Source organism: Diadema setosum, chromosome 10 (assembly GCF_964275005.1).
Source record: "Diadema setosum chromosome 10, eeDiaSeto1, whole genome shotgun sequence".
Lineage (NCBI taxonomy): Eukaryota > Metazoa > Echinodermata > Echinoidea > Diadematoida > Diadematidae > Diadema > Diadema setosum.
This window is the reverse complement of record NC_092694.1, coordinates 9,374,463-9,446,551: the sequence shown is the minus strand read 5'-3', so window position 1 is coordinate 9,446,551 and position 72,089 is coordinate 9,374,463. Positions and strand designations below refer to the sequence as shown.

General features: G+C 37.4%; 2 protein-coding genes and 1 non-coding gene across 4 annotated transcripts; 1 reads left to right on the top strand and 2 right to left on the bottom strand.

Moving 5' to 3' along the window:
• Positions 1-10,929: 10,929 nt before the first annotated feature.
• LOC140233726 (adenosine receptor A3-like) lies at positions 10,930-12,138 on the top strand. The gene has a single exon (XM_072313827.1). It carries the CDS (start codon positions 10,930-10,932, stop codon positions 12,136-12,138), a length of 1,209 nt encoding a protein of 402 aa, XP_072169928.1.
• A 12,288-nt stretch (positions 12,139-24,426) lies between these two features.
• LOC140233635 (hephaestin-like) lies at positions 24,427-65,003 on the bottom strand. 2 transcript variants are annotated; one of them, XM_072313735.1, is made up of 18 exons: positions 64,918-65,003; positions 52,276-52,462; positions 46,472-46,716; positions 45,456-45,674; positions 43,735-43,857; positions 42,966-43,132; positions 41,945-42,068; positions 41,221-41,365; positions 40,261-40,517; positions 39,013-39,242; positions 37,832-37,952; positions 32,515-32,727; positions 31,795-32,029; positions 29,763-30,074; positions 28,986-29,296; positions 28,383-28,565; positions 25,857-25,979; positions 24,427-25,181 (listed from the first exon to the last, which is right to left on the bottom strand). In XM_072313735.1, the coding sequence occupies exons 2-18, from the start codon at positions 52,443-52,445 to the stop codon at positions 25,072-25,074; spliced, it is 3,288 nt and encodes a 1,095-aa protein (XP_072169836.1). In that variant the 5' UTR covers positions 52,446-52,462; positions 64,918-65,003; the 3' UTR covers positions 24,427-25,071. The 2 variants fall into 2 exon arrangements, with proteins under 2 accessions (XP_072169836.1, XP_072169837.1); XM_072313736.1 differs by lacking the exon at positions 64,918-65,003 and adding an exon at positions 49,747-49,797 and having other exon boundaries at positions 52,276-52,313.
• Positions 33,036-33,110, bottom strand: Trnaa-ggc (transfer RNA alanine (anticodon GGC)). Its single transcript has one exon. It is a non-coding gene; the product is annotated as a tRNA-Ala (tRNA).
• Positions 65,004-72,089: the final 7,086 nt, after the last annotated feature.

Sequence of the window (72,089 nt, the reverse complement as noted above, 5' to 3'; positions counted from 1 at the left end):
ATATAAATATGCACATTGTATTTGCTCCGCGTATTGGCAGTACTAAAGAGCAATAATAATGTCACAATAAAGGAATGCATTAAATGCCAATTGGCTTCATTTTGATTCAAAATCCGGGGGCTTCCCCATTCGTCAGGGATTAAAGTGCTAATGAATTGAAAAATCTTTATTTATCGTGCTTTAGACCTGTCATCAGGCTATCTTCAAAACCTGGGGCGTGCATAATTATACAAGCCCCAGATCTTTATGTCTTAAGAAGAATGTAAATAACGATGAAAAAAAAAAGTTTAAATATGAAATACTTTAAAGTCACAGTCAGCAAAGGCTTTGTCCTGCGTTAAAATATAACATCGCCTTCAATACGAGATGGAGATTTGATTCCCGTACAACGTTGCCATCACTCCTGAAGCACTTGATATGCTCGAAAGATAAATAAATTCAAGAAGCCATATCACGTATTGAGCATATAATGAACGCTTTCAGATTGGTGTTTAAGTTGTAAAAAAAAAATCGTTCATTAGAGTACAAGTTCCCCTTCATATGCATGTAGTTTGAGTGAAAGTAGTAAAACACGTCAGCGAAAGGTTTTTAGGAAAGTCGGACAATCTCTTCAAAACTTATGAGTATTATTTGAAGTGTAAGTGCTCCCATCGCGTTGTGAGAAGACTACTACAATTTGCTTTGTCAATTGTGAGTTATATTATCAATATTCTGAAGAGTTCAGTTCAACTAACGGGAGCCATAACTTGAATGTCATTGAAAATTTTCCAGAAAATTATAAAACTCGATTAAGCATAAACGTGAAATGATTAGTGTTTTTATGTCCATAATGAAAAGACTGTGGCAATTTCAGCACACTAACAAATACAATGATCGAACACTCAGATGTATAACGTTTTTAATCCATGTTAGCTAGGCAAACTGTCCAATTGCGTTGGCATTTGCTGATTTTAAGGGTGTTCTTTTGTGTGTCTACTTTTTTGTTGTCGTTGCTGCACGGGGGGGGGGGGGGGGGGTGGGAGCAAACAGTGTTTATTGTTTGCGTTTATACCCTCTTCTTTCTTATCTACAACACTGTATATGAGTACCAAAACATTTTTATCGATCTCTTTATCGCGGCAGTCTTGTTAGCCCGTTCCGTATGAAAACCTATTGGTCTGCGTAATAAGTCTATGAGCATTTCAAAATTTAGTATGGCACGGGTTGAATTTCATTTCTAAAATTTCAAACTAAAAAGGTGCAAGATGATGTTTTACAAAGTTTCAGGACGTAACATTATTGCCGGGTTTTATGGAACCTTCAGTTTATTCTAAAATTCATGGCGGATTGGATAAATAAGACTTAGAGTTCGCCCTCTTAAATTGCAATGTCAGACAAATTTGAGTTTGCGTCTATCTTGTCACCTACGTAAACTGTCGATGATATGGTGACAAAAAGAAGTCAGCACTGTTAAGACGGCTACTACTAAAAATGTTGACACATAATAAAAAATGTGCATAGATATATATTATCAGTAGCAATATATCAATAATATTGTTAAAGAAGTTAGGCACTCCTATATTCAGCAACTTATCAGCGGCATTATTTAAAATGGACGTATAAATGGACGTCGATATAGAAGGCATAGGTCATTTTAAATTCAATTCCGACATAAGGTATAATAAATTTGAGCGTATTGTGTTGTGTTCCAACAAGCTTATACCTTGACGAAATTTAAGATTCCATGTTGCAGCTCCATGTTGAAAGTGCATCACTCAGTACCACATAATGTTCATGTTAACTTTGATAAATGAAATGATATAGAACAAATACATTGATGGATATTCGTGGTAACAGGATGTAAAATATAAATGTTCCATGCGTTTTTGCAATCAAGACAGCGATTCTAGCAGACATCTGTTGATGTGCAGATTAAAATAGCTTAAAATGGGTCGAGACGTCATCGTCTTCCGCATTACCCTGCTTTTAGATCTTCTCTGGATATCTTTAAAAGTGTTATACAATCAGAATCAAGCGTAGTATATCATTGTGATGTTGTAATCACGTCGGCAATATTGAATTTGATGGCGATATCTGTGTCTAAACCTATACAATACACTGCAAAAAGTCGGTCGTTAAATATTAAACACCGAGCTGATGTTAGATTTCCGGTGCTCATTTGTGGTGTTGAATTAACACGTCCGGGTGTCACTTCAAGTTTAAATTTTAGTACCCGAAAGATCAAACCACCGTTCTTGGATAATCATGTTTACACCCTATATACATAACTGCAATTAGCCAAAGTCTTCCCGTCACGATAGACTACTCACTGCGCATGTTGCGTAGGACGTGTAAGATATGATGATAACAATGCACTTGTGTGTACGCATGATTATGCAGTATGTACATATGATTTTTATGTGTGTGTGTGTGTGTGTGCGTGTGTTTGTACGGTATGTTTGACATTATCGCATTCGCTTTCTTGGTAGCATAACAAAACACAATCTATGCCACGAATCACACAAGCCTCATTCCAAAGCAAATGACACTGCCCATGCATGGTCTACTTTAAATAGAGGCCGTCTCGCTTTAACGGAGATGACCCCAGCTGGTACTCAGCAAAAACAACAAAAACAACAACAACAACAACATCGAACAACACCGAACAACACCGAACAACAACAACAACCACAACAACAACACAAGATACAAACACAAAAAACTAGGCCTAAGCCACATATCGTAACACTGAACAAGTTAAAACTTCAGCAGATAAACACCAACCTCAACCATCGCGAGAATGAACTACGTCCTCGAAAACTCAGAATCATCAAAACCCCCAAAGCATTGAAACATCATGGGCAAGCTGGTGTAGGCATTTTTTTTACATCTAATCTGAAACAATGTGCGTCGAGAAATATTTTGAGACGAAAACTAAAAAATTCTCAGAATCGAAAGTTCTTCTGATACGTAAATGAATAATCAATACACGTACCACGTGTCTCTACTTACTGTAAGGAATTTAACGGTCATTTCACCACTGGGGCCTTGGAATGGGTGGGGGCGAACCACATTTTGAATACGATTTCCACATCAGCTGACATATAACATGCACTCCGTACGTTATACAATTATGATAATATTTACTTCTAGTAAAGATCATCATCGTCATCATCCGAGCACAACCACGACTACCTTTGTACTCTTCACTGATGTCCACTCAGCAAGTCCTAGAGTTATGATGTACGTTGTAAAAGTTTCTTTCATGATGCAACATTACATGTCTGTATGGGGACATTTACCTATAGTCAAGCCTTGCTTATGAATTCCCCTCTACTTTCCTTACACTGTGTTTTCTGTACTTCCTTTCTTAGTGTGTATTTAATGTAGAAGTGTTCATATCCTTACTTTTTTCTATGTATTCGATATAATGTAGGATCAATTTTGCATGAACTATGCAGACACTTGATATATTTTGCCACAATATAATGACATCTAATGCAGAAATAAATACAAACTGAATTGAAATGAACGACATGCCTCTCCCCTGCGATTACAAGAACTGTCTAGTATGGCAGAAGTTATCGCAACCAAAAGTTTCTTTTGCCGTTATCCATCACTTATTTTACCTGTTCAGATAAGTGGTGAAAATCTTGTCAATCATGAATCAGTTAAACGTTTTAAGTATTTGGCTAGGGATTCAGCGCTTGCGGCTGTTGTAGCAGATATGATGTGCGGGGTATATCGTCTGTCTTTGCTGGATGGTCGTAACCATGTTTGGCAATTTATTAATAAAAGATATATATATATATATATATATATATATATATATATATATATATATATATATATATATATATGTATATATATATATCATATATCGGAGCAAATCATTGCAAATAACAGTTTTTGGGATCTGGCTCTCTAAGAGTAGAGCTTTTGATTTCAGTTTTAACATACATATGTGGCTACTGTAGGGTGTGTAGCTGTGCTTTGTCTTTTGTCATCATTGAACGATGTATTGCCATGATGGCAGTATTTTCTTTTCTTTTCCTTTTCTCTCTTTTGGTGAAGATATTACAAATTGCTAGCTGATGTGGCTGACTCTTCCAATTTTTTGAGCAGTGGATTGGACGTTTTCCGTGTGGAATTGGTATAGTTTATTGTTCTAACTCTTTCAGTGATATTGTTACAAATTGCTAGCTGATCTGGCTGACTCCCTCATTTTCTTTTTTTTCTTTTCTTTTTTCTTTTTTGAGCGGTGGATTCGAAGTTTTGCGTGTGGGATAGGTATATAATATTTGGCATCTGTTTTTCGTGCAAAGCACTTTTTTGGAGTAAACAATCATAGATATATTGTAGTTTTTGAGTATTTGACTTGAAATTCCCTACATATTATCATCATAGTCGGTTGGCGTACATGTACAATGTATATTGTGTATATACATATATTCATATGTACGTGTAAACACAACTGTAAGTATATTAATGTATCTCTTCATATTCTAAATCAGTTTATTCTATTTTCAGCTGTGATTATTATTGTATAATCAGTTTCTGATGGAATATTGTATTTGGAAAGCGAATTGTACTTATAGTATATGTAAAAAGGCTCAATTTTTGAATCTGTTATACAAATTGTCAGATGTGAATGATTATTGTATTGTATTGTATCGCCTTGTTTGTACATTAACATCAAGTAGACGCAATTCAGCCTCTACCTGGGCTGCTATGTTCTTTCATTTTGATGAAATAAACCAATATTTTATCTGTCTATATCTATCTATCCCCAACACCTATCATTAAACGATGTGCAAATTAATCAATCTTTCGGCATGTTTGGTTTAATACCAACAAGACAAATAAAACCAAATATTAAGAACCAAAATGAAAGTACAAACAGTCACCAAATAGATGAGTACCATTTGCCCCTTATATACTTAAGCTGCCTTCGATAAAGCATTGTACAAATGCATTGTATTAATGTATCGTCGTGAGAGGACTGCGTATACAAGCTCGCACTTTTAGCAGCCCATCAATTTCCATTTCCTGCAGTCTTCAGTGAAACAAGGTGGTGGGTGATAGTTTGTTAACTGACATACACTATTATTTCAACGTTTGCAATATTCAGATACATTTTTTTTTTCAAATTATGATATGACAGAAATGAAATGAATTGCGTAGGGTCGACAGAGCAGTTCTTTCTTCTTCGACGAGCAGTTTATTTCCAGAAAGAAGAACGCGCATTGATTTTCAAAATAAACTTTTGGGCATTGCAGTTGCGTGTACAACAGCACTCTCTAAGAGTAACTGGCAACATGTGTATGCTTAATATCAATAGCATTACTTTGAAGATGGTTGTTTTCAAAGGATGATTAATTTTCATAGTTTCAGGTTTGTCATAAATTCAAGGTAGTTGCGAAAATACACACACACAAAAAAACAAACAACGATGACTATTACACGGCTGATGATGAATTGAGTATGTGAAAGAATTTCGGAAAACAGACAAGAAATGATTGCTCCTCCTGCCTTGAATTAGTAACGTTTTACTCTTTTTTGTAGAGTATGAGCTCGACTTTTCTTCTCTTTTGCCATACCATTCAATAAGAAATGATCATCATAATAGTCTTTTCAAGAGTCGCGTACTTTAAAACAAGTCTGTGAACATATTTAAAGAAGTTATTAAACAAGTCATCAACGAAAAAAAAAATCCAAATTTTTCAAATACTCACTGTTCATAATACCGACGTGCAATTCAGCACATTGTTTAAAATGATCTCTTGGTGTATTACCTTATTATGTTATATCACAAATAAACACACACGCACATGCGCGCACAAACACAAACACACACACACACACACACACACACACACACACACACACACACACACACAGAATTTGACGTTTCTTGTAACCTGAACGCTTGTAATATCAGTCATTCATACGTCGTACCGACGTTTGTGGTCTTCTGTGAGTTCAACAGTATATCCACATTCACTAATGACAAGTATTGATATGCATACATGCAAATGGTGTAGACGTATTAACAAATTTGAGGTTGTCTCTCTCTCTGTGGGCGTGTGTGCGTTTGTGTCTTTGTGTGTTGTAAGCAGGTAGAAACTTTAGCTGAAATAACAATATTGTAATTTCACTGCACAACCTTTGAGCAAAAAGTCAATTGCTCTTTTTATATTTCTTTCTTTCTTTTAACGTTTTTATTCGACAAATACCTCGCTCTCAAACCTGAAACTTACCGTAAACAACCACCAGCTCTCTAAAGATTATTCTACGTGGCTTCTGGCTTCAACAAGTTCCTAACAGCTAACAGATATTCGAAATACCTTTTTATTGCTTTTCTTCAGACTACATTATAACGTAAACCTATTAAATGATTTAATGAGGATCACAAGAGCTCTGCTATAGCCATAGCATGGGGAAAAAAATAAACCACCCCAGATTTATCAAGTGGACATTTTCTTCAATGGACCTTTCAGCTGCAAATGAGAGGAGATGGAGATGGACAGATTCAGTCGACTCCCTTTTTACTCGTCTAAAAGGATCAATAGTAGACGGTCAAACGGTCCATTGTTGCTGTCCTTTATGAATGCCATTACACGCTAGTCAGGATTAGCAGATTATGGAGAGGTACAGCCATTATCAGTGAAGATGTATCACTTATTTTGTTATTATTTGAAAATTAACGCTTTCAAGTTGGAAATACGAGCACTCGAACAGTGTTATGAAATAATGACAGAGCTATAGTAATTTTCTCTATTCTGTAATTCATATCACTGTGTGTGTGCTTTATCTAAATACTGTACATTATTTTGGGCTGACCCCTGATATTAGTATGTGTGTGCGTGGTTGCAGGTGTGTATGTGTGCGTGTCTGAATATATGTGCGTGGGAGAGATAGTGTGCGGTACACGAGCGCGTGTATTGTATAGTTATGTGACTGCGTGAAGAATATGAGGTATTCATCAACTTAGATATTATTGTCACTTTTATATTGAGCTCAATTTTAGACGTGATTAATATTTTTGATATTGGATAATAATATTTTAATAAATTATATTTTGATAGTTGTATTTACTATAATTATGAGCTCCCTTGTGGTATATGGTATATTTAATATTCTTGTCTAGTGTCTCTAAGATGTATAATGTTTGTTTTATGTTACTATTGTCTGGGGCAAATTATTTGTTTTATAGGGCCCCAATTTTCTTTCCCTCTTTCTCTCTCTCTTCTTTCTTTAAACAACAACAACGAGCATTCTCATGAAAGAGTAAATAGAATCATGTCGTGTGCGTAAAGATCAATGAAATAATGAATTCAAAAGACAAGCAACCATACACACGAGCACACACTCGTCATAATACATGCATATCTTCAAAATTGCGGGCTCAAACACATACTAAAAGCTCGTGATAGTAGTCGCTTAATTGTAATGCTGCTACTATTACGAGTAGCAAAATAAAATAATGAATATCTAAAGTAAAGGAGGCAGTCACAATACAGGTTCAGAGCAGAATGAGATTTGGCATTTACCGACGGACTAATATAAATGTTACATTTAAGCATGCACTGATTATGAAACTCAAGCAAAAACAAAAACAAAACAAAACAAAAAACACCATTGTATGTTGGAGGACTGCTTATTAAGCAATATGGGAGATCAACGCAATGATCAAATGAGAACAAAATCGAGAATTATCTTCCACCCTCACCGATGTCCGACTATTAAGGCCACCAGTTGAAACCATGAATCATACTGAGCAGCTAAATTTGTCACTTTATATTCAGCAAAAGAAATAAGGTGTTAATACACACTGGCTATCATCATCTCAACTTAACTTTTATTTATTCATTTATCTATTTATTCATTTATTTACTTATTCATTCATTTATTCATTTATTTATTTATATACGTGTAGATATTCATTTGTTTATTTATCTTTTTATTCATTTTGGTTGCCATTGTGACATTTTATTCCTTTACAAATCTAATTTTGATAACCCTCTCCGAAATCCAGTCGATTAATTTGATAATACTTAGTTCTTTACAACAAAATCAAGACATTCAGAGCCTGCGATATAAACACTTTTGAATGCTGCAAAAATCTACTATACAAACGGCCTTTTTATTGTTGTTTTGATCCTCGAAATTAGTTAGTTTTAGCATGATAAATTTGAACATAAATAAGTCTATACACTTACATGATTTATCTTGTGTTATATTGGCAAGATGTCTATTACACACACATAAATAAATAAATAAGTATATATATATATATATATATATATATATATATATATATATCAAATACGTACGTACTGCAAATATTTCTATATTTACACATCTTCCCATAACAGAGCTTTGTTTTTAGTACCTCATTCTCCTTTATTTGTCATGATTTTGTTAGTTATCTGCTTATTACTTTTGTGTACATCTTCTATCAGATTGGGAACAAAGCATTCCATCTCTACTTTCAAAACATGGAGAGAGATTGTATGACTCTTTTGCGTTTTCTTCTCTTTCCTTGTATACCTGTACTTATCAAGCATTACATTTCACTGTCAATGAAAGAGAAAAATACAACGAAATGAAAATAATTATCCGTATGAAACTGATACAATAAAAGCTACAGTATTGATGGTGCATTAACAGTATTGATTGAAAATCTAAAGAGATGATAGAAAACACTGTGAAAAGATTGTGGAATGCAATATAATAAAAACGAAATAAGAACGGAGAAAGCTTTTGAAAGGAACAAATTTTTATCACATAAAAAGGTGGAAGAAGGTAACTCTTTTCGTCTCCTTTCTTGGCAACAAAACTGCGAGTTTCTTGAATTGCAGATAAATCTGTTTCTAGACTTCTACGATAAGATTTGCTCGAGGCTTTAGAAAGAAAATGAAGACGAAGAAAGAATTGAATGAAAACCTGCCAGTTGCCCTTTGTGATGATATTTTATCGAACCACAGAAATTAAGGATTGTCCTGCCGTTTTTACATCCACAGTCGAAATTACCGACGGCAATCAAAAGCTAATGCGAAATGTATAGCATTTCAGTCTCCCGCCTTTCCCTGATAACAATCGTAATGTGACATTTAGCTCCATGGCCACAGATATTTGCACCGCTTTTGTCCACTTTCACCGTCGGATTTCTATTCAGCACCAAGTAACTGCGCGTGAACCATTACCATCATTCCTGATTTCTATACCATCTTCCGTCTCAAAGTTTTCCTTACAATGGCATCATAATAGTACCAATTAGTAGTCTCTCTTTATTTCACTGAAATCTGCTCTTTCTAGGTCATTGCTAGGTTACTTATCTATGTCTTCTTAAATTCTCCCTTCTTGATAAGAAGGCATACACTATAGAGGCATAAAATGATTAGAGACGTAGCACCCTGCATCGCGAAGCGCATGCGCATCTCACCAGTATTTCAAGATTTCAAATCACAACTGAAGTACTTATTGACGGATTTTTGTGGGATTGCGATATTTGCTGTGCCACAATCGATTACGAGAATACCAACAGCGTCTGGAAAGAGCAACGTTGTAAGTGAAACCCTTTATTTTGTTCTTTTCTCCCTGTCAAAAACCGTGAAAACTGTAGAAGCAATCTGTGAATACTTAATAATATTTGAATTAGTTCTTATATTACCTGTTTTTCTTTTCAAAGAATGATAATTATATACATATATATATATATATATATATATATATATATATATATATATAGTGACTCAGAGAGAGGGAGAGAGAGAGAGAGAGAGAGACAGACAGACAGACAGAGAGACAAGCTAGAGAGAGTTTATTCAGTGTATTTTGACTTCCACGTGGCAGGAGAAATGAAATGCCTGCTACAAATGATCCTCCAACATTATGTAGAAAATTCTTCTGATTAAGAAATAAAGCGCCCCTTTTCCAAAATTTGATTTTAATTTGATACTTTATTCAATACAACTTAAATCGTCTTAACGTTTGCAGAAAATAAAATGAATCAAGTGTCAAACGTATTATCAGTGCGTTCCACCCATATCAATATCGAAATGTGAACCATGTTCGTTGATTCTTCCTTCAGTTAGAAATGAAATAAAGCATTTTCATTAACATTAGTTGTCACAATCTCCGCTTTTATTTCATTTGCGATATTGGAGCTACTCTTTGAAATATTTCTGTCTTGATAGTACCTGTCTCACAACTGTAGATCATAACTACCTATTAGAAGGAAAAGTTGTTTTTTTAATTACATGTCTAAGCATGCATATCTTAATGCACCTGTTGCTCTCACTTCTTCGTTTGGATTTATCAAGTCTGACATGTGTAAATTTTATGAACGATTATCTTAGTGACAATGTGTTTTTATTATAGCTAATTTTGTATCGTTATGTTTTGCTCATTAAGGAATCACTACATTGCAACTGCCAACTCTAAACATTATAAATTTCTACATGCGTAACATGTGATTACACTTTTGATATCTAGACGCTGACGAAGAAAAGTTCTGCATGTTGTTGAGTCCTCTTCTTATCGTTCTCACTCTTGATACACAACAAATTTTGTCCATTCAAGGTCTGTGTTGACATGGACAGAAATCCTTATTGTTACTCTCTTGATGTTGTAAATTCTCCCTAATATCAAATCTCTCTTTTTTTTTTATGATAGAGGAGTACCACTTCACGTTAGTTATTAAAGGATTTCGAAAATATCCACGAATACTCTAGAAACCCTCAATTCACAAGAAAAAAAAAACCCGCTCCTTTTATCAATGATGTAAGTAATACAAGGATAATATCTTAGTTTGTTGGTGTATTCGCCGGTGTGCTGCGATATAGTTATTGAATAATCGCAGAAAGTAAGATTACGTCGCCCGTGGTCAAACATAAAATCAAACCAAATTTCCAATCTAAACCACACAGAGGAAGCACAGTCAAGATGAGAATCCGTTATGACTTCGGTTTCTGTTGCTGGACAATAGCAGTCGGTATTCTTGTCCACGGAGAACACGACCCGCCAACACCCTTCTTCACATCGTTTGACGCAACGACTGTTGATATTGTCAATGACATTGGAGTGTCCACCAAACTTGACGCAGCCTCTCCCGGTGATTTCCCGCAGAACACATCAGCAGGAACTGACATCGGAACGCTTCAATTAAACGACACTCAGCAGGGGTCATCGTCCGAGTGGGTATTGAGGCTGGAATGGTCTCTTGTTCATACTCTGGACGCAGTGTGTTCTTGCGTTGGTACGGTTGGAAACATGCTCGTGATCCTAGCCCTGGGAATGCAAGTGCGAGTCCTGAAACATTCCACTGACGTCTTCATTGGAGCTCTGGCAGTGGCCGATCTCTTGACTTCAGTCTTCATTGTACCCATCCCTGTTGCCGTGCGCGTGCCGTACACACCACTTGGCAAATTCTACTGCAAATTCATTTACAGCAGCTATTTCGTGTGGGTCGCCGTACACGCTTCGATCTACACCCTGGTAGGTATGGCTATTGAACGCACCATTGCTGTTGTCAGTCCACTGCACTTCAAAGCTATCGTCACTCCGCGAAAAGTTTACATCTACCTCTCCATGGTGTGGCTTCTGTCGTTCACGACTGGCCTTTACCAGGCTGATCTAGAGATCATTAACAACACCTGCACGATTCTGCACCCTCCAGTTGTCCGCAAAGTCGTCGTGTTTTTCTTACTGATTTTCCGATTTGGCGTGCCCGTTGTTGTGATGATCACTACTCAGGTCGTAACGGCCTGTTCACTCCACCGACAATTTCGCCTTTCACAGAAAGCATTTCATGTAACCAATGCCGCATCATCCGTTCACATCAGAGCTCGAAATCGCATCACTTGGATGACTTTTCTCATCGTAATGGCGTACATCCTGACATTCGCTCCACATCATATTGCCGCAGGGATCTACGTCATAAAGGGAAAACTGTTCTCGTCCTACCTGTTCAGTCCTCTACATAATGTTCTCTCATGTTTGACCTTCTCCAACTCCTGCGCTAACCCATTTATCTACGCATCCCAGTACCCGAGATTCCGGTGCGCGATCAGAGATACATTTACGTGCAGGTGTGCTGGAAAGGGCATGAACACCCCTCTCTTTATGGTAGAATCTACTTCTAGCAAGCGGTAAAAATAAAAAAGACCAAATCAACGATTCATTAACCAATTACGATTATCATCATTACTATTTTTGTTTTAGATTATGCTGAATGCAGCAATCTTACATTGGTCTAAAAGCTCTCAAGAAAGAAAAAAGACTGTGCACTGTTTATGTTTGATTTGATATTATTTGATTTATTGATTCTGTCGTTAGGCCTATACATGCACTACGAAGTCATGTACATGTGTACACATATTTTGGTACCATACATTATCTTAAACATAGGTTGCGTGCAAGGTATATACTTTGGTCTCCACTGGTTTTACAATGCGTCACAACGCGATGGGCTACAATAAGAATTACAGAAGGGCTACAGCAAAAGGTGCAGATTGATTTGCTTGCAGTCTTTAAACGTAATACATTGAACAACGTACAGAAGAGAGATAATATGAGGTTTATGATAGAAGAAAGGGAAAAAGGAAATCTCTGTGTGCTTCACCTAGATCACTTATTAGCAAGGTCTGACAAAATATTTCCCACCCAGGCACAGATGAACAGCTTTGCATGTCATGTCATGAAGTGCGGCGATATTTCCACAGAAGAATATTATTTCATGTATAGAGTACACTTAAAATGACAACGATTCACTGATATCCAAAGATCATAGTTTTCAGAGCAGTTTCTTTATGTTGAAATAATATGACCATCCACCATAACATCGAAATGTTGCATTTCTCTCTGTTTTTCTTCAATACTGTGAAAATTGATAAAACATGCATTTTTTTTTTTACTGATAATCTAAAACTAATCTTAAACTATGCAGATAGTTTTGGTAATTCAATATAAAGACTTTTAACAGGTTAGGAGTGCTTGAAAATCCGAATTGGAACAAAATGCAGTGGTGTCATCGCCAAGCAGAATATATTGTAGTGACATAGATGAGTTTGAAACATCATTTATATACACTACAAAATAATAAGGGTCCCAAAATGGATTTTTATGGGACGTCACCATCAGACTTGACTGATTCACAGATTGACAGATAAACATATTTTCTTTTTGATAGATATCTTGAAACCATTCTTTAAATGCTACGAACTCCGTATAAACACTCTAATATACGCATAAAGATAGTATGGTCAAGAGTGTCGAATGTCCCGCTTAGGCCCATGAACACACCGTTGACATTTTTTGCTCAGCTAAGGTAGTCGACTGTCTGTCGTACAATCGGGCTATTGTGGCATATCTGCAGAACAGAATTTCCTGTAACCAGATAGGTCTTGGTTCAGTATATCATTCTGTATCAAAAGGTCATAATTTAATGTCATAATACAAGCCTCTCTCTGACTTTAGAAAGACTGAGAAGAATAAAAATGTGCCGATAATTTGAGGCAAGAGAAGTTTATATATATATATATATATATATATATATATATATATATATATATCTATATTGGAACGACTTTTTCAACTTTACAATTTTACATTAGTTCGGAAATGTGCAGTTGGGAGTGATAAGTTACAAATTTGTACTAAAGGTGTCATCATACTACCAACAATTTGTTTTTCAAAGAGAAGTGATCATGACCATTTGTGTACACTAATTCTAATGAGTTTGGAATGTCAAGGATTTCGTATATAGTTTGTATGTTTGTTTGTTTTTTTGGGAAAATAATGAATTATCATTTTGGCATGCCTAAATACTGCATGAAACCTGTTTGGATCGGATCCATTTTTTAAGGCTTGAATAGGACATTACCAAAGTCACAAATGAAACAGGGTGCTACATCCCTATAGGATAAGACAGTTTCTATCATTCATATTTGATTTGAAATGTCTAAACTGAATTGAATTGAAATATCTAACATATCCGTTCCATCTACGTATACCTTACTGCCAATTGATGAAATTCCCGACCGGCCGTCTGTAAAGTGTGACAGAAAAGTAATTCTTCAGCAAATGGTTTATAGCTCTAAAACTTGCAAATCTAGTGTATCGAGATTATTCTGAACCGAAACAATAATATTACTCCTTTTGAAACCTTTGCACCTTCGAAGCACCCTATAATTGCGCTATCAAAAACACTCGACGTGATCTAAAATTTGATCTCAGTTATCAATGGGCGCTTGAGTTTATGTTCAAATTTCTTCATTTCCCAAGTTGTTGGCTGTACATCACATACATCTTAGTAACATGGCACAAATAATCGTAAATCTACAGACTAATAACAAATGTTACAGTAAACCATTAGTTTTTTTTTTTTTTTTTTTTCACAACAGATTGGCATGGTTTGGACTATAGGAGTGTCGTTGCATTTTAATGGTTATTTCTGTTGGAGAAAAATCTCACATATCAGGCCCGTAACTAGGATTTTTATGGGAGGAATTAGAGAAAGTGGATTTAGTTCAAGTGTTCTGTTGCCACTTGCAGGTTTAAAGGGATTGTATAGTTTTGGTTGAGACCTAATTTTAAGTTTCTAACATTTTTTTTTGTGAGATAATGAGAAACCTCTTATGAAATATGAAAGAGCATGTAATTCCATGAGGAATTCAACGTTTATTATTTTGATGAAAATTGGTTTTTGAATGGCTGAGATATCCAAAGCAGAGCGATTTTAATGAAGTGTGTGACCCACACTTTATTACGATCGCTTTGTTTTACTTTGTTTTTGGATGTTTCAGTCATTTCAAATCCGATTTTCATCAAATAAACTTTGAATTCCTCTTAAAATGGTGTGCTCTGTTCTATTTCATAAGTGTTTTTCTGGCATCTCGCAAAAAGTTTGAAGCCAAATTCTCATCTCCACCAATTCTGTACCATCCCTTTTAAATAATTAGCTGACAAAAAAATGAAAATAAAACAAACGACAAAATAAAACAGAAAGCAGAGATAAACACAACCAAAAAAAAATAAATAAATAAAATGTGGAACCCCCTGACTCCCCCCCCCCCAAGTCATATTCATGAAAGTTCTACGTCATTTTGATACGTAATTTTACTTTACATACATCATATAGGACTCGATCAAACGAGAAATGCTTAAAGTCAGTGTGGGAGAGTACAAGGTGTCCATATTCAAACATGCGGATCCAAGGCGGCCGGTTCCTGGCCAGGTCCGGAGGCACATTCTGCAGTCACACCACTTCCTCCGGTGTCGGTGGTCACCCAGTCACTCTGCGCCACGACTTCCTCGTTGATAACGAGTTGCTGGACATCTTGAGGGGTACTTTCGCAAGAACGACAACAGGAATCCCCGCTCGTAAAATACTTGATCAATCCACATATGACAAAGCAAGTTGATACGAAGCTCAACCCAGCACATAGGAGAATGACGACATCTTCCACTAGAATTGAGAATAAAGATCCCCGAGAGAGAAACCAAAAACGAAGCAACTTATTATCATATCAGTTCTGATTGATAAAACTTAGACAAATCATAATATTCACCAATAGTCCTACTTTCTGACTAGGACTGTGGTAGTGGGAATACAGGGGCGGATCCAAGAATTCTGTAAAGGGGGGGGGGGGCGTAACTAATATTTCTAGTGCCACTTCCGGGTTTCATTTCATTTTTTTTCTTTTTATTTCTTTTGTTTTTAACGATAAATAAAGGGGGCGTGCGCCTCTCGCGTCCCCCCCCCCCCTGGATCCGCCACTGATTCTTTGTCTTTATCTAAAGGTGATAATCACTAACCTTTATTTCCTGGATCCGCCAGGATGCAGTCACTACCACGTATACTCATCAGCTTTGTTATATTACGTTAGAGGTATACCGATACGTCTCTCAAAATTGTATTTCTATTCACTACACAAGCACTGCATGCATTGCTGCACTATTACAATTACCATCTTTGTATTTTTCATTTCAATACACTGGTATGAATGTTTTCGTTCTGCGCCAGCTACAGTCAACTCCTGCACCACTATTCTAATCAGCGTGAAAAAAGGAAACATTTTACCTCATTTACCATATCAGATATATAATCTGTTCTCAATATACTCCTTTAGGTTTTACTGCTTCTATCCCCATGACTCCTCTTTCTCCTCCTCTTCGCCTTACTACTACCAATACTATACTACTACTATACACTAAAAACTAAAGATTCAAATTTGCACCCTATTTGTCTCTATAGCAGCACCCTAGGGTGCACAATTGCACCTTTTATCATGCAAGTAGAAAATTAAGTCTCTTAATATTTATATTCGTACCTACAAAGATGCAGACATACCCATCAGAGTGCAAGTTTGATCTTACGAGTAAAACCTTGGTACTCGTGGTCCAAATTTTCAATTCACAATGTATTTATGCTTATTGTACATGTTTGCACCCTTGATTAGCACAGAACTGAGGGTGCAAATTCGCACCCCTGCAGTTTAAAAAATTCAGCGTATTGCACCTCTAAGGGTGTAAATTGCTTATTGGGGTGCAAAGTTGCACTCTATAGGGTGGTTGTATAGCGACAATTTTGAGGTTCAAATTTGAACCCGTATTTTCAGTGTGTACTACTACTATTACTATTACTATTACTATTACTATTACTAGTACTATTACTATTACTACTACTACTACTATAACAACAACATGAACTGTTACTACTATTACTACTGCTACTACTACTGCTTCTACTATTACTTTAACTACTACACAACTTTAACAACTACTACTAATACTATTACACGTAATACCACTATTTCTGTTATTAGGACTACCATTACTCCTCTTTCCCACGTATCTTTCTTGCGCCTCCTGCTTGCTCTTAAGATATTTTGCCTTAAAGCAAGCACTGCTCCCTGCGACAATGATTACCACCTCACGTTCAATGCTCGTGATGAAAATAGAGTAAAAATCTACCACACAAATAATGAAGACGTCTCGTTAACATCAGCCAGAAATATAGAAGAGTTAAGAATCTCAATTTTCAGAATTTTTTTTTTTCACCGGATACCAGCATTATACATTGTGGCTTTTTTATTTGCATCATCAGAGGTGATGATATCATTACCGCTCAAGTTTCTTGTTGGCATACACGGGGATCATCACCGTTACCTCTTTTTCTTTTGTTTTAATAAAACTGCAGAACAGTGACAAAAGTTCAAGGAAGCATGGGGTTAGCAGTTGTAATCACTGTTCACAGTAGTATTTGTCATGTGTAAGCCGTAACAAGACTTGAAATGACTTGTAATGACGTCATCACCTCATGCACATAATTATGATTGTGCTATAAATATGCTTGCAGAAAACATTTATAACCTTACAATGGCGTACTATTTTGTACTTTCATATCACATTTGATGGAATTTAGAGTGTGCTGTTTATTCAATTGTGGTGATGCCAAATTTTTCACCAGGCATAGAGAACGTATCCGTTAAATGCCACAAATAACGAAGAAGGTGAAAACCTTGACATTATTACTTTTTAACCTCTCAAACTCACAATGTGATACTTGATTTGATGCTGATAATACCAGCTCTTAAATATCATCCACTATTCAAAATATCACAAATTAGAAGACGCCATAATTTCATGATCCCATTTAAATTCAAATCAGTTTTTCATTTCATACGCTGTGATATAATAACGAGTATCAGCAAAATTTTTTGATGCTTTCAGTAGATATCCATCAGAAAGTTTGGCAGTCGACTTATCGGGATCATTGTTATTCTTCTTGTTATTCTTCTTATTAGGGAGCTTTAGATTTTTCAACGCGGATGTTCAGAGGGGAAAAAAAAACATGTTCTGCGCATGTGCAAAATTATTTATCAAAATCGATTTATTTGTAGCTCCCATCGTCTGTGTTTTTAATATGCATTCTCGGCCATTGTTGCGTTCGCTCACAACTCACAACGCGACACAGTCAGAGGAGATACTTGATAATAACTATGGGGGCGCCGTTTCACTTTTTATAGGTTGCTTCTCCGCGAAATCTAAAGCTACTCTGCAACACGACGCAAGGAGAGAGGAGAACGGCCTACGCAATCGTTGTCTTTAAACGTATTATCTCATTATCGTTACTGTTATCATAAGTTGTAGAAGTAGTAGTAGTAGTAGTAGTAGTAGTAGTAGTAGCAGTGGTAGTAGTAGCAGAAGTAATGATAAGTATATTATTATTATTATTAGTAGTAGTAGTAGTAGTAGTAGTATTGTTATCATTATCATTAATAATAATAAAATTATTATCATCATCGTCATTATCATTATCATAATGAGACATGAAATTTGTCTTACTGCTGCTATACTCTCGTCAATGTGTGCTTTTTCTGGCTTTGTTGATGATTTTCCTCTTATGTCTGTGGCATATTTGCGAATGAAAAAGCTTGTTTGTTGATTATTAATAACTTACAAGAATGCACGGTTTGTATTTATTTTCACGCCCCATGGTGGCAAGCAAAATATCGCAGAGGTAAAAAAAGAAAACAAAGAAAAAATGGTGTTAATTTGTGAATGATTATAATGTCGGAGGGTTATTGGCATATTTGTATACTACTGGCAAAACACCACGGTTAGCAGCCTCACTCGAGGTAAGAATGTTAGAGGCAAATACTCATAGGATTTTTTTTTCTGATTTAGTCGAAATATTGCATATACTTGAAAGAAAGACTGTATAAATAGATGCTAAACTCTTTGGAGAGGATAGTCCTTCATGGTATGGTATCACAATTTCTATCTTCTTATTCACGTTTGAAATGTTTATCGCTGACTTTTTTTCTTTGACTATTTCCAATTATAATGTGGTTGTGTGCCACAATACGTAACCTCTTATATTTTCACCTCCAGGAATAGCAGAACTTGAAATATTGATGTGTAAGATCGATTTGTATATAGAATTTGATCGAAGTGTTGTTGTTGTTTTTTTAGATAAAAAAGGCTTATATATATATATATATATATATATATATATATATATCTATTGGTCTTTACTCCCCAGACTTCTTTTTTTTTTTTTTATCCATGAGGGAATTATCTCTAGTGCATCGTGCCATTGTCAGGATAACTTAAAAAACAAATTCACCTTATGTGGATTTGGAGAATGCAGCAATATTGGTAAAACACATCACTATTGAAAGTTTTAAAAAAATCGGACAATCCGTCCAAAGGTTTTGAATTTTTGAAGTTTTAGTGCCGCCACCGCTGGATGAGAAAACTAATATTACAGTTTTTGATGCCACATGCGTAGAACGATATAAATAAAATAAAGAAAAATCAACATATTTTCACTTTTCTCGTGTGATAAAAAAAAAAGCAAATGACTGGCCTCTTTCAGAAGGCGGGGGAATAATATTACCCTAAATATACGTCATTGACGACTTGAGGGAATGTGTGTATAGTTCCTCCCCCCCCCCTCCCAAAATAAAAAAGAAAAAAGAAAAAAAAAAGAAATATTGTGGAATTCTCTTTATATCTTTCATTCATATAGTCCTACCAAGGATGTTCTAGAGAATGGAGTCACAACCGTCTTATTTCCTTTGCTATAGATGTTCGAAGCCGCCACTCAAAAATATTTGAAGCATGTGCCAAACAGGATCTGCCGCGCAGATACGAAGACAATTGACTCGTGTCTCATTGCATAATCACCAGCCACTTTCAAAGGAAGATATGTCTTTGTGATGGTAATTACTTTTCGCTATCCCTTCTTATAAAAGGTAGATGGTACAGACACGAGGATGCGCGAATAGAAATTGAGCAAAAAATGCTGAAATAGAGATGAAAATTACTCGACTGGGCATACCCGGGCACTAATCTGATATATCTGTCAAAAATGAATTATACTTGAAGATTATTCCATATTAGTTTCATTTGTGGAAATTAAGCGGAAAAGTGATAAAACCAGCTTTCCAGGATGGTACAGTTTTAAACATTTTCACATGATACAGCTGTGATTTTCACTTTTGATCAAATTTCTGGACGGAATTGACTTTTGTTTTACATGCTTTATCGTTAAGTGAAATTTCATTTCATTTAATAAATAAGCAAAATATGGCAAACATTATGATAACGTTCAAAATGAATCTTCAGATTACTCAGCAAGACGGCGGCGTCGAACATCGATCATCAAAGGGCACAAGTGCACCTGTGGAACCAGTTGGAACTCCATGTATAAAACCTCCTTGGTCCTACGCATGTGACATCATAAACTGTATTAGTCGTCTTATCCAGTGACTGCGCAGAAAATTTATAACTTTTGAACGCATTGTCGGATATTCCTGAAAATTCACCCATGTGTTCTACTGATATTGCTGCGCTCACTCAGTCCACATGTATTAGTGTAAACTTGTCTTTTAATAGTTGATGTGCTAGGTCCTTAGTTACTTTTTACTTACTTTCACCTAATTTCCTTTCATTCTACGTCTTTCCCTATGTCGTCAATCGTCATATAGTTCTTCTAATATCTCACGCAAGCAAACAACATTTTTATCAACATATCGTGTAGACCTTCTGGTGGAATTATGAAAACTACTCAAGAACACTTCCTGTTTCGCCAAAATGAATGACATCCATTCGCATAGGTGAAAAAATAATGTTACAACAGGAAATTATACATACTGGCCGATATTTGCTGCTTTCAGTTCAGGCAGGTCGAAATGCCCTTGTCGATCACCGTATGATGGAGGTTTGGGCCAAATTTGGTGGTCTTTGCAAATGTCACAAAGCTCTTCATTCCTTCCGATCAAGAGCAATTCCTTCAGACCATTCATGAGCTTCTACATTCCACGCAACATGTCGTTCTATCCTGATAATAGCGGTATGCTCAACTATGAGCTGTGAGAGCAGGGCCCGCGCAAACTTGAACACGCCACGTTATGGAAAGAATGAAAAAAAAAATGGAACAAAAAACAATGGAAAACGCCTCACCTCACATGCTTACCCTCCGTATTGTTCAGATGCAATAACTGTGCGAAGTTAACTGTGTGCATTGCACGTGATTTTGGATCAACAGGCAGATGAAAGAAAAAGGGGTAGTCCCTACATAGCAGGATGTGATTAAATTCGACGGGCAAATGAATAGTTCTTACATTGTTCACTGCTATCCATATCAAGATAAACGTGTGCTTGTTATGCGACTTCCACTATTACGAAATGCTGAAATAAAGAAAAAAATGCAATTTACTGAGACTCAAAACCGAAGCATCTCCAAAAGGGAAATATTCTCGTTTCGACTTCTTAGTAAACTGGAGACTTTGACAACGTGAACATGCACATATTATGTGCGCTATGTGAAAAGTAGGAGCCCGAGGCTCCAGGAAGATTTAGGATTATGATGCTGTCTGGTGCTATCTCAGCCTCATTTTTTACATATACTTGACAAAGTTTGACGATAGAAAGCTAATTCTAAATGAAAGACCCACAGCTAGAGCGGGAGATCTTTAAGAAAATGGCCTCAGAGCGGGGATGTATGAAACAAGCAGGCAGGCAGGCATGCACCAACAATAGCAACAAAAACAGAATAAAAATCTATGTGCGTACCATTTAAGCAATATGATATTATATCTTTAAACAGTCATAAAAACATGTTCAATAAATGCTTGGGATATTTCTATCTGTTAACGGTTTGTTGGCAACTATAGTCACTGCTGTGCAGTTGCACGTGTTTTTATTTTTCGTTCTGTTTACACTGGCTGAAGGGTGCTGCAATGAAACTAATATTTCAGAGATGTAGGCAAAATATGTATCTCCTGGCATGAATGCGGCAGGATGATCTATAGTTACATCTATTCAAAGACCATTAACTCAGGGAGGGTTATTTGTGGGTCTAGCAGCTCCGCGGAAAAGTCGCGGACAGATACTGGAACGTCGCTGCAACTGATGGAAAAATCACGGAGACGTCGCTGAAACGTTTCCGATACCTCCTGGTGACTGAAAAACGTCTCAAAAGAAAATCGAAGATGTTTGATCTTCCTGGTCTCCGAGAGACGTGATGAAGGCTTCGCTGAGACACCTTTGCTGCATGTCAAAGCAACGATGCGACGCGTATTTTTCTTTTGTAGGAGAGTCTGCCGTACATAATTATGTAACCGTGCATCACAAAACCAACAAAAAGTCGCACGCACTGATTTTGTGCTGTGAGGACTGAAAATATTGAAGTGAAATGGGTCAACTTAGCCAATCTTGAGTATTTCATATTTTCTGAAAGAGCGAGTCTTGTCTTACATTTCGCCAAAGTTTGGGAGTTTAAAACGAACTGGAAATTGTGTTATTGGCAGTTTTTCTCGAACATGTATACACTCTTCGCTTTCAACTCTAACAACTTTAGAAAGGATAATGTATTTCTTTGAAAGTTGACATCAATCATGGACAGAATGTGTTACTATAAAAACATACTCAATTTCAGCTTAATCTAATAATCCCTTCATTGCTGTTAGTTTTTGCTCCGGTGGTTTACATCCTGTTTTTGTCCCATTCATGGCACATCTAGCATGGCTTGGTAAAGATTAAGCGCTTGAATAGACCTTGTACTTCAGACCCTCTTTTCTCAGTTCACACTATTCCGGAGTGTGTGTTTCTTTCCAATATTTAGGTGATAGGTTGGGAGGGTCCATTTGATCTTTCAGAATGTGCTATTAACTAAAAATCCATGTCTGGCGACTTTTTGTTGGTTTTGTGATGTATAGGGTCACATGTACACAAAGTCTCGCGCACACACACACACGCACACACACACACACAAACACACGAGAATTAGTACATCCATATATCATATCTTCATACACATAAACATAATCAGGTGCACGTTATACATGCCTGCATCATACACAGTAGGCCTACATGAACATAATTTTGAGAAATCGAAAGATGTATACATTTAGTATTCTAATTTTTGTGTGTGAAACAGTTTCTTGTTTAAGATAAAGGTATACGTATATGTGATATTCTCGTAATCAAAATTTCAATATTTTCTTTGGGGCAGTAATGTTTCATGAATCACGTCGCCCGCGGAAAGTACTCTGCATACATCTTACCAAATAAGAGCAAGAAACCAATCACGTCATCGTTTTGATAAAAGAAATGTTACTGCAAGTGAAAGAACCAGAGAACAAAGTAGCTCTCTAAAGAAACATCATTAAAGAACAGATACTCGCTATCTACAGATTCGATTCATATTCACCACTCTCATCATTGTTGAGGTATTTACACGAATAAACAATTTCTAAGTTACATCATTCCTAAATTGTTGCAGTGGAATTTAAGGTCTCAGACAATTATGCATATCAATAAAACACACAGACAACTACAATTTCCATCACGTTATCATTTACTCAGAGTATGTTGCGAAATGTAGATCATGAAATCGCAAACCATGGTGTAATACTACATGTACCTCACAGAAGTGGGTTCACAAGATTTTTCCTTCACTGTCAGAAAGAAATATCGGATACAAGATGTTATCGACATGGATTTCTTTTTTCTCAAAGGTGACTACTTATTTTATTTGATGTGAACTGTTTAAATGTCGACTATATCATAATCAACACAAGAATCATAACAAGCACAATTATGTGCAGTGAAATGCGACATACGATTTAGATCCTATATGAGCAGATTTTTTTTTTTTTTTAATGTCGGAAATAAATTCTGATTAGGCGTGAGGACCGAAAGAATCACATGTTCTGTATTTGAGTACACTGGGATTTCTGTCAAGTAAAACGCTTATTCACTGTACCTAGCTTTCAATTACAGCATCGTGTGCTAAAATGTTTACTTATTGCACCTAGCTTTCAGTCACAATATTGCGTGCCTTGTCAAAAAAACTGTAAGATTTTGTGAAATCGCAAGCGTACAAACCTTCAGTCCGTATTTAATATTTGTAAGTTTGATGGTGGCAACGTGCAGAATGAATTGAAAGAATATGAGAATGCGAACCTCCAAAGCATTACAACCTCATTATGAAAAAAAAAAAGAATCCAATTTTGAATTGAAAATGCGTAAAATTTGAAATGTTACCAAAGCCAGACACGACATATCCAGCACAGAGGAATTACTCTCCGGAGATAGAGTTGTTATAAGTCTACTCAAGAAGATGTTCCAGTAAATAGTCCAAACGTCTAATCTGAGCCATGTCACGTGTTCAAAGGAGAACCCCATGTTACCAAATATTCAAACCAAAAAGTTTATCTCCATTTAAAGTTATTTTACTATAATACAGGAATATTTCTCGCTATGAATCACTGACAATAAAGCTATTCCTTCACTAAATGGCAGACACCTTTGTTTTCTAAGAGCAGTTGAATTTTGAAGAAAAAAAAAACCCACAAAGATACCATTTTTACAGTGCACTCCCGTTATAACGAAATTTCGCTATAACGAAGTAAATCTTCTGGTCCCAAAATTATCACCATTAAAGTCTATGGTAAAAAAATTCGCTTATAACGAACACGGTTATAGCGAAATTTCCGTTATAACGAAGTCTTTTCCGAGCGCCACAGACAAAGAAAAACAAAAGAAATGTGCTCCGTTATAACGAAATGCGAATTGCTTTCGAAAATTCGTAGCGGAACAAGCATTTATAGCTTCTCTGCATGGGTGAACGCTTCACACCACTGTGTGTTCGCTCTTTGTGTCACGCACAGTTTCTGAGGGGAACTTGCGTTTATTATTGTGATACAATTATCCCATCACATTTCACATAGCTTTCCAGTGTATGATAAGTATTCAGCAAACAGAATATATGTGGTTTTCTTGTTTTCGTTATATATTGTATTTGTTCGGTTATAACGAAATTTCGTTATAACGAAAGAAAACTGCCGGTCCCGAGCATTTCGTTATAACGGGAGTGCACTGTACCTGAACAAACATACAGTACATGTGAGGAGAGGAAAAAAAAATACAAGTGCAGTTTATTTGTCTGAATTCATTAGTAGCAAGTGTCGAATATCTTGTACGGTACTTTCAACACCAGTTGTTCTACATAACTACATTCATTCTGACAACGTTTCTAAAATAAAGTATGCAAAGGAGAATAATTTGTGTTTAAAAGAAAACACCAAGCCAAACAACGATAAGAGTTGCTAGGAGACCCCATGCATTCACGACCAATTTCAGTGCAGAGCTGGTGTCGCAGGTATCGCCACATGGGATGTCTAGAGAAAATACGAAGAACAGGGAAAGAGTTACTTTAAGAGAAGGATGGTACACCATGAATACCTTCATTCTGTTGTAAATTTAACCACTGCTGCTATGAACTTTCAAAAAACCAGCATGAGCCACTTTGGCAAAGGTAATATGAGTACTGTAGTTATAGGAATTATTGAAATATATACGGTGGTGTCACAAATATTATGAAAGTGAACTTTGACTGTCGTTTCAAAATGGATCTTAATAAATGTTGCCCACAAGCGTGAGCCAGGTTATTTATGTGTTTATTGAAAATTTGACATTGTCACAACTGCATTCAAACGGCTTAAAGCTGGTCAGTTTTACAAAATCATCACTGCAGACAAGAGATAGATAGTGGCCCACGTGTGGACTCTCTCAGACTTGAAGCCCTTGCAAAACATGTGCAAGAAATGCAAAATGATGGCATATAGATTTCCCTCGGAACATGCAAATGAGCACTGCCACGCTACGAGTGGCTGATAGTGCTTCCATGACACGAGTAAATGACAAACGCTCAAGACAGCACAAACTGCGTTCCCGATGACTTTGATCGAATAATGCAAATCAACAATAAAGTGTGATCAAAACTAAAGCTTGTCTAAATAAAATAAGAACTTTCTGGCTTCTTTTTTTTTCCTGGCTGGTGACTTGCGACTTACCTGATTTAGTAGGATAGACAGTAAATCTCGTCTTGACTCCAAATTTGTTGTGTTTGTTGGCATTGTCGTGAAGTAGCCATATGCCGGCCTGTCTGGCTTCCATTTCGGCTGTCAGAAAATCACCTGATAGGACAAGGATGATGGTAATGTTGATGACAATGATGATGATAGTGATTACAAACATTTTCATGACAGTAATCACGACATACAGGACTTCTTTTGATTTTAATTGGACAGCTAATATTTTTTCAAAGTATTCCTGACAAGCGTTATGGAAACAATCCAGTTAAACCTTTTATCAGTTGTTTCGCAAGTCTAGCCCTCAAGGAGTTTAATTACCGCTAGTTGAAGTGAAAAATGATAAATTCTCGTGTTTGTGTTCAATAAATCATAACAAATTTGAATCACCCGATGGTCAACGAATTATCACATCACAATGTACTAAGATTGCAACCACTATTGCAAGTTAAATAATTACAATCTATATTTTATGTAGATACAGACATTTCTTTAAAAAGTTTAAATTCATCCTGAACTCCATACTTTCGCATGTGTATTGTATTCTTTATTCTTTGTTTAAGTGAATGTTTATTTCACTAACAAAATGAACACAAATCAAAACGAATTCAATTCAGATTAATGTTAATGTTGCGATGATAGGCAGTCCTTATAGTCTCTTCAATCAGGTAGGCAAAAAAGACAGGAATGTAATTGCAATATCGTATTGGAATAGATGACTCCACTATTGTTCAGCCATTTTGTTGGTTTGATTTAAGTTTCTCCTGTTTTCATTCATACGGGAAAACGATGCAAGAAGCAAGGACATTCACATGATATATAGTGGACATAAGGTATGCAAGCTCCATTTCTAAGGCACGTGTTGACTCGTATAACTGAAATATTTTACAATTTTGAGTGCATTTATTTCGAATAAGCTGACAGTTATCCAGAATTTCGAATATTTGCATTCAAGCGCGCCGGAACACTTCTGTTTTTTTTGTTTTGTTTTTTGTTTTGTTTTTTTTTTTGTTTGTTTGTTTGTTTGTTTTGTTTTTTTTTTGGGGGGGGGGCAAAATTTCAACGGGGGCACATTTATGTGACGATGTGAGATCCTCGGCGCGGGAGCGAAGCGAGTGAGCGGGGGGGGGGGGGGTGGAAAGGATTTCCTCCCCCCCCCCCCCCCCCACTGTAGGGAGCTTTTGTAAAACAAAAGTCGCGTTTATAGACCATTTAAAAGCAAATTTCTAAGGAATTAAACACTGTGAAAAATAATCAGTGCGAAGGACTATGATTATTACATACGGGAGTACATAATAATGTGATGGTGTGAGATCCTCGGCGAGGGAGCGAAGCGACCGAGCGGGGGGAGGGTGTGGGAGGGGGAAACTCCCTCCAACGGTAGGGACTTTTTGTAAAAACAGAGTATAAAAGTCGCGTTTATAGAGAATTTAAAGCAAATTTCTAGGGAATTAACATATTGAAAAAATCAGTGGAAGGACTATGATCATAACATACGGGAGTACATTAATAATGTGATGGTGTGAGATCCTCGGCGAGGGAGCGAAGCGACCGAGCGGGGGGAGGGTGTGGGAGGGGGGATACCCCCTCCCACGGTAGGGACTTTTTGTAAAAACAGAGTATAAAAGTCGCGTTTATAGAACATTTAAAAGCAAATTTCTAGGGAATTAACATATTGAAAAAAAAATCAGTTGGAAGGACTGTGATCTTAACATACAGGGGGTATATTATGTGATGTTGCGATCCTCGTTGAGGGAACGAAGCGACCGAGCGGGGGAGGGTGTGGGAGGGGAATACCCCCTCCCACGGTAGGGACTTTTTGTAAAAATAGAGTATAAAAGTCGCTTTTATAGAGCATTTTAAATTAAATTTCTGAGGAATTAAACATAGTAACAGAAATCACTGCGAAGGACTATGAAAATAACTTATATGAAAACTTTTCATTTTACTATAAGTACGGGCAGAACGAGCGAGCCACTTTCACTTTGCAATTTATCTGAAATGTACTCATTAAAGGCTTAAACGTGATCGCATCGTTCGAACAATAAAAATATTCTTATACTGCTAGAAAGCAAAGAAGAAAATGAAAAATGTAAGGTTTACTGAAGGTATGTTTCAGCGGGCACACTCGAGGACACGAGGCTACAATCTATACATTACATTTACTCTTAAGTTACTATTAGTGTATAGATACAATAATGTATGTTGTTAGTGTATTATGATTTTCGCCCCGTTAGGGGCGAAAATTTTTATGAATTTTTTATGAAATTTTTATGGAATTTTTATGAAATTACAACATTTAGACAAGGGTTATGCCTTTATTGTTCATTTTAGTCTGTAAATCAGTGATTAATTATTTGTTACGGGGGCACTTGGGGGGGGGGGGGGGGGGCAAAAACTCGTTTTGCCCCCAAACATTTTGTTTGGGGGGGGGGGGCAAGTGCCACCCCTGCCCTCCCCCCCCCCCCCCCCCCCCCGCTTCCGGCGCCCTTGTTTGCATTGACTCACCTGGAAGACTAGTGACCGTATCCAAAGTTTTGGTGACTTGCGACTGGAAGGTGACGGTGTGACCGTGGAAGTTTATGGCATGCACATCTGCACCGCCACCAACGGTGATCATGTACCAGGCCACTTGCTCACCAACGGCCATACTGATGTTGAGTGGGAATCCAAATATGTAGCCATTGATTGCTGTTGGGGTTCACAGAAAACATTTATTGGATGACAAGTCGACAGTGCTCGTAATTATAGTCTTTGCCCGTTGTTTCAAAGCCATTCATGAGTGATTATACATTCCAAAACAATTATAAGTCTTACACGTATCTGATATACACATGACAAAAGGGATAGTTGCAGATGTCATTAAGAAATGCTTTAAAAAATCAAGAAAAGAGAATGACAAAGATATGAAGCTGATGTTAGATTAAGCACGCTCTATAATTGAAAAAGAGGGGTGTTATAATAATTTGTATATAAAAATATAAACAAAAATAGAGTTTGATGGAAAATCCACAGATTGTAAAAATTTTGATGCGTAGGCCTATATCTGTTTAAGACTTAGAACTAGTTTTCTGAAAAAAAAAAAAGTCTCTAGTGTGTTGGCGATCTTACCAAAGGCATCATTGCTGTGTTCAAAGGACAGGGCCAACTTGTCCACGCTGCTTGGATCTCCCGCATACGTGTTGATGTTGTCGTCCAGGTACCAGTTGTCGTTTTCGTCGAAGATGGTGAGCAGGAGGGCGTACTCGCGGTCGACGTCCTTACGACGTCCGCCGCGGTCCAGGGTGTCCCTGCGGCAAATGACAAGCGGTCCGATCAGCCCCGAGTTGGTGTCCTTCTTGGCGATGGTGCTGGAGTAGTAGGGCCACACCACGCAGTTCGGCTGATCGTCGGTGGGTCCCGCCTCTGGTCCAAAGTTCCACCTTCACAACACAACAAAGGAATGCACTTGCTGTCACTAGCGTAGAGGATGAAGTTTATGGCTTCTCCTTGTCCCGGGTATTCCTAACAGTAAACGTAACTTGTGTTATCAAAGTAGTTTGTCTATGCTCTTACAACTACAGTAGTTCCTTGCAAACAGAATACTTTTGAGAGAGGCATGCCCGACATAGTAACTTTTGTTAACTAACTATTTTGTTTGCTAACTGAAATCTGTTTACTGAAATTATATTTCAGTAAACCTGAATAGATTACCTGATGACCTGAATAGGCTGTCACTACATCCTGTTATTATCCTGTATCTACACATCTAGACCAAGTATATCAATCTAATTGGGTTGCCATAAATCAACTTAGATGACGTTTTGCAAAGATGTCGTGATGAACAAATTTTCAGTGACTCGCATACGTTTCTCATGTCAACAGGACTAACTACTGCATTCCTCTTACTTGTAGACTGCATTCTCCCCCGGCTGGATGGAGAGAGGCGTGTCGTAGGTTTGCCCTCTGTATTCCATGAGCTGGCCGGGGAGGTTATGCGCATTGACCGAGTACGGCCTCGTGGCCTTGTTCTTGAAGAAGATTTTGACGGTGTCGCCGATCTCAGTGCGGATGAACGGGCCGAGGATTCCCAGATGCTGGTCCCAGTAGGAGCGGGTTTTGGGCTCTTCGAAAGTCATGTCCGTGTACTCCACAAAGCGCACCTTTTTGTACAGTCTTCCGATCTCAGTGGGTCCTTTCCGAATGAAATAATTTCCATCGCTGCAAAAACAAAGGCACAAGACAATGCAAGAGATTTAAAGACATTAAAAAACAAACAAACAAACACGAGATCTTAGACATAATGATACAAGAGTATTGTTTTTTTTTGTTTTTTTAAAGAATGAAATCCGTAATTAAGATACTTCTATATAATCAACAATCTGTCTTCACTCTTCAGTTCTTTTCCCGACTTACAACATAGGACCCGCATAATACCATACTAGTAATATTATTATACATTATGTATGTAATTTCATATCATACATGAATATGTGTGTGTGCGATGCATATATATAATTGTTTGTTCATTTTCCATCTGAGAAGATGGCTGGATAGCCCATATCAAGGAGGTATGAGAGTCACACTCCCTCTAGACTTCTTGACTTTTCTTTTTCTTTCAACAAGGGGAGGGATATTGTGTCTGTACATAAATGTGTATGAAACAATATTGTACCATCACATTTCACCATCACTGCTTTGGTCACTCTATCCTGTCTTTCTCACGGTCAACCTGACACTCCTTTCTCCAGCCACCACCATGCTTCATTACCTCTCATACCTCCTTGCCCATATTCAGCTATGCTAAGCTGGTCTTCCATGGGGTCCCAGTTGGATGTGAGGCGGGACCACTTCACCGGGTTAAACACCCCGCTCTTTGCGATGAATTAATGAAGCGGGATATTTTATGTGCATGAGATGTGACTCTCTCACACACGGGACCTCCATTTTATGTCCTATCCGAGGGACAGAGTGTTTTGCCTCTTGCTAGAGGGGACGGTATGATTACACACAACATTGCTCAGTCCAGACTCGGGTTCGAACCCGGGTCGCTTGGGTCGGAGGCAGACGCGCTACCGACTGAGCCAACAATAATGAGGACAGAAGATGTCGCACGATCTTCTGTTCTCATTATTGTCTCGATTGTATCATTCTTCCAAAGATGACAGAAGCGTTCGGTAAAAATATCACCATCATCCCACTATATATATATATATATAATAGATCTATAATATGTGATAAAAACCTAAAATGGCAATAGATCTAAAACGCTTTATCCTGGCGAGGAAAGCGCATGATTTAGAAACAAGACACCAGACAGGTTAGTCATCGCATTCTTCATCAGCGACCAGGATGCGATGTGATGTTAGATTAAAATCCGCTTCTGAAGCAGACCTACACACAAGGGTATACGTCTGCTCCTGGTCGAAATATATATATATATATATATATATATATATATATATATATATATATATATATACATATATATATATATATATATATATATATATATATATATATATATACATATATATATCTATATATATATATATATATATATATATATGAACAGTTTGTTTGCAAAAACCGATAAGTCCATATTTGCCAAAAGGAGATATTTGCGATTAAAGGTCAAGAAAAATAAAGAGAATAATAAGAAAATTTTTGCTTATTTTGACCATAACTTCAAAAATGTACCTTTACATGTAGTGACCAATATATCATTTAAAAGGTATTATTTTGTACTTTATGACAGAGACCGTACTTCAAAATCTTCAAAAATGGACTTATCGGTTTTTGCAAACAAACTCTTCATATATATATATGTGTGTGTGTGTGTGTGTGTGTGTGTGTGTGTGAGTATGTAGGTGCGTATGTATAAGTACAATAATATACAGATGTATTGAATATTTCCGTGTATTGCCAATAACGTTTTTACCTGGTAGGGTCGGTCATGCTCTGGTTTTGGATGTAGTCGAATTCTGTCGGGGCAAAGTCCCAAATGACCTCCTCAGCGGCCAGGTAGATGACACGTTCTCCCCGATCTCCATCACCGTGCCGATCTCGGTTCTGTCTTTCTCCATTCGGTCCGTTTTGCCCCTGGGAACACTCTGACACGGTGTAGTTCACCTCCAGGTCGTAGTTGTACACGTTGCCGTTTAAGATCCAAGTCCCTGCATGTACAAAACAGCAGAATAGAAGGAGATAAAGAATTGTTGGGACTTGATATTAAGAGCAACACACACACACACACACACACACACACACACACACACACACACATACATTCGAAACAAATGTCACTTGTCATATGTACCTACGTAGGCCCTACATGTTTAACGTGGATGTATGTTACATAATATATACACATACACACTGAAAACTTAGATTAGTTTGTCACATGCAGGCTAGCATAAAACTAGTCCTGCATGTTAAGTCTAGCAGGACGGACTAGCTTTTGTGCAAGTCCGGCAGGAAGAACTAACAAAATGCTAGTCCATAGTGGGCACCATCTGGACTTTTGTTAGTCCAGCAACCAATTTAAGTTTAGAGTGCACACATATTCATATGATTATGCAAGTCCCTATACATTAGTCATGAACAGTGACAAAGAAAGAGGAAGAGACAAACAGACAAACAGACAGACAAACTGACTCACCGGGCATTCCAGCTGTGAGAGCTACCTGCTCCGTTTCTCCGGGGAGGAGCGGCAGTGTGTTGGCCCGTCGCCCCTTGTAGAGGAACGTCTGGTACGGGATGTGGAGTCCCATGTAAGTCTCATCATTGCCGATGCATGGGGCGTGCCAGCTGACACGATCGCCCTCGCATAAGTCCAGCCCGCGGAGGTTGTCACTAACGAAGCCGTTGATGGCTGTAAGTAAGCATTGCAGAGATTGATTACCTTTCATTATTATGATTTATAGTAAAGTTGTAAATTGATTTGAATTCAATGTATTGTCCTGACTTGATTTGATTTCATTTGATTTGATTTCATTTCATTTCATTTGATTCAAATCGAATATTATATCCCATGTTCTGATAGATTTTATACATTGATTTTCAAAACTAATTTGATTGTTGACTTCGACATGATAGGACGTTTCAAATTGATTGGAATAAACAGAGAAACTTATCAGAAATGAATATCATTTATCAGGGGAAAATTGAGCAAAGAAAATGGGATTCCATCGGGATTCGAACCCGAGACCTCCGGATTGCCAGCCCGGTGCTCTACCGACTGAGCTATAGAAAGCCCTAGTTCAGTGTTTGTCCCAGAAACCCTAAATTCTCAATGCTCGAATGGTCAGAAGCTATAGCAGTGTGTTTGTGTGTGACACACACGTACACACTTGAACCTGGCATAAACCCAATTTATGGTTGGAATTGATTTGATTTGTGTGATTCAATTTAATCTGATTTTAATTGGTTTCAATACATGACATATCTTTATAATATTGATTTTAAACAATTTGATCGTTGAGATTTGATTTGACTCAAATTGAAATAATCTTTCTCTATAGGCCTATCTTACATTTTGGCTTTATTTTGGCCTAGTATATGGTAGTGATACGGAAACTTACTAAATTTATGTAACTATCCGTTACGTCGATAGCAATCGGATTCTGTCCTTTCTTCCTCTAAAAGTTTTCCATACCAAATTGGCCAAGATTTCATCAAAATCTATAAATGACGGAATAACTAGAGACCATCTTACGGATAGAAGATCAACTTCCTAAACTTTCTAACCTTCAAGATCTTTACCTAAAGTTCCATTTTTACCATATCTACAATGCAAGTTGCATACAGTGACATAATGCATTCGATGGATATACATGTATTGTCAAATCAGTCCAATGTAATTTCGGCAACAAATCATATCCATATACCACAGTGTTTCGATTACATTCTTGAATTTGAATTTGAATTTATTGCCACTTCATGGGGTGGAACACCTTGATCAGCAGAGCTGGTTTCCATAGGGGTCCACAATGGACCCTGGACCCCAATAATAACCAATAGTCTGGGTGCCAGAGGCTGAACCTTGTTTCACCGTCCACCCAATGTTTTTTCATGGTTTTACCCTATTTCGGGGGTGCTGAATCCGAATCTGGATGATGCAACTCATGCATCCTTGAGGATTTTGAGATATTCAAGATGGTCGCCAAAATGGTCGCCCGAACTGGAAATTCCCACGTATTTCCTTCTAAATGGTGAGATATTGAAAACAATTCATGGTTCTACCCTATTTCGAAGGTGCTGAATCCGAATCTGGATGATGCAACTCTTGCATCCTTGAGGGTTTTGACATATTCAAGATGGCCGCCAAAATGGCCGCCAAAACCGAAAATTCCCACGTATTTCCTTCTAAATGGTGTGAAATTGAAAACAATTGATGGTTTTACCCTATTTCGAGGGTGCTAAATCCGAAACTGGATGATGCAACTCTTGCATCCATGAAGTTTTTGAGATATTCAAGATGGCCGCCAAAATGGCCGCCAATTAAAACCGGAAATTCCCACGTATTTCCTTCTAAATGGTGAGATATGGAAAACAATTGATGATTTTGCCCTATTTCGAGGGTGCTGAATCCGAATCTGGATGATGCAACTCTTGCATCCATGAGGTTTTCGAGATATTCAAGATGGCCGCCAAAATGGCCTCCAATTAAAACCGGAATTTCCCACGTATTTCCTTCTAAATGGTGAGATATGGAAAACAATTGATGGTTTTACCCTATTTCGAGGGTACTGAATCCGAATCTGGATGATGCAACTCTTGCTTCCTTGAGGATTTTGAGATATTCAATATGGCCGCCAAAATGGCCGCCAAAACCGAAAATTCCCTCGTATTTCCTTCTAAATGGTGAGATATGGAAAACAATTGATGGTTTTACCCTATTTCGAGGGTGCTGAATCCGAATCTGGATGATGCAACTCTTGCTTCCTTGAGGATTTTGAGATATTCAATATGGCCGCCAGAATGGCCACCCAAAACGGAAGTTCCCATATATTGAAAGCCATTGGTGGTTTTTATCTTATTTTGAGTGTGCTAAATCCGAAGCTCAAAATACAACTCTTGCATCCTTAAGGGTTTTGAGATGATACAGATGGTCGCCAAAAATGACCCCCAAAAACGGAAATTCATATGTAGACCCCCTATTTCCTTCTAAATGGTGTAAAATATAAAACAGTTGGTGGTTTTACACTATTTTGAGTTTGCTGAATTTGAAGCTCCAGGATACAGCTCTTGCTTCCTTGAGGGTTTTGAGATAATAAAGATGGCCGCCAGAATGGCCCCTAAATGGCCGTTAAAAACGAAATTTTCCATGTAAGCCCTCTGTTACCTTCTAAATGGTGTAAAATTGAAAACAATTGGCGGTTTTACTCTATTTCGAGGGTGCTGAGTCCGAACCTGGTTGATGCAACTTTCGTATTCTTTTTAAGGGTTTTTGAGATGTCCAAGATGACCGCCAATATAACTGTCAAAAATTGGAAAATTTTAGACCCTATTCAGCACCCTCGAAACTTGGTTGTTGAAATTCATCCATTCTTTAGGGTTTTTAGACGATCAAGATGACAGCCAAAGTAAGTGGCAGAATCCCAATGTTAATATATTTTTTCTTAATGGTAAAAGTTTTAAAATAAATTGATGGTCTTACCCTATTATGAGGGTGCTGAAGGTCTTTGAAGGTTTTGGGACATCTAAAATGTCCTGTATGAACGGAAACTCCTTAACATTTTCTTATACTTAAATTATTACCTTCCATGTTGTTGTTTGTTTTTTTACTTAATTTTTTTTTCGCGTTACCTGTGATATGACCGTCCCCACGTGTGTGTTTGTAATATATTATATATACGTATACATATTATACATATACACATAATATATAAAATTACATCATAATTGAAAAAAAAATTGAAGCATAATTATAAAAATGTCCCACTCGTGTCTTCAGCAATGTCATCAAGACCATCAATATAAACCAAATAACCAATTTGAGTGTTCATGGATGAAGAGATTAAAACTGCTCATGGATTAAGACAGGTAATATTGGGTAATTTCAGTACACTTCTCTACATCACTATCACAATATGAAATGTTTTCCATATCTCACCATTAAGAAGGAAGTACGTGGGAAATTCCGGTTTTATTTGGCGGCCATTTTGGCGGCCATCTTGAATATCTCAAAAACTTCATGGATGCAAGAGTTGCATCATCCAGATTCGGATTCAGCACCCTCGAAATAGGGCAAAACCATCAATTGTTTTCCATATCTCACCATTTAGAAGGAAATACGTGGGAATTCCCGTTTTTAATTGGCGGCCATTTTGGCGGCCATCTTGAATATCTCAAAAACTTCACGGATGCAAGAGTTGCATCATCCAGTTTCGGATTCAGCACCCTCGAAATAGGGTAAAACCATCAATTATTTTCAATTTCTCACCATTTAGAAGGAAATACATGGGAATTTCTGGTTTTAATTGGTGCGGCCATTTTGGCGGCCAGCTTGAATATCTCAAAAACTTCATGGATGCATGAGTTGCATCATCCATATTCGGATTCAGCACCTTCCAAATAGGATAGAAATATCAATTATTTTCATTTTTCACACCATTTAGAAGGAAATACGTGGGAATTTTCGGTTTTGGCGGCCATTTTGGCGGCCATCTTGAATATGTCAAAACCCTCAAGGATGCAAGAGTTGCATCATCCATATTCGGATTCAGCACCCTCGAAATAGGGTAATACCATCATTTGTTTTCCATATCTCACCATTTAGAAGGAAATACGTGGGAAATTCCGGTTTTAATTGGCGGCCATTTTGGCGGCCATATTGAATATCTCGAAAACTTCATGGATGCAAGACTTGCATCATCCAGATTCGGATTCAGCACCCTCGAAATAGGGCAAAACCATCAATTGTTTTCCATATCTCACCATTTAGAAGGAAATACGTGGGAATTCCAGTTTTTAATTGGCGGCCATTTTGGCGGCCATCTTGAATATCTCAAAAACTTCATGGATGCAAGAGTTGCATCATCCAGATTCGGATTCAGCACCCTCGAAATAGGGCAAAACCATCAATTGTTTTCCATATCTCACCATTTAGAAGGAAATACGTGGGAATTCCAGTTTTTAATTGGCGGCCATTTTGGCGGCCATCTTGAATATCTCAAAAACTTCATGGATGCAAGAGTTGCATCATCCAGTTTCGGATTCAGCACCCTCGAAATAGGGTAAAACCATCAATTATTTTTAATTTCTCACCATTTAGAAGGAAATACATGGGAATTTCTTGTTTTTAATTGGTGCGGCCATTTTGGCGGCCATCTTGAATATCTCAAAAACTTCATGGATGCATGAGTTGCATCATCCATATTCGGATTCAGTACCTTCCAAATAGGATAGAAATGTCAATTATTTTCAATTTCACACCATTTAGAAGGAAATACGTGGGAATTTTCGGTTTTGGCGGCCATTTTGGCGGCCATCTTGAATATCTCAAAACCCTCAAGGATGCAAGAGTTGCATCATCCAGATTCGGATTCAGCACCCTCGAAATAGGGTAAGACCGTCAATTGTTTTCAATATCTCACCATTTAGAAGGAAATACGTGGGAATTTCCAGTTCGGGCGGCCATTTTGGCGGCCATCTTGAATATCTCAAAACCCTCAAGGATGCAAGAGTTGCATCATCCAGATTCGGATTCAGCACCCCCGAAATAGGGTAAAACCATCAAAAAACATTGGGTGGACGGTAAAACAAGGTTAGACCCAAAAAGTCGCTTTGGCACCCAGACTACAACCAACAAACAAAGTTATTGGTATTGCCCAACATTTAGTTGCATTTTTTTTGTGTGTTTTTTTTTTTGTGTGTTTTTCCTTCTTTTTGTGTGTGGATGATAGTTTCAAGATACGTAACATAAACGTCTAGATGGCTTTTAAAAAGTGCATGTTTAGCTGCACTCGACTTACTTCTTAGTTCCGCCACGGGGAAATCGTCATTATATTGGACATTTTGATTTGTTGGCCAATACCAGCTGAGTTCTTCGTTCAGCGAAACGATCATAGTGATAACCTCGCGGACCTCGGACGTCTGTGAATGAGTGGAAATAATCATGTTGATGATAAATGACGGCGACATTGATTACAATAACAATATTAGAATATCATACACACAATATCAATGCTGAAACATCCATGGGAGCAGATGCTATAATGGATAAGACTTATGACTATTAGTAGGAAGTTCCAAAATTAGATACGCGCTTCATAATACGAAGCCCCCTCGGCCAAAGTGTGAAGATGAATATCCGGCTTCGCTGGTTATAACTGCACTGTATACAATGTCATGGTATAATAATGACTGGGCCTCTGGAAGAACACTTCTCATATTATAGAAGAGAATAGCCTAGAAAAAAAAAAACCCATTTCATCATCTTTCTCCTCATCATCATATCAATATAATAATATTGACAATGACAATCATAATAACAATAACTATGCACAATGAGGATGATGACAATATTAAGAAAGGAAGAGGTATTTTTGTTTCTAGTAGTTATTTCACTGCACTACGACTATATACTTCTCCTAAGCCCAATACAATTAATAATATTGAAAAAATACTGCGTGCAAAGGATTACCTACAAATACACGTATCTTAACTTTCTCATCGTCTCCAATTTTATCCTATGGCCTCATAATATCCTAAATGTAACATTGTGATTGACTCATGTTACAACCACAGGTTTCCTTTATTTTTTTTTTTTTTTATTTTTTTTTTTACAATTGAAATGAATAAAGAATTTAAAGTATGCAGTGATAATGACATTAAGAACAACAACCAATTATCTTATTCACTAAGGATATTAGCAACATTTATAATACTACTTACTGTCCCACTGTCTCATATCTGTGCAGGGTTGGGCAATAATTGCCGGGGTACTATTAAAATTAAAACTGGTTGTCAAAGCTGAGGTACTATATAGGCACAAAATCGTACTTGGAATCTAATAAATGAGTCCAGGACAACTCATCGCGCCTGTTCATTGGCGCTGTGTTGATACGGCAGGACATTTTCATGTATATTTTTTTTTTAACTTTTGATGTTTGTTTGTTTGTTTGTTTGTTTTTAGAGAATAAGTGTGTATTACCCGGCTTCCATCAGCCCGGAGTGAGCCTTGTTTGCAGACGAGCAGCGGGCCGACCAACCCCGAGTGCAGGTCCTGCTCACCGCCCACCGTGGAGTAATAAATTCCCGTGATGCACTGCTCGTCCATGTCTGTCGGTCCGTAGGATGCTGGGACGGTCCACGTGTAATTGCGTGATTGGTTAGGCCCGACAACGTCATCGCTTTGACTGGCATCACCTCGACCGGCAACACCTGTTGTAAACGACGAACATGCAGGTACGAGTCTGTTTATTCATGTTTTTCCTAAGTCTTACCAACAGTGTTTGCTCATTAGAATGTCTGAATTCAATTCAATTCAATTCAATTCAATTCAATTCAATTCAATTCAATTCAAGCTTTATTTTCACCTTTTTTGAATGAAGAGAAGCCGGAGAAGATTGAGCAATAGATAAACTGTAACTTATGTTTGCATAAATGTATGCACAGAATAGTTTATTTTCATTTTGCGTTGTGTCAAGGGAAAAAATTAAATATTTGAATTAATCATTTATTTGTTTTAACTGTCAGATTCAAATTATACTGTGCTCATTTAGTTTGTTCAATTGACTTTGTATTCATTTATGTATGAAAAAGAAATTCAGAAAAAAAATCAAATCAAATCAAATCAAATTAAATCAAATCAAATTCAAGATGAAAATACGTAGAATATGGATCGACAGACGTTACCGTAGCTATTATCAGGTTCACTGTGTAATTGGATTATAAATATTACTATATTTACCCAAGGTGGCCTCTTCAGTGTTACCATGGTTTTCCAGAGGGCCCGGCTGTCATCATTACCCCAGCATTACCATGTTGTGCTACCAAGTTTTAAACCTTGCTCAAGAGGGACATCCGAGGTAAAAATGTCTTGTCCATGCAATGACTTACTCGGTTGGACTCAAACTCGAGACCTCCGGTCCAAAGTCAAGGCTTACCCGGTATAACATCGTGTCTCCATTTTGAAACTTCACTAGCTATAAGCATTATACTTGGTTTGTGGTCTGGTGCCAAACTTAGGTCAGGGTCTGGTGTAGTATTTACTCCACTTTTCACGCAGTGTTTGGTGTAACGTCTAGTTTTCATTACTATTTTACATGAGTGACATATTTTTGTTTTCCGCTAAAACATGCGGTTGTTGTCATTCTAGGAGCCTTTTTTGGTAAACAGACTACGCATTAGTCGGCGGGAAAAAAAAAATATATATATACATGTATATATATATATATACCTTGCTCGGCTGGGTATGGCCACCCTTCGTTGAGCTTGTCATACTTGACGTTATTAGGGTGGATGTTGTATGACCTCGTGGCAAAGTTCATCAGCATCACCTCGATCGTATCCCCAACCTCGGCCCGAATGACCGGCCCGGCGAATCCGAGATACTGCTCCTCCTGCGGCCGCTGCTTCTCTGTCGTGAACGTCTCGTCCGTGTAGGCAATGTACTGAGCTTTTCTGAAGATTGGCCCGGTACCAGTTGGCGACTTGCTGTAATACAAATTGAGAATATTGTAACACTACGCCTTCGCTTGTGCCTTTCGTTTTAAAAATTATTCCCTTTACGAATACCTCATAATATTTATCATTCTCCTTCGTTTTCTTTTTCTACCCCTCATCCTACTTTTTTCTTTGTCATCTTTTCTCTCATATTTTCTCTCATATTCCATTATCACAATTCATGATAATGACGTCTCTACAGTGGTGATTTTGATGAAACTGACAATGATGATTAGTGATGAGTATAGAGAAGATTAGAATTTTAATCTTCTTAAAAATTGTCATTGGTGTCATTTTGATACTAGTACCAACATCTTTAATTAACCCGTTGAGGACGAGTCCCGAGTATGCTCAGGAGGGTGCCAATGGGAAATGCATGTTGTAGCAAAATCAGTCCGTCCTCAAGGGGTAAATACTTACAAAAATGATGATTTTCACATAAATTATGAAGCCAATATCTTCTAGACGGCATATTATCATTAACAGAGCTTCTAAGGAGAAATGATTACAGTCAAACCTGTCTATAGCCGCCATCAAGGGAGACGGAAAAGTGTCCAATATAGACAGGTGGTCGCTTCAGACAGGGTCTTTATCATGGTTTTTCTCTGGGGATTTTTTAGTGGCAATTATTATACGGCTGTTGGTCACCACTGACAGACGGGCAATAAGGCAGGTTGATTGTATGCAAGTTTACCTGACGTAGGGGGCGTAATTCCAATCAACCTCTTTGATGCCAATGTAGTGTCTGATCACTCTTCCGGTAAGTGACGATCCTCCACCCGACGAACCAGTTGATGTGGTACAGTTTGGATTCACCGTGTACACAGCACTTCCTCCGTCTGATAACGGTCCCCACACACACACACACAAAAAAAAAACACAGAAATGGAATGAAAATAAAATTAAAGTATCATAGCCGGATAATTATATTCGATAAACTCTAGTGACAATGAAATTGATCGTTGAAGTTAAGTTGTCGCAAGAGGATAATGAAATGGATATCTTTTTCCCCTGAAAAAAAAAAAAAACCACACCAAAAAACAGGCAAGCAAACAAACATAATGCTATTGTTTGTGATGACAGATCACAGACTCGTTCATGAGAAATCTGTATTCACCATCAACCTCGTTGAGTTATGCAAAAATATAACAAAATTTAACGGTGACTGGATAATCACTATTTTCTGTAGGCTTAATTCACAGATTGCACTTCCAATCGGGCCATGATTTATTTTTAATCGAGCCCAGATGATACCTGTTAATAGAAGCTATGATTTCATACTGGATGGTATCAGAGACAAAGTTAGGACATCCCGCTATCTCAGAAAAAAAAAAAAAGAAACTGACAACCTCCTTTAAATTTAATTCATGATTTATTCGGTTTCCGTCAACAATATGATAATAAATTAAAAACTTTACTTGTTGCATCCGCCGTGGAAAGGGAAGAAATCAGCCATGTTCCTGGGTTCTCGGCAGTCATCCTGACCACATTAACTGGTCCGGGAATCAGAGGGATATTGTCTGCCCGTCTCCCATCCTGTTCCTGTGAGGATGTAGAAATTGTTTCAGAGCAACGATTTCTAGAAGGTGATATGCTGTTGTAGTGCTCTGGAGAAACAATTGGGAACTCGAAAGTACCTGTAAAATGATATCGAGTCATTTTCGAATTACTAGAACTGAAATTCTGCGGTTATTTCTTGTTTTCTCCATTCCACTCGAGACAACTTCCTTTTCCTCTGCATAAAGCGTAGTGTTTGAAGCTCCTCGGTAGAACACTTCGCAGTAAGTTGTTGCTTCATTTACCATCTCTGTATATAAGCGGAGACATCGTTTTTGTTTGTTCAACACAACAGTACTACAATATCAATGATGATAATAGTAATAATAGTAGTAATAGTAATTATAATAATGATAATGATAATAATAATAGTAATAATGATAATAACAATAATAATAATAATAATAATAGTAATAATAAAATAAAAATAATGATAACAATAAGGTCTTTTTTTTATCCAGGGTAGCCTCTTCAGCGTTGCCACTGTCAACATTTACTGTTCTATCAGACGGCCCTGTCATAATTATTACCCTAGCCGTTGCCAGGTACCCTTTTATACACCGGGTCGAGAGGGACATCGTGGGTACAAACATCTTGTCCAAGGACGTAAGCATATACTATACCTGTCGAAAAGATCATTCTTATCATAATCGCTGTCACACTTACTGTTATCATCATCCTCGGCCATTTATCTAAGACTGAAAGTTCCAATTATTTCGTCACAAGAAACTGTGAAATGCGACTGTGTCATCCGCCATCATAGCTCAACTCTGCACAAGAACACATTCCCAGTTTCCAACCGTTTTCTTTTCCTCTTTTTTTTCTTTATACATTATAATATTCCTTCATTTCACTTTGTTCTGATATAAAGTTGTGTCTTACTAGTGGATTTCCGTTGAAGAAAACTGTATGAATAGAAGTCTCTCCTCCCACGGTGAAGACGAACCAGCGAGTGGTCTCTCCCTGACAGAGCTCCAGATCGGGCAGGTTCCCGTACGAGTAACCGTTGACGGTGTACATCATGTTGCTGCCCAGAAAGCCCATTGTCTCTGCAAGTTTTGAAAAGAGTGACCAGAAAGATTTACCAGTGACCAGTAACTCTGCCACACAATCAAACCTACTCTGCGGCGACCACCAGTTCACAACAACCTTGTCTACAATGACCACATTTCGTGCTTTTTATACACAGGTTTGACTGTTCATTTTCCGTTTTCATCTTCCCTACTTCTCTTCTCAATATTTACGGGGGAAAAAATGCTCATTTCCTTTCGTCTTTATCTTTTTTTTTTCCTCATCAGCTTTGTTATTGTTATCAAGGGTATTTGTGTTATCTTCTTTTGTATTTATTACCATTACTATTACCATTACCATTAATTTTATAATTTCTAGTTCCACTCTCTTTCTTCCTCGTTTTCCTCTTTTTGGCTCCTCTTCTTCTTTAACCCTTGTTTCTGTTTGGTCTCTTTTCAGCAAATATAGCTACGTGATCCTATGTAACTCTGATTTACACACAAAAATAAAGGAATAGATTAGGTATGATGCGTCGAAGACGTTCATTTAAAACCAGAATCAACTAAAGCAAATTAGACGAGGATTGATATTCTGCATTATTGACGACAGCATGGATGCAGTAGATCATCGTCATTCTTACCTCGTTCCTGGTCCGAAACCTGGGGCACGTATGTCTGGATGTTCTCGTTGATGTACCAGCTCTTGTTCTCATCGAAGAAAGCATACAGGAGGACGTGGTCGTTGTCAGTCGTGGAAAGCCGTCCTGGTGAATGAGAACAGTGATTCCGGTTTTAGTCTTGTTTGTCTGTTTGTTTGTTTGCTTTTTTGTTTGTATGTTTGCTTGCTTTTGTTTGCTTCATGCCATGTGAGAAGATGACTGGATAGCCCATATCCAGGTGCAGTAGCTGGTCTCCCATGGGGTCCAGTTGGATGAAAGGCAGGACCACTTCACCGGGTTAAACACTTTGATCTTTGCGATGAATGAATGAAGCGGGATCTAATTACGTGCATGAGTTGCAACTCTCTCACACACGGGACCTCCATTTTGTGTCCTTTCCGAGGGACAGAGTGTTTTGCCTCTTACTAGAGGGGACGGTATGATTACACACAACATTATTCAGTGGGACCCGGGAATCGAACCGGGTCCTTTGGATCGTGAGGCAAACGCGCTACCGACTGAGCTAACTCTGTGAGTGACATGGGACCACCATGCTCCAGCTCTTCATTCCCAAACCCAAAGGTAGGTCTAATCTTTGGGAATTTTTGATCGACATGACACGCACACACACAAACAGGAAAACATGATCAAACAAGTTAAAGGGGACCTCCAGATGATTTTCAGACTTTTACATTTGAACAACTATAAATTAGTTAAATAGAGTACAGAGTTTCAGAATTTATATTGATTGGGATGAGGAATGAGAATGTTTTCATAATTTATAACAAATTGCAATGAACAAGGATGATGACATGGCAGCCTCGCCATAAGAATGCATGAGTTGGGGCTTTAGGAGGCAGAACAAAAGAAGAAGGCATGCATAGATTCTTCACAGGTGAACTTGTTGAGCAAGCGGTATTGTAATGGAATTACACTGCAACATTTCAGATATATGTGAGGCTCTGATGCCATCAACACTGTTCAGTGTAATTTGTTTAAGATTTTCAGTTTATTGGTTTCTCTGCTCAAGGGCCACAATAAATTCCATGAATCTATACATAGAGCTGTCGATTTATGTACTACATGATGTGAAATTATGAAAATCATCCGGAATGCCCCTTTAAACACACATACACACGAACCATCAAACACACACAAACATCACACACATTTGCACCCTTGGTTGGAACGAATTCACATAATTTGCACCATAAATGTATGTAATCTGAAAATAATATGGTAGTAATGTTTCCATATGCCCAAGACAACCCATGTCGAAAGATTTGCATTAGTCTAAGCTTCTTTTTCTTTTCCTTTTTTGTCGAGGGCATAACTTTCAACCTTATGTGTAGGTAGGCATGAGTACCATTAGACACTCACCTGCTAAGTTACAAGAAACGTCATTCTATTTTCAAGTTATGTGATAAATACGGTACAAGATTGTATTCTTTTCTTTTAATAACATAACTAAAAAAATATCATCCTCATATGTTGCTTAATTGCATGAAATATCGAACTTACGATATCCAGTGGTGGTGGTGATGCTGATGAAGATGATACTATTCATTATGCATGGTATTGACAATGATCGTAAACAATGACAACAAAAGCAAATACAACAGCTGCGCAGCGGCAACAACAACAACAATTACACCGTGCATCTAGAGATAAAAAATAAACAGAGGATGAAGAGCGCCACGAACCTCGGCGGCAAACAATAGTCACGCCCACCAGCCCAGAGTTGATGTCCTGCGTATCGAATCGATGCGAATTGTACATCCAGGCGATGCAGTCCTCCCGACCGTCGCGGTTCGGTCCCGAGCGTTCGGCGTTGACGCTCCACCTGTACACATAGGTCTGGCCTGGTCCAACACTGTCGTCTTCCTTCTGTGACCCTGAAGTACCGTCATTGTAGAGGGCGCCTGTCAGAAAAAAAGAAAGAAAGAAAAGGAGTTGGGAGGGGGAATAATGATTACATGATACTGTAAAGGGGTGCGCAAAGAAGACAAGTGTCGGTGGGAAAAAAAATCGGTATGAAAGAAGAGCACATAATAATAATTATGCAAAACTGAGTTCAAGTTTAGTTACACTTATAACTCAGATTTTTACAAAGATGATAATATATCACTTTCCTAACTTTGTTGGACTAAGGACAGATATGTCATTTAGCCTATCATACTTGGTAATTATGAGCACTATATGCTGTTTCAAGAAACTCAAGAAACAACAACAAATAAACAAACAAACAAACGAACAGATTTTGTAATGATAGTGTTGGAGTGTTGGTGTAATGCTTGCAGTTTACATTTCTTCAGTGTTTTACGAAAACTGCTTTAAGTTTCAGGCAGGTGTAAACAGAAATTACTATTATATATGATTTCACCAAACCCCAACGAGAAATCATCGGGTCCTGTATAAAAAAAAAAGAAAAAGAAAAAAAAAGTCTACGTGGATTCAAGAATCTTGTCAGGAATTGATTAAGGTATATTCCGTCATTTTCATATAGCATGTACAGTGGATTCCGGTTATACGGAAGTCCTCGGTACCGGCAGTTTCCTTTCGGTATATCGAAATTTCGTTATAACCAAACAAATAAACAATAAAAAGCATAGAGCTGATAATGTTGCGATGTGAATTTTTACTTCGTTGTAACCGGAATTTCGTTATAACCGTGTTCGTTATAACGGGAGTGCACTGTACTTTTTTGTGATCGTCTGACCTTCTGAAGATTTCGTGTACGTCAGACCGCTTGGATTGATGGAGTACGGGCGAGACGCCATGTTCCGGAAGTGAACCGTGATAGTGTCGTCCACTTCCGCCCTGAGGGTGGGGCCGAGAATACCAAGCCATGCCGGGCGAGGGGACTGGGTGGTGAAGGTGTCGTCGGTGTATTCCCGAAAGAGGGCCTTCTTGTACCGACTGCCGATCCGGTTTGGACCCGAAATGACTCGATTCGCTCCCGCTCTGTCAAAGAAAAGTAAATGAAATAAAACACGAGTAAAGAACACAAAAGAGAATGATATGAATACTCAAGTAAATTCAACGACATAAAAAGGACACAGTCTTATTAAAGTGATGGTATAGTTTTGGTTCAGATAGGGATGCACGTTTCCAACTTTGTGTGTGTGTGTGTGTGTGTGTGTGTGTGTGTGTGCGTGTGTGTGTGTGTGTGTGTTTGAGAGATAATGAGTAACCTCCTCTGAAATATAAAAGAGCATGCAATTCATAGAGGAATTCACAGTTAATTTGATGAAAATTGGTCATGAAATGGCTGAGATATCCAAAAACAAGTAATCCTAATAAAATGCGACAGGCCACGACTTTTATTAGGATCTCTTTGTTTTACCTTATTTTTAGATATCTCAGTCATTTCAAAATCGATTTTCAACAAATTGAATTTCAATTCCCCTTAGAATTGTATGCTCTTTAACATTAATAACCGTTAATACTATTGAGTGTTATCTTGCTGAGCTGAAACTGCGGAACCCAGTGGGACTTATATGCCATACCACTACTCTATATTAGAGTTTTTCTTTCATATTTTCTTTGTGTTTGTCTATACGTTGTCAAAACCCTAAATAATTATATGCCGCATGTGTAATTAAGGCATGCTTCTTTATATGGAAGAGAATTGTAATCTTTGGATGCTTGGAAAAGATCTGGGTTCGGCCATCATAATTCGCACACGGGAAGGACTTTCGCAGTATAAAGAAATGGGAACATAATATATCCGACTAGGTCAATTAATATATCGCTTTAAATGAATCTCTGGCATTTTCCTGAACCCTGAGATACTGAATTTGGCATCTGAACGATAACGACTAAAAAGCTGAAAATAAATATCTTGATAATAAAAAAATCGCACCGTTGTTTTTCGTTTTGTGAGAGTTTCTATCACGAGTACGGTATTGTCTCTTTTCCTTGGATTGTAAGCGATTATTAACTTCGTTATACAGCGAAGTTTGGGTGATATTCCAATGCTTTACCGTTCGTGTTATGAAGACACTGCAATTACGCAATGCACCTGTCTTTGCTACTGTTGATCAACAGTGTCTAGACGACCTGACATTTTTCACTGTTCCCTCTTTTTCTATCATCAAAAGCAAGCCTATAAGGTCAAAATGCAGACGGACGCCACACCTGCGATAAACTTCACAATCGCCAAGCAAAACACTTGTTTTGATGCTCGCAAAATATTTCAGACTACAACAGAAAATAAGAAGAGCTCATTATCAGCCAAGTTTGTTGGAGGCAGCAGACAAGTGCGCCTGCTGTTTGGGAATGTACCGCGAATGAGTTCAGTATTGGCTCGCTCTTCTGGCCATGATTTCGGCTAACTTAGCCATGCGTACAGTGATTAAATCACATCGCAGGATTCAAGGATACATGGCAAAGGGCAAGTGCTTTGTTGTTGTTATTGTTTGCAATAATTGCCCCAGAATGTAGCAAGCACATGACGGAAGAAACAATACACAAGATTCGTGCTTTCTTTCATCTGAATCAGAAAACATGACATGTTTTTCAGTAAATAAGGTAATGTTTCTAGGAGGACATAATGGTAATCATTTGAAAGAATTGATCAAAAACTATGGCAATTGAGAATTTAACGAAACACAAATGAACATTTGTAGCCTACAAATAGGAGTAAACATGTGCATATCTTCACCGGAACTCACATTTTGCATTCATGTCGAAATACAGTCTTCGCATATGAAGACTATACCTGACGTCTAATGTTTGGCGGTTGGTGAGTAATATTTCGTATGATATATTTAGTCTGGGTCTTACCCCATATGTCCAATATTACGTTACATTAAATGGGTTGGACAAATACTGGATAGTGATTGGCTAAACACAGTCACGTGATGGAGAAACATTGGTTATGTTCGCCCATGGGAGAACATTTTTGTAATGTTCTCACATATCAATGGGAAAACATTTTCACGTAACAAATGACAGAAGGACCCGCGCACAGTGAATTTGGCTCTGCGCGAGCGATCGAGTGCGTTGTGCTGGTGGTTGACGTTGACGTATTTGACGTATTTGACTAACCCATATAACAGATGATGACTTTTGTTGTCGGGAACATGTACCAAACGTTCCACCCTCAGGGTTTGAAATGCTATTTCGGGAGGCTGTAAGTCCCTCGACTTCGTTTCGGGACTTATCAATAGTATTTCAAACCCTTCGGGTGGAACATTCGGTATGTTCCCTCCCCCGCCAGTCATCATCTATATAATGTCCCATGTTACGCTTATGTCCCATAACATTCTCATAGCTGCCAGCAAAGAATGGCTATAGTCCTTTGCTGCGCTTGAGATGAGTCTACTTGCTGTCATTTGTCATAACTTATGAGTGAAAGTAAGTCGAGTATACTGGAATAATAGTAATAAGAAATAATAATGATAATAATAATAATAATAATAATAATAATAATAATAATAATAATAATAATAATAGTAATAATAATAATAATAATAATAATAATAATAGTAATAATAATAATGATAATAAGGTCTAATTAACCCAGGGTAGCCTCTTCAGTGTTGGCACTGCTTTACCAGAGGGCCCTGCCATCATTATTACCCTAGCGTTGCCAGGTACCCATTTATACACCTGGATCGAGAGGGACACAGTGGGTAAAAACATCTTGTCTAAGGACGTAAGCACTGGGCAGGATTCGAACTCGCGTCCTCCGATCGGGAGTCGGGAGTCTTATCCACTATGCCACAGCGCCCAAAGGATTGCAAAGTGATTTTACAGATCATACATGAAATTTTGAATGTATAACGTGTTCATGGAAAAGTTACTTTAATACTCAAGGTAAAGGAAAAGGATAAAGAGGCGAAGAAGACCAATGATAGCTTTTGAACTGAAGACATTGAGAAATGCACATCCCACAGGGCTACATACCTGGTTAAAATAAGGGCAGGTTCATGTGATATATTATGTCATATCAGCGCACATTTGCATTTCGCGCCGACTGATATTTACCTCATGATGCACGGACATGAAGGAGAACAGCCGTGTTGGCTGAATCATGCGCTGTGCTGAAATAGATGAAATGATATGATGTAATGTGATGTGATGTGATGTGATGTGATGTGATGTGATGTGATGTGATGTGATGTGACGTGACGTGACGTGATGTGATGTGATGTGATGTGATGTGATGTGATGTGATGTGATGTGATGTGATGTGATGTGATGTGATGTGATGTGATGTGATGTGGTGTGGAGTGGTGTGGTGTGGAGTGATAGATATGATATGATAATATTTTGACGATGAAGAACGTGCCTTCCCCTTTTTGTATTATTTATTGGCTATACTGATGAAACAAAATATCTGATATAAAGAACAAACTTGTCTCGTTCCCAAGGATCTCGGTATACTGTGTATCACTGTACTTCCACGCCTGTATGCATGTTTGGATGAGAAGTGAGGAGACTCCCTCGCTCATGAAGCTCCAGGGGTCGAGTCATGCCTACTTCCGGCTTGAAACAGGTGTTTGCCAACATCGAATCAAGGCGCAGGAAGACATCGCTTCAATATGACATAATGCTGCCATGCCAAGGGGCGAGTTCCTAGGCTCTACACTGTGTCAAAATGGCACATCTTAAAGGGGCATTCTAGACGTTTTCATGATTTCATATCATGTAGTACAAAAATCGACAGCTTCATGTATAGATTCGTGGAATTTATTGTGGTCCTTAAGCAGAGAAACCAATAAATCTAAAATCTTAAACAAATTGCACTGAACAGTGTTGATGACGTCAGAGCCTGACATATTTCAGAAATGTAGTAGTGTGATGATTCCATTACAATACTGCTTGCTCAACGAGTTCACCTGCGAAGAATCTGCGCATGCTTTCTTCTTTCGTTCTGCTTCCTTGAGCCCAAACTCATGCATTCTTATGGTGAGGCTGCTATGTCATCATCCTTGTTCATTGCAATTTGTCATAAATCTTGAAAACATTTTCATTCCTAATCCAAATCACTATAAATTCTGAAACTCTGTACTCAGTTTAACTAATTTATGGTTGTTCAAATGTATATCCGGAAGTCCCCTTTAAAGGTTGATCATCATACGCATCAACCTTTAAAGCGACTTAAAAGAAGATAATCCTCAGTCAATATAAGAAGAATTCAGAAAATAGATTATGTAAGCATTCACTTGGTGCAATCTTTTTGTCGATACTGTAAAAGACTGGAAACAGGAAGGAACAAAAAAAAACAAAACCCAAAACTAGGCATTTCTTTATCATATTTTATCCGAGATAACAAAACATCATGGCATTCTCACCATACATAATCTTTGTTTTATGTGTGTCTGCGTGGGACATAGACAGAGATGAACAATGAGGAGAAGAGAAACAGGGGTAGGCCGGGGAGGTGGGGGGGGGGGGGAGACACAGATCGTGTGCATCTCCTGTATCTGACGTTACTCTCTGACCTTAACACGATAGCGCCATGCGGGTACTATAACTGCATAATATGCTGAAGATGATATCAGATATAGAATGACATTGTCAAAATCGATATTATGCTGACTAAACAGGGCTTTTTTGTCAGAGCATTTTTATCTTTAATTCACTCAAAGTAACGCCAAGTTCTAAAGGTATTTTTTTTTTTTACCCTTGGGAGCAGTGACTTTAAAATGTTCGAGATATCATATTTCATGCATAAATTGTGTGTACATCAACTGTATCACAAAATATTCTACCATATAAAAATTTTGCAATAAAACCGAAGATATAAGAAGATGATTATTTATTATCATTGTTTTTCTCAATAAACCCTAATTGTAGACGGTTTAGTCTAGAAACATTTTCATTATACTTACTGTTCACATTTTGCACCATTAAGCAATACTTAACATTGATAATACTGATTCAAATTTTTAGATTGGTTATTTCTGTCCCTGACTCACATTTTAGAAGTATTTTGAAATAGTAAAGCTGGGTTTTGTCACATCTGCAAATGGTAAATAATGCCTTTAGATACGCCTATATTGTTTTTGCCTTGTATCGCACGTGTTTGGGGATGATGGCGACTAACGATTCGAATTCTGTGTATGTGCTCTGAAACCCTTCATTGTGATTATTATTTTCAATGTGGGGTTGCAATTTTTCTATCTTCAAAGTATTTCATATATGTCTGTAAATTTCAGAATAAAACCCCCATTTTGCAATCTTTTAAGTATTACTTAAAAATAATAAAGAAATGGAACATATAATTTCAAAAAAGAGAGGTTAAATTGCCACTCACTTTCAAAAATTGAGGTTTGAAATCCAAATTGAAACTGTATAATTAACTTACTGGGTATTTTGGTCACATTTGATATGTAATACTTCATGTATTAATTTTGTTATGATTCATTTTTTCCCTTTATTTCGTGATTATGTAATTTACTGGATTTTTATTGTTTGCTGTAAATGCTATTTGTTTTTTACCAATAAATCCTAGATTATATATTATATATATGTATAAAATCTTGGAAAATGATGCAAGGATGTACTTACGAATCGGGCGCAAAGTTCTGGCCTGTGATGTTATCAATGCCACTTGGCACATAGTCCCAAGTTTCCTCCACAGCCGCTATGTAGTACACGCGATCTACTGCGCATGTGCCTCCTATCAAGCAGCCAATCACTGCCACTGTGATGAGCATGCGCAGGGCACGATCCATCATGTCGGATTTCACACGACCTAATCCATGAAAGAGAACAAAAGAGAGGTTGAACCTGAGTCAGTTTAGATTGACCTTTTTTGGATTTTAAACAAGAACCGAACCAGAAAACCCCAAACCAAGATGTGTCGAAAGCAGTAAATATTTCTAAAACAAAATTCCCAGAATCTTCATACGTAAGCGTTCCGGGATGCACCACGAGGTTTTCCTCGAATTTATTTTGTGTGTGTGTATGTGTATGTGTGCGTGTGTGTGTGTGTGTGTGTGTGTGTGTGTCAAGGAGGTGTGTTGGTCTGTCATTACTACTCCTCATATTGACTTGATGTACTTTTAATCCACCTTGGCAGGATTGCGATAGAAAATGATGCATAATCAGCCAAGTGAAAGAGAGTATACTTCCCTTCTTTTCCAAAATTTTTATTGTGCATTGTATTATCGCGTGTTTTTCATTACCAATTACATTTCAGTCGTCAGCATGTTCATTGTATACAATTTACCTTTTTTTTTTTTTTTTTTTTTACAGCGAACGCAGTTTCAAATAATATGATGAAATAATGTCCATATTTAATATGATGTTAGTTTTTCGGGTCACGTTTCATAAGGACCTTGTTGTCATAATGTAGACGTGAAGAGGCTTGACAAGAGAAAAAAAAAGTCCGGAACGTTTGTGTCCAGTTATGGTTTGAATCTATCTATAGGTTTTCCCATTCATTTTCAAACTTTTTTCATTTAATTTCACAAATTTTTACTTCAATTTCGTCGCGGAATGTCGGGAGTTCATTTTCAAATAAAGTCCATTCAATTTAGTCATTTCACATACATTTTCGTCATTTACAGTTCAAATTCGTCAGTCTCACTCGCAGCACTCAAAACAGCAGGATCGATTTCGTCTTTTGTCAATCATTTTCGTTAAATTTTCATTCATATTCGTCTCATATCTCTACCCGGTGTGATTTTCCAGTCATTCATGTATTGTGTTTTTTTTTTTCTGTAACCGTTCACATTTTACATTCAGGAGTTAACATACACACAAGTGCCCCCCCCCCCACACACACACACAGAACCACAGATACAGACACACACACAAGCAATCCGAGTACACACTGATACAAACAGACGTATACCGTCTCGCAAACGAAAACACTGACAATCGATTTCTAGGCAAACGTGATTAAAGACAAAATTTAGGTGTAGAATTGTCGCCTGTTTAATGTCAAAGAATGGATAACATAATTATGTTTGCTGCTTTCCAGGGTACAAAATTTAAACTTTGCTTCATGCATTATGATGCGAAAACCTGAACATTAAGAGGTAAAGTTCAAAATGTGACACTGACATAATGTCCTGTGTTATGACTTTTGACTGTCGTTTATCTTTCAATCATTTTCGTCTGCAGTCTTGTTTTTCGTGTGTATTGTTAAAGCAAATGGTTAGGGAATAATGTGTAACGATACAGTTTACGAGAGAAAGTAAAAATATGTCGGCTTAAAGTTGGTTAACCATCAAAATAAAGAATCAACAATATCTGACTAATCTGAATGAAAAATTCATGAAATTGTGTGAACAAAGACGAATTTGATCTTCACATTCTGCGATCCGTCAGCGGGAGGGACGAATTTGAATGACAGTTGACGATTCTGAATGCTATGTCTTCGAAAAACGAATTACAATGACAATTGACGAAATTGAAGTTAGGATTTGCGTTCCACCTGCTTCTCGGGACGAAATTGAATAATAAATCTTTGAAATTGAATGACAAAAGTGCGAAAATGGATGGGAAACCTATATTTCAAAGCAGAAAGAAAGAAAAATAGAACTGAGTATTGAATAATATCTCAGTCTTTGCATTTTTGTTTGTTTTTGTTTGTTTTTGTTTGTTTGTTCGTTCGTTTGTTTGTTTGTTTGTTTGTTTGATTGGTTGTTGTTTTGCTGGTAGCTTCAAAGTCTTTTTGATTTTGCCCCCACCACTATGGATCACAGTAAAACTCTGAACCTTGAACATAATGTTGGTTCCGAAAAATTGTCAGGTCAAGTGACTATAAGATGTTCCTGTCGCTTCGAATAACTTATCCATTTCATGGGGGAATGTTTGTCATTACCTATTTTCCCCGATAGACCAAAACATGAGCATATCCGGGTTAATCGGCTGAGACAGGGGTATTGACAATGATTGATTTCCTTTACAAAATCGACAAAGCATTGACTATAAAGATTAGCTTTTGAGGAGCTGTTTTACCTCACCCGGATATTATGGGACTGTGGGTCTTGTATTCAATGATTAGAGTCAGTTAGGATGCTTTGTATTTGCCAGGCGCTAGAATATATTACTGCTTGCGTATATGAATATAATTTTAAAGCAACCAAAAAACAAACAAAAAAAAACAAACAAATAGCAACAATCAAACGTCATCATACTCTCTTTACCTACTCCGTCCCAACAATTTCCTCTCAAGGTATCACCTGAAACTTTTTGATAAATTTGTTCCCTTTCTCTTTAATGATATTATTTCCATCTTTGCCAATAGGGAAGAATGATAACTGTGGCCGTTTATACCCTGTAGTATTATACGGCGTATTCGTTGTAGTTCTGTTTTTCTTGTTAAGGCCACACAAAAAATCCAACTCAAATTAAAGGCATAATTTCCTATTTGCAGATGAAACAGATATCCAGCATCAAGGTGAGTTAGCGATAGAAACAACCACTGTAAAAATTTGAATCGGTAAAATCGGTGTTAAAGGGATGGTAGAGAAGTGGTGGAGATGAGAATTGGGCTTTTAACTTTTTGCGAAATGCCAAGAAAACACTTATGATGTAGGACAGAGCATACCATTTTAAGAGGAATTCAACGTTTATTTGATGAAAATCGGGTTTGGAATGACTGAACCATCCAAAAACAAAGTAAAACAAAGCGATCGTAAGAAAGTGTGGGTCCCACACTTCATTAGAATCGCTCTTTTTTGGATATCTCAGCCATTTCAAAACCAATTTTCATCAAATAGATATTGAATTCCTCATAGAATTATATGCTCTTTCATATTTCATAAGAGGTTTCTCATTATCTCACCAAATAATGTTAGAAACCTGAAATTAGGTCTCAACCACAACTACGATCCCTTTAAGTATTGTTAAATATACAAAATGTGAACAATAGTTATAATAAAGCTGTTTCCAGACTAAACCGTCTACATGCATGGTTTATTGATCTCCTTGTATTTTAGGCTTTATCGCGAAAATTGTGTAATGATAGGGTGTTTTGTGGTACAACAGACGTACACATAATTATGCATTAAATGTCATATCTCGAAAACTATTTTGATCACTGTTCCCAAAGGTAAACAAAACCTTGCAGGATCATATTTTGAATATCTTATCACGAAAGATGCGGTGAATAAGAAGGGAGAGAATACTGCAACAGGATACTACTGTAAAATACATCTTGAAAGCAATATCACGGTTATCTTATATTGATTGTCGTTCTTCAGGAGGCTTCTTGTAGGAAATTTGGTTTAGATTTTTTATTTGCTGTTTGTGCTTTAACTGGATGACATGAAACTGATCATACTTGACACAAAAAAGTTATAGAATCAATCAATACTGAATTACAAAGAGAGAGGGAGAGAGAATCCGGAGGTTGTCAGATCTACTGTATAAGTAACCGAAATACATATCTCAATATTTCTCTCGACATGATAATCATAGACATTCGACGCGTCGAATGGTGCTTGACAGAAACGACTATCGCCCACTTCAGTCTATAGCCAATGGTAATTATTGACGGCGATTATGTATAGGTAGATCGGAGCAGATCAGACGTAGACGAGGTCAATGAGCTATTCAATACGTCAATCACATTCATCGCCTGCGAGTATTTCAAAAGCCAGTCCTTTTATGGCAGATATTCATAGTCAAAACAACTGACACTAAATCCTACATGAAGATGGAAAATCCCCGATAAGAACAACGACAACAGCAGAAGGAAAATCATCGATTGATAAGTTGTCTAGAAAGTTTTGATACGGGTATGATTTTCACTGTTTTCAACTGTCGAAGAGGTCAAGAGAGATATTGACGCCTGTCTCGATATGAAATAGAGCCACTTGAGTATCCTTATTGGTTGTTTGTTTGTAAGAATTAAAGGAGACCTCCAGATGATTTTCAGATTTTTACATTTGAACAACTGTAAATATAGTTATACTGAGGACAGAGTTTCAGAATTTGTGATAACTGGGATGAAGAATAAGAATATTTTCAAAATTTAGAACAAATTGCAATGAACAAGGATGATGACATGGCAGAGTCACCATAAGAATGCATGAGTTGAGGCTCGAGGAAGCAGAACAAAAGAAGAAGGCATGCACAGATTATACACAGGTGAACTCGCAAGCAAGCGGTATTGTCATGGAATTACACTGCTACATTTCTGAAATATGTGAACCTCCTATGTCATCATCCTTGCTCAGTGTAATTTGTTTAAGGTTTTTCAAACTATTGTTTCTCTGCGCAAGAACCACAATAAATTCCATAAATCTATACACGGAGTTGTCGATTTATGTTCTACATGATGTGAAATTCTGAAAATCGTCTGGAATGTCCCTTTAAAGTTGATCGATATGTGGAACGTCACCTATTTTTGAAACAAAACTCTTTCTCTTGTATCAATAGAGTATGTAAGCATTGTAAGGCCTTCAACGTCTACATACTTCCATCTTTGTTTGCAGCCGTGAAAGGAAGTTTTCTCTCTCTTTTTTTCATTTCATTTTTTCCTTTCATTTTATTTCGTCACAGTACTTATCTCAGCCAGATGGCTGTTTTCCATTCCGTGAATTAAAAATTCCTATACATAGAAAGAATACAATTACATAACTGAAATAAATATAAAACATGCACAAACTTAATTCCTTCATACAATGTATTTATATTTCATACAACGTAGGTTATTACAAAATAGAAGAAAAAATAAGAAAAAATAACATAAACAGAACAAATTAAAAAACGAAACTACAGGATCTGGAGTGAGATCACCTATAGAGACTGATCACCCCATCCGCAGGCCCATACAATACACAGTCATTAAACACATTTCTGATTTTTACCTGTCCCATAAAATCATTGCCCCAAGCCCTTTTACCTCATTTACTAATCCATTCCAAATTCCTACCACCCCCCCCCCCAATATTAAACTTCTTCTTTTTTTTTCAAACTCTGTGTAAACATTTGATAGTAAAAGTCAACATTGTATTAAGTTTTTGTTTTTCTCGCAATAGCTCATTAGCTGATTAGCTGATTAGCTCATAATATATGTACCCCATGATTAGTTTGATTGTTTGGAATTGTTCTTTTTTCTTCACCCTGCATCGAGACTGCTGACCTGCCCTTCGCTCTCTCTACTCCCCCCTCTCTCCCTTCCTCTCTCTCTCCTTCCCTATCCGTATACTCTCTTCTGTGTGTGCACAATGTATGTGGATGCATACATGTGTGTGTACGTGCGTGTGTGTGTGCGTGTGTATGTATGTGTGTGTCTTGTGTGTGTGTGTGTGTGTGTGTGTGTGTATGTGTGTGTATGTGTATGTGTATGTGTATGCAAGCTTGTGTGTATGTGTGTGTGTAGGTGTATGTGTGAAACCGTATGCTTCATGTTACCATCCGATTCGATTGAATGAAAACTGTATACTTCCAATGATCAGCTTGTACGGTATATGTATCGTTGTATTGTGTTATAAAGCCATGTATAATTAATGTAAGTGAGTAATGTAACGTAAGTGAGGGGACTGCACTATACAAGTTTGCTTTTTAGCAGCCCCTCAATTTTCATTTCCATGAAGTTCTTTTAATAACCAATATGTAGTATTATGTTCCAAGATATATAATCATTGAAGTGTATTACCTGTGCATATTGATTGGAAATGAAAATAAAATAACATGGATGTTAGCATGCATGTGTGAAATGAAATGAAATAGCCGGAAGTATCGTCCTCACGTGTCACATAGGGAAACACAAGTCGTGACCTTTTCAATTCTGAAAATGAAAAAAAAAAAATACAGCTTCCGGGAAAGATAACCTGGTGCAGAAATATTATTGAATACATATGGGTTCAACGTTCGTGGTAAATTTATGCAATTCTTGCTTCGGAAACAAAAGAGAAAAGCTGTTAATTTCAATACTCACAGTTCTTTGTTATGTTGTAAAATACCTACATTAAGTATTCAGTACATGAAGAGTTCAGTATACCTGGCCGCATAGGTTTAATTTTCATAAGCAAGTGTTTGTTCGTTGAAGGCCGATTTGTTATGTACATGCAGGTATGTAACAAAGACTAACTATAAGAAAAAAAAATCACACATATCCGGGTTATTTTCTTTGGTATAAACTTTGGCTTCTTTCCCAACCAACAGAAACCCCCGTCACAGCTATACAGAAATGCATATTTCGCTATGAACACTTGATCTATAGTTGGACTCATGCAAAATCAAACAAACTCATGCACACAATTTCATAAGACTCATAGAACTGGCATTAACACCATGACACTGTATACGTAATTCAAGTGTCAAGCCCATAAAATCACGAGTATAAGTAAATTTGCTAGCACTAGCAGCTCCTTTAGCAAGCACATTTTTTTTTCTTAGGCAGGAAACCAACACCACAACGAAAATATCACGAGGGTAAACAAGATATGTGCTTTCTTTTAATAAAGTATGGCGTTGCTGGTACTGTCCGTGTTTCAAATGCACAGAATGAGCTGTGCTCTATATAGTTATGACATTGAGACGTTCGTTGAGAACTTGGAGCATTTCGCTTGAATTTCAAACTGAAGCATATGTAAAGAGATGTTATACTTTCGGTTGAGATGGGGCTTCAGGTTTCAAACGGTTTTCAATGATGATTTTATGAGATAGTGAGAAACCTCTTATAAAATATGAAAGAGCATATAATTCTTAGGGAAATTCAAGTTCAAAAAGATGAATTCAAAAGGACTTTTTTTTAGTGGCTGAGATATCCAAAATAAACTCGATCCTAATAAAAGGTTGGACCCACCTTTTACAAGGATCGTTTTGTTTTACTTTGTTTTTGCATGTTTTCATCAAAGAAACTATGAATTCCTCTGTGAATTATATACATTTTATCATCATTTTGAGCGGTTTCTAAGTATCTTGCTAAAAGTTCTTAAGCTGAATTGTCATATCCCTATGAGCTTTCGTTTTTATTCCATTTATTCATTCACAAATGACTGACATAAACAAATGCGCACCTAGTATTTACTGATACGGTTCAACCATCTTCACAGTATAAGCCAGTTCGGAGTTCCACTTTGCGCATGAGCAGAAACAAGGTCATTCGGACCAACAGGCATGTTGGTTTTTAAATTTACTGGGATAAGCATCTGTCATGTAATGATTATTCATGTAATCCTTATAAATGCCGCTCGCCAGCACATCCACCTGACAGCAAAAGTGGTATTTGGCAATATCAATAGAAAGAGATTGTCAATACATCCAATGTAAAATAATGAAATGGATGCTTTCTCAAGTGTGAATTGACAGATCATTCTGCTCATCTGGTCTACGCAAGTTTATTCTTTGTTTGAACGGGATTGATGAATCCCATAAATTGTTACGTAAAGCTTATGCATTATGTCGCTCTGAAAACGAGTGAAGTGCCCCTAACCAACTGAGAAAAAAGAAAGGTCATTCGTACCAATGTGCCCATGAGCTAACTCCGAACTGGCTTATACTCGGGTCAGATACTGCAAAGCAGAGTGCAACAATAAGACCAGAAACAAGACCTACAACAAAACAACAACAACAACAACAACAACAATAACAAAAATCGATATGTACGGAACCCAGATAATGGGGCCGGATGTGTGTGTCAAAGACCTCGTAATTCGATTATACGACTGGTCATTGTTTCAGGTCAGTACGGGCTGTAGGAGTCACTACACTGAATGCGTCATCATCAATGTATAGGCGCTTGTGCAGCAATGTAAAACATAACAGCGCATTTTGTATACACGCCCTGCTCATGGAATCTTCGAGCCATGTGATGACAATTAGACAGGTGTCGTATCGTCTGTGCTTGTGTGTTTGGGTGTGTGTTTTTCTTTGTACCGTACGATATGTGGACTATGCATGCCTACATAACAGCTACATTGACTTTTCTAAGTGCAAACACACAATCGATTTTTCATGATATAAAACATTTCCAGAAAATATTCCCTTGAATAATGAGGCCCCATTCGTTTCAAGCTTAAGCGCTCACGATGGTGGTCTTTTGCATTCAAGTATATCTGTTATTTACTGAAAACTGATATATACTTTATTCAATGTTTCTGTGCATGTATACTGCTTAGTGCAGTTGCTTGTGTATCGGCGATCTGGTCGTTTTATATCACTGCACTCGTTATTCATTGTCTTTGTGCTTTTGAAATTTATATTCAATTTGTATTTGACTGAATGCGGAAATAAATCCAAATCAAGATAAAAAATGATGAATAAAGAATAAAACCAAAATGGTCCTCAAACTTTAATCTGATATTTCGATGAAATTTGATTGGGGCAACTGATACCTTTGACAAGAAAACTGCAGCGATGGTTTAAAAATTTAGTATGACACCGAATTGCACGACATACAGGAAATATAAAGAGAACTTAACATATTACCTTCATTTTCCCAGCATTATGAAACAACACTTGATTCCCCTCTTGCAGAAATGGGAGGGGGAGGGGGGCAATAGTACTCTATCAGAAAACTTACAATTTTAATAGCATACTTCTAACAAAACTAAACTTGAAGCACTCCGTGTATTAAGTTGAAACTCCCTTTTTTAAATGGTTCAAGTTGACTTGAAAAGCATAAAGCAGAAAAGTTTCATTATACTTGATATAAAGAATGAAAAAATATTAAAAATGTAAGGGAAATTTACTTCAAATAAACATGTGGGTTCAATATGGGAGCTTTACCATATAGTGAATAAATAAATAGGCTACAGTGGATTTAAAAGCCATAACACTTCAGAAAGGAGACCTCCAGATGATTTTTTGGCTTTTGCATTTGAGCATTAGTTTACAGATTGGCTATTTGGGGTGCAGAGTTTCATAATTTATAGTGACTGGGATGAGGGATAAGAATGTTTTAAAATTCTTAACCAATCACAATGAACGAGGATAATAACAGAGCAGCTTCATATGAGAATGCATGATTTTGTGCTCAAATAAGCAGAACAAAAGAAGAAAACATGAATAAATCCTCTAAAAGGAGAACTTGTTTAAGCAGATGGTATATTGTAATGGAATCACACCGCTATATACATTACTGGAATATGTTGGTTTCCTACATCCTCATCCTTGTTAAATTAAGTATCATGTAATGAGTTTTTCAGAGTATTGATTTATCTGCTCAAGGCTTATAATGAATCCCACAAACCTTTACACGGAACTACACGGAACTACATGATGTGAAATTATGCTTATTGTCTGGATGGCCTTTTAACTAGCATTACAAAAAAAAAGAGAGATGCCAATTCCGTTAGTTTTGTGGTGAATTAAAACAAAATGTAAAACTCATAGACCAAGCAAGAGTAAAAAAAAAAAAAAAAAAAAAAAGTGATCTAAATCATAAACTAGCATCATCAATAAACATTTTTACCTATTTATGTGATGGTGGGTGGTCCTATAAAATAAGGTCCCCTTTCATCGAAAGATATAATCGATTATAAATTTTCTTACCACACAGGCTGCCATTGACTTATGATAGAAATCAATTATACAATCAATTATAACTCTTCATAAAACAGGGCCAATTACACGCAAAACAATACATTAAGTCAAACCTAGCTAGCCTGGGACATATCATAGTCCCATGCATTTCTGCAGGGGTGTGGTTGGTGAGCAATAGGTGTTTATCAGTGTTAACTAGTGTGTATCAATGTTCATGAGTAATTTTCCGGCATATTCAAGTCAAAGTACATAATACAGCTGGAGCTTCTGTGAGTTTGGTGTCACATAGGTTTGCAAACTATTAGCCAGTACGTTTTAGTGCTCTTTTGGGGATATTTGGATTTTATTGATAGAACAAAAGGAAACTGCGTGAAATACAAAGTGCATCCCCATCTGCTGAAATATTTTGAAGCAAGAAAAATTGGACACTTTCCAATCCAACACTATATTACTGGCTGGGAGTGGTGCGAACTTTACAAGAAAAAATATATTTCCTGGTGTTTTAAACTTAATGACACTTTACCACTGCACGTTGAAACTCATTATACTTTCTGATCACTAAACTTGTAGGCTTTATGAAAATCAGGAAGATATACGACAAATTCTAGAAGTGTCCACCTCTCTATTACTATTCTTATTGTTGTTGTTATCATTTTGAGAGAGAGAGAGAGAGAGAGAGATTGCTAGAAAGCGCAGCATTTTCCTTTTTTATTTTCAAATTGATATGTTTTTGCCAACCTTTTGTCAACTTTTTTTTTTCCATTTACTATCTTTTGTTAGTTTTGGTGTTTAATGTTCTTTTATTCAATATTTTGGGAATCTTAGTAAGCATAAGGACCATTACGCAAAGATAGAGAAATCAACCATATATTGCTGCTTCTCAACATTCCCACTACAAATATTTTAAAATTCTGTGGCCATTGTCCATAAACGCAGCGACGACAAGTTTAAAAGAATTAAAGTTCCAACTCTTCCTCTTGATTTCGTTCATTCATTCATTCATTTTCATTTCAAATAAGAACATAAATACGATATGATATTCATATATATATATATATATATATTTGTAAAAACACATATATGCAGAGTTAAAATATCAAAAGGAAAACATTTTGAATGAAAATGTCATTGGTATTAAAGTATAATAGAATTCAAAAGGATCTACGATACATTGCGAATTTCTGCACAGCCTTTAATTTCCTCTTTTTTATTTCCTTTTCTGTATTTTTCAAATCGAAGTGTGTGTTCGAAGGTGCACCATTGTTGCCCAGTCTTCTGGAAGTATATAGATATCATTACGAAGAGTGAAGAAAATTCGTGATCTAGCTACTTAATTGACACTGTGTCTTAATCCTCCTCTCATAATCTTCGTGCCGATGACATTGGAATAGATTAAAGGACTCAGGTGGGTCTCAAACCCCGATTTACAAGCCAAAAAGTCCCCATCTTTGCGGTAGCGATTTAACAGAACAGTCCTCCGTAGACATGACATGACACATGCTCCTCTATTACCCATCTGCCTCATCGCGGGGGCGAGAAGGTTGTTATTTTTGTTTTTATTTTTTTTTTCAACGATGACAATCCTACACTGTGATTGGAGCAGAGAAAAAAAAGAGTGAGCTGAAATCAGACTGTGCAACAAATATTTGAAGCAGTCGTAATTACTTATTGCTAAAGTCTGTGGAGTGGAGAGGAATTATGCAAACTCCTTTCGACCCGTTTTTCTTTATCAAGTCTGTGTGTTGCTTCCCACGAATAACGTTTTACTGTCTCTAATGCTCACGGACACAGACATACACAAACATTTAGCCACGAAAGGTAATCTCAATCTAAATTCTGCCTTATGGCTTGCCTATTGTGCTGCCTTTGAATTTATTCTCTCTCAAGAAATCCGTTCATTACTTAAAAGAAGAGGAAAAAGCAGAAAATAGAGCAAAAAAAATGGAGTCAGCTAACAAATACAGGACTAAAAAAGAGAAAACACTTCGCTCTAAAACCAAAAGCATGCCTTATACATATCTTCTACATATGCATAAATTTCATATTTTAACCTATGGGCGACGTATTTTGGCACTTGCTACAACTTGTCCGCCAATTTAGAAATAAAAATGTCAAGGAGAATACCTCCCCGCAAAAATGAAAACTAAAGAAAAGAAATATTGATAAAGTTCGGGACTGGTTTCCCACGAACATTGTTATGATTCCCCTTCGTATGAAGTGCGGGCAAGATTATCACACCATATTGTAGAACCTCCAGACGAACAGAATTGTATGAGAAGTTTGTGCACTATCAAAATTTGTGTACTTATGAAACAGGGTCAAAAAAGCCACCAACTGCACCATTTTATTCATCTGCTTCTGTTTTACTAATAACAACCAACTTTGATATTTCGTGGAATTTATCTATACGAAGTAGAGTTTAGAGCACTTATCATAATTATCTATTCAAATCAAAACAGACAGATGCTTTCTCTGAATCGGAATAATGGCGTAGATAAATGCTTCACATCTGAGCACTCTTTACACAATATCATAGTAAATTTAAACTCGTGCAAAAGTGCAAAAACGCATTAAAAATTTTGGAGTCTATGAAATAGCAGAAAACATGAAACTCATTCCACAATAGATATTAGCGTTTGTTTGTTTGTTTAATTGAGAATGTTACCCTGAAAGTGAAAATAAAGTGACGTTTATTGCAAGTGACAGGCCTCACACAGATACGTGCACAGGGATAATACTTGATCCCAAAACACTCACCCGGGATGAATCAGCAACGGCAAATGGGAGTCGATGATGTGCGGTTCGAGAGACAGATGCGGTTAAGGTGCAATCGCCACCGCGACCTGGTACAGACTAACGCTGTCTTCCGCCTACTAGCCTTCTTAGCCGGATGCGTTAAGTCTGAGCACTTCAATGAGCTGGCATCGGCACCGTCGTTTTTTGTTTTGTTTTGTTTTGTTTTGTTTTGTTTTTTATTATCATTATTATTATTTTTTTTTTTTTTTGGGGGGGGGGGGGGCAAGAATTTTACGGTGTCCATGCCAGGATGCGTAGTCTATCATCCAGTCTTTTCGAATATTTTCTTCCACTTTATATCCCTGCTCACTATTAAACTGTATTACTATGTCCAACGTCAATCTGTTGTAGGCAATATAAGAGAAGCCCTTTGTATGGGATTGCTAAATGGGGAGAAGATTTCAACAATGAAACACTTATTGAAAACGAGACATGAAAACTCGTCACATTGAGGACGAGTTAGGTGATACGCTTGTGGTCATCAGATGACAGTCATCTGTGATCGACAAAGAAAAGAATGTGATATAGGCACCTTGAAGTTATATTGAGCGTGCATGCGAAACTGTTTCTGTAACCACTCGGGCACGGGTCATCCACGTAAATGGTAAGACAAAAAAACAACAACAATGTATAGATATAACAGGGGGAAAGTCAATGCCCACTCAACTGACGTGGCCGTGTGAACATCTATTGCATTGCTAGACGGAAAAGCGGCCTTGTAACGACTGAGGTCGCTATGCCATTTCTGTCAACTTGGGAAAAATACGTACCGCAGATATAAAACCTATAATCGGCTGGTTTTGATACGTTGCCTTTAATCACAATTTTCAGTGTAATGACGTCATCAAATTACAAAACAATGACATCGTCTTGAAAGACAATTGTTCAAAGTACAACACCTCAGTCGTCGTCATTACATACTATGATCGGTTTGACAAAGTCAACCTGCAAAATGTTGCTGCAGTCGAAGCAATGTGGTCTCCAACACACAAAAAAGAGGGATATGGCGTGTGTGTGTGTGTCTGTGTGTGTGTATAGGTGCGTTTATATACGAACGTGATTTCTACATGGACGAATATATAATACAAATTGAAGAAAAAAAAGTAAAATAAAAAAAAAAATGTTTCGTGATCTTGTGGGGTTCGAACCCGCAACCTCACGTCTCTGAGACGGCGCCTTTAACCACTCGGCCATACGTCTCGACGAGAAAATATGGGGAACGTAAACTTATGTATGTGAAAGATATATGAGGAATCGTTTTGTCCACATTCCATTTTCATTTTCAGTTTTTAGCTGTCAAACTGATGAGGAGATTTCAAAGAATAAAATGCATGATTACTGCAGCTTATTGTCTCAGCTACAACATACTAAAGTTTCAGAGGAAATGAAGCAAAATCAGCTGAGATAAAGGTGCTTAAGCGTTGTCAAGTCAATGCACATTAAAAAAAAATCACCTCCCATGGACATAACACGTAAACTTGTCTGATTTTGAGTCTTTACCTTTAATAACAATTTGAAGTATGATGGTAAGTCTTCTCGAACCAAGAGTGGGAACTGAAGCTTCTACGTGAAAGATGAATCATGACGATCACCCGTGACCGACACATCTTCAAAGGGATCAGTTATTAGAAGTGGAAGCCCTCGTGCCAACATTATTGTCTCAGCAATTCCAAAGCAATGATACCCTTACATTTAGGTATACCATAATTTCCCTCTGAAATGATTGGTATCTTTCATGTACAATTGCTTGCCTTGTCCATAAACTTTGCTTTACAAACTTTCAATGAAAGGTGTCATAACATAATTCTGTAACTCCATTAGCAGTGATTGACTACATAAAATAATAAAGATATATATATCAAATTGAACGCTTAGCGCGTATAACTAAGGGGGATTTTAGCCTGATGCTGTGTTATTCACTGCTCAGATACCAACAACACTCATTACCTACGGCTACGTATAGAGAAACAGCCATGACTAAAATAAGGTTTTGCTTTTCTTTGGCAGATAGACACACAACCCCTTTGAACACACTATAATTGACAAGGAGGGACATGAAAAAGTTCATTACTACTACTAAACAGTGATGCTTTCTCCTCATGTGGCACAAGATACCTCTATAGCGAAATAAAACCTGTCTACAATTCCGTTATTGGGTCAAACAATAACAACCTGGAATTTCAAAGAGACGAGCGAGACGCCATACACCTGGCCTAGAATTAATTTATTCAGTTGCCATTCCTGCTCCAGTTGAGTTATGTAAATTATTTTCCGTCCTGTCTTGTGCAGTGTAACAGGAACAAACGTAGAGAAAAGGAAAGAGAAAACGAAAGGTGGCAAGCGGGACATTGTATACCAAGGGCAATTTACAACATTACGTATGATAAATGAAGCAAATCCAACCTCCAGCCTCCGACAAAAAAAGGGAACTTGAGTGACTGTGTGTCGTGGGGTAATGACATCGGAATGAAGCTGAACTGCCACAAGAAAAACAAAGAAAGAGAGAGAGAAAAAACAAATAATAGCGTCCTGCGGGTGTAGTGCATAATGACCATGCAGCGCGCTAAGCGACTATAAAGCCACACGGCTGTCCCGAAGATTGGATATGAAATTCATATCTTTATATCATTTAAAACATGAAAAAGTTCATTACTACTACTAAACAGTGATGCCTTCTATTCATGTTGCACAAGATACCTCTATAGCAACATAAGACCTGTCTACAACTCCGTTATTGGGTCAAACAATAACAACCTGGAATTTCAAAGAGATGAGCGAGACGCCATACACCTGGACTAGAGTTAATCAATTCAGCTCCCATTCCTGCCAGTTATTTAAAAGTACAGTGCATGTTCCTACCACCTATCCTGTTACAGTATAACAATAACCAATGAAGAGAAAAGGAAAGAGCAAACGAAAGGTGGTAAGCGGGACACAGTAACAAGGGGCAATTTACAACATTAAGTGTGACAAAATTAATGAAGCAAACCCAATCTCCAAACTCCAATACAAAACAAGGGAAATAGAGCAGCCGTGTTCACGGGTTACGTACACTTGATAAAATAATACGATAAATGACATCGGAGTAAAGCTGAACTGCCGAAAAAAAAAAGAGAAAAAAAGAAAGAACGGATAAAAGTCCTCCGGGAGTCCTGCGGGAGTCGAACCTCTCGCCTTCCGGTATGGCGTTATGAACAACCAGCGCGCTAACCGATTCTGCCACATGGCTGTCCTGAAGACCGAGTGCAAAACTTAAATTTAAATACCATCGCGAGTTTGTTGCCTTGTGATGGCGCTATTCAACTTCCCACAAGTGGCAGCGTGGATTCGATCAATGTATAGTTGCAAAAAAAATTGGGAATCGTTCCATACAGATTGCATTCTCATTTTCAGTTTTAAACTACAAAATTATCAACCTGATGAGGAGATTTGAAAACATAAAATGCATGATTACTAAAGCTTATTGTGTCAGCTACAACATATGTATGTTTCAGAGGAAATGAAGCAAAATCAGATGAGATAAAGGTGCTTAAACGTTGTTAAGTCAATGCATGCTTTTAAAAAAAATCACCTCCCATAGACATAACACGTAAACTTGTCCGATTTTGCATCTTTACTTTTAATCACAATTTAAAGTATGATGACGTCATCAAATTTCAAAACCATGACATGGACTTGAAAGGCAAATGTTTAAAGGACAACATATGTGAATTTGGAATAATATTGAGCTTAAACAACAGAGATACGAGCAAATGAATGTCAGAAACAGTACCTCAAAAAAATCAATTCCACTTTTTTTATTCAAAATGACGATATGATCACTTCATCGCGTTTTCCTGGCAATATTGATACTAGGAATGTTATTTACAATTCATATGCTTTTGTAATATGCAATAGAAATATAGGGTCAACGGACGATTTAAAGAGCTATGGCGAAATAAGCAAAGACATGTTTTTTCACTATATTTGCAGAAAGACGCGCGCGCGGAATTTCAACTTTGACGCCAGTGCATTCCTTTGTTATAGGTCAACATCGATCGGAAATCAGTGGATATTGTTACTCAAAGTATCAGGAATCCAAATCAGTCAAAAAAATTGCATTTTCATGTTGGTTACGCCCTCTGCGCGCGAAATTGCGCGGACGGACGCGCACGCGAGAAAATGTTTGAAACGCTTAAAATTGTCTGAAACTTCGAGATTTCCCATTGGGAAGTCGTTTTGAGCCTTTTAAAATTTTGACGCGCCCGTACGCGCGCGTAATGAAGACCTGGGTAACTAGCGTTAAAAAGTAAGATAGAACGTGACCTGAACTTTATGTCCACCGAAAACGATGCAGAAATGACATCTAGTTATGAAGTTATGATCGATCATGTGACAAGGTCCGAAAATCACAAAATGGCGCCTAGATGACGTCATAGATATGTTACTGTCATGAAAACCTTATTGTGGCTAGATATTGTTATGAGACATGTTGACTGAAAATTTCATGTCATTCCGTAATGTCATTGTTGAGATATTGACGACACAAAATTGTCCAGAAAGAAAGAAGAATAAAAAAAAAACGAGATATGAAACTCGTCACACTAAGGACGAGTTAGGTGATACGCTTGGGGTCATCAGATGTCGGTCATCCGTGATCGACAAAGAAAAGAATGTGATATAGGCACCTTGAAATTATTCAGCGTGCATGCAAATCCGTTTCTCTAACCACTCGGCCACGGGACATCCACGGAAATGGTTAGGCAAAAAAAAAAATGTATAGATATTACAGGGGGAAAAAGTCAATGCCCACTCAACAAACGGGGCCGCGTGAACATGTATTGCATTGCTAGACGGAAATGCGGCCTTGTAACGACTGATGTCGCTATGCCATTTCTGGCGACTTGGGAAAAATACGTGCCGTAGACATAAAACCTATAATCGGCTGGTTTTGATACCTTGCCTTTAATCACAATTTTCAGTGTGATGACGTCATCAAAGTACGAAACAATAAGCCAGTTCGGGGTTCCACTTTGAGCATGAGCAGAAAAAGGTCATCTGTACCAGCAGAGCATGGTGGTTTTTAAATTCACTGAGATAAGCATCTGTAATGTAATGATTATTCAACTGATCCCTATAAGTGGTGCTTGCCAGCACATCCACATGACAGCAAAAGCGGTGTCTGACAATATCAATAGAAAGAGATTGTTAATACATTCAATGCAAAATAATGAAATGGATGCTTTCCAAAATGTCAATGGAAGGATCATTCTGGTCACCTGGTCTATGCAAGTTCATCCTTTGTTTGAACATGACTGATGAATTCCATAAATTGTTACGTTGGGCAAGCTCATGCCTTCTGTCGCTTGAAACTAGTGCTAGTGGAGTGCCTAATCAACTGAGAAAGAAGAAAGGTCATTTGTACCCATGTGCCCATGAGCTAACCCCGAACTGGCTTATTGACATGGTCTTGAAAGACAATTTTTCAAAGTACAACACCTCCGTCGTCGTCATTACATACTATGATCGGTTTGACAAAGTCAGCCTGCAAAAGTTTGCAGCAGTCGAAGCAATGTGGTCTCCAACACAAAAAAGAGGGATATTGTGTGTGTGTGTGTGTGTGTGTGTGTGTGTATAGGTGCGTTTATATACGAACTTGACTTCTACATGGACGAATATGTAATACACCATTGAAGAAAAAAAAGTAAAATAGCAAAGTATTTTGTTTCGTGATCTTGTGGGGTTCGAACCCGCACGTATGCAACCTCACTTCTCTGAGACGTCGCCTTTAATCACTCGGCCATACGTCTCGACGAGAAAATATGACGAACGTAAACTTATGTGTGTGAAAGATGAATCAGGAATCGTTTCGTCCACATTCCATTCTCATTTTCAGTTTTAAACTGCAAAATTGTCAACCTGATGAGGAGATTTCAAAGAATAAAATGCATGATTACTGCAGCTTATTGTCTCAGCTACAACATACTTTAGTTTCAGAGGAAACGAAGCAAAATCAGCTGAGATAAAGGTGCTTAAACGTTGTCAAGTCAATGCATGGTTTAAAAGAAAAATCACCTCCCATAGACATAACACGTAAACTTGTCCGATTTTGCGTCTTTACCTCTAATCACAATTTTCAGTGTGATGACGTCATCAAAGTACAAAACAATGACATGGTCTTGAAAGACAATTGTTCAAAGTACAACACCTCCGTAGTCGTCATTACTTATACTATAATCGGTTTGATAAAGTCAGCCTGCAAAATTTTGCAGCAATCGAAGCAATGTGGTCTCCAACACAAGAAAGAGGGATATTGTGTGTGTGTGTGTATAGGTGCGTTTCTATACGAACGTGATTTCTACATGGACGAATATGTAATACACCACTGAAGAAAAAAAAAAGTAAAATGGCTAAGTATTTTGTTTCGTGATCTTGTGGGGTTCGAACCCGCATGTGTCATGGTATACCCTACTGTAAAGTCATGTAATGTCGTTGTGTTTCTACTGTCTTGTTCTCTCCTGTCTTTGTAAAAAAAAAAAAAAAAAAAAAAAAAAAAAAAGTTTAATGTATTCACAAGAATCCTTTTGAGTGGTTCACAATTTACAAGCATGCTTTTCAGTGAACCTCTCAGTTCTTTCTTTTTTTTTTATCCTCCAAACATAACTTTGTATTTTGCCGGTATGCATGTATAATTTCGTATTTGTTAACCATTATCTACCATGTAAAGTCGAATACATGCCTATGTTATATCTTCTGATACATTTCGTGTTATGTTTGACGAAAAAGAAAGAAGGAATGAAATAAATGAAATGAAAATGAAAATGAATGAATGAATGAATGTGTGCAACCTCACGTCTCTGAGACGTCGCCTTTAACCACTCGGCCATACGTCTCGACGAGAAAATATGAGGAACGTAAACTTATGTATGTGAAAGTTGAATCAGGAATCGTTTCGTCCACCTTCCATTCTCATTTTCAGTTTTAAGCTGCAAAATTGTCAACCTGATGAGAAGATTTGAAAAAAAAATAAAATGTATGATTACTGCAGCTTATTGTCTCAGCTACAACATACTTAAGTTTCAGAGGAAATGAAGCAAAATCAAGTGAGGTAAAAGTGCTTGAGCGTTATCGTCTATGCATGGTTAAAAAAAAAA

What these genes read in the sequence shown, in the direction of transcription:
- LOC140233635 (XM_072313735.1), bottom strand. Translation starts at nt 52,445, where the DNA reads ATGATGGATCGTGCCCTGCGCATGCTCATCACAGTGGCAGTGATTGGC. An exon ending in GCCATACCCAGCCGAGCAAG is followed by an intron (nt 39,243 to 40,260) that starts GTATATATATAT and finishes CGTTTACAACAG; the next exon opens with GTGTTGCCGGTCGAGGTGAT. An exon ending in TGTCTATCCTACTAAATCAG is followed by an intron (nt 25,182 to 25,856) that starts GTAAGTCGCAAG and finishes TATTTTCTCTAG; the next exon opens with ACATCCCATGTGGCGATACC.
- LOC140233726 (XM_072313827.1), top strand. Translation starts at nt 10,930, where the DNA reads ATGAGAATCCGTTATGACTTCGGTTTCTGTTGCTGGACAATAGCAGTC.